The 71,939-nt window shown below is 47.1% G+C and overlaps 2 long non-coding RNA genes across 2 annotated transcripts; both read left to right on the top strand.

Annotated features, from left to right (window-relative positions):
• The first annotated feature begins 45,765 nt into the window (after positions 1–45,765).
• Positions 45,766–47,147, top strand: LOC142872396 (uncharacterized). Its single transcript, XR_012920650.1, has 3 exons — positions 45,766–45,956; positions 46,113–46,316; positions 46,646–47,147. It is a non-coding gene; the product is annotated as an uncharacterized LOC142872396 (long non-coding RNA).
• A 3,623-nt stretch (positions 47,148–50,770) lies between these two features.
• Positions 50,771–51,866, top strand: LOC142872397 (uncharacterized). The gene is made up of 2 exons (XR_012920651.1): positions 50,771–50,986; positions 51,472–51,866. It is a non-coding gene; the product is annotated as an uncharacterized LOC142872397 (long non-coding RNA).
• Positions 51,867–71,939: the final 20,073 nt, after the last annotated feature.

Below are 71,939 nucleotides of genomic sequence, written 5' to 3'. Positions count from 1 at the left end.
GCAGCCCAAACTCTGACCCTCCTGCCACTGGCCGGCCAATGGGAGGCAGGGCTACCCGAAGCCCAGTGGTTGCTAGGAAATTCTGCTAGCTTCCTGCCTCTCACAGGTTAAGTTTGAGCATCTGATCAGTCTGGTTTTTTTTAAAAAAATTTTTATTAACAAGTAGGAAAGCCAGGGCTCAGGGACTCCTATCCAGTCAAGACCGTTAAGATGAGGCTTCCTTCTCTAAGTCTTTGCTGTTGTCGTCGTATTAATATATACGTTTTCTAATTGTAAAATAAAACATTTCTAATGTAGAACGTAGAGAAACTGGAGAGAAGTAAGACAGTAAAGATCACACATAATCACATCGGAGATAACTACTGTTAACATTTTTTTGTGTGTGCCCACCTCTCAATTTTCACAAGATTATCACGTTTTCTAGAATAAATTGATGAAGAAAATGACATCTTTAAAAATATACAGTGACTAATTTTAAAATAAAGTGGCCCACACTACGCCCTGGGCAACTTACACCTGCAGTGCGGTTAGGGGTCTGGCCAGGAAACAGGGGCCTCCTCCCCAACATGGGAGGAGACGTTCTAAGTGTTCCGAGAATTTGTTCAGAGCAATTTGTGTAAAGTCTGTTTTTGTTGTTGTTGTTTGTTTGTTTTTTTAAGGAAAGCCATGACATAAAAATAATCATTAACTCTTAGATGATACTTCCTGGGTGCCAAGTACTGTTCTAAGCCTCTCACAGAGATTAGTCTTTTAGTGATCATACAATCCGTGAGTTCAGACCTAGTAACACGAGCTAAGACTGCTCCTATGCCATGTGATGAATAAGAAAGCAGCAGACCTCAATAACTCGTCCCAAGTCACCTAGTTTGTAAGTAGAGATTTGAACCTGAGCAGTGCAGGCTTCCAAGCCCAAGTTCGGAGTCACTATGCTAAACTGAAAACATTGAGCGAGTACCACCAGGAGAAGAACCCCGATGAAAATGCCATGGAAAATCTCCCTGGAGAAATCGAAACGAAGGCTGGCCTAATTGGGCATGTGCCTGAGTTACTAATGCTTACTTCCAGGATTACCTTAGTTCCTGAGCTGGTCTTCATCAAATACTAAATTCTCCCACACACTTGGGTCTGTCTGGGGACTTTCTGTCCTGTTTCCTTTGCAGGCGGCTGAGCTATCATAGTGCTATTCTAGAACACTACATCCCCACAGTGCACCACAGCACTGGTGGGTGGCGGGGGGTGGGTGGGGGCTGGTGGACTGGGGGGGGGGTTTACGGGAGGGTGGGGTGGGACCTGGGCTGCAGAGTCTGCCCAGCCTTTCCCATTGACTTTTCCAGATGAATTTTAAAATTATGTCCAAAGTTCCAAAACAGAGAATCCCAGGGAGAGTCTGAATGGAGTCATATTAAAATTATAACATTCATTTTGACAATAACCAAATCTATGTCTCCCAGCAAAGTCTTATGATCTTCTTGTATGACCTAACAGTTTTTGGTTTCAGTTATATCATAGTTAGTTATAATTTTACAGCTCTTTATGTTATATTTTAGGTGGTCATTTTTGTCACGTAGGAAAACTATATATGTGTGCATGACTGTGTGTTTGTATATATATGAATGTACACAAATATACACATATATACACGTATTTTTAATTTTTTTTTACCACAATCCTGCTGCTCTTAGTGTTTTTTTCAGTTGTATCACAACTGTGACTAATGATAATCTCAGTTTTTCTCCAGTAATTATATGTTACTGAATTGGCTAGAACTTTCAGGATAGTGTTGAATAATAGCTGGGCTATTATTGTGGCATAAAAAAAGAAAGTAAAAGAATAAAAGAGAAAATGATTAATTTGTCTCTGTATTTCCATGCATTAGGATTCTAAGCAATCATTTAAAATGATGATAAAAAATAATATTTAATGCAATGGTAATTTAGATATCACATACTTTTCTTTTCTTTTTTTTTTTTTTTTTTGAGGAAGAGTCTCACTTTGTTGCCCAGGCTAGAGCGAGTGCCGTGGCATCAGCCTAGCTCACAGCAACCTCAAACTCCTGGGCTCAAGCAATCCTCCTGCCTCAGCTTCCCAAGTAGCTGGGACTATAGGCATGCACCACCATGCCCGGCTAATTTTTTCTATACATTTTTTAGTTGTCCAATTAATTTCTTTCTATTTATAGTAGAGACAGGGTCTCGCTCTTGCTCAGGCTGGTTTCGAACTCCTGACCTTGGGCAATCCGCCCGCCTCGGCCTCCCAGACTGCTAGGATTACAGGCGTGAGCCACCGTGCCCGGCCTATCACATACTTTTCAATGAGAAAAAATCTGGTACCCAAATTTCATAAGATGTTTTCACTATTTTTTTTAAGGGAGAAAAATACAGACATATCGGGATTCTAGGTGAACCTTCAGCATGGATTTATTCAGAAGCAGGTGCTGTTCTGACGTCTGAAACGTTGGAACATTTTGGTTGCTACAGGAGAGAACAAGGAAAAAGGGAAGTGGGAATAGTCCCAGGATGTTCTAAGACATTCCATGGGGCCATCCCAGCCACAGCCCATGACCAGAGGAGACTCGGCTGAGGGAGGTCAAGGGCCTGGCTCTGCCGGCAAAGCTGGGGCCACTGCCTTGGAGTGTTGAAATTATCGCACCCACTTGTGACTCGCACGGGAAGGTTACATATCCAACCAGTTTACGTAGTGAGGAGAGAGGGGAGTCTTGTTTGACTGTATCTGCTTTGGCGAAACCACTCTGGACCAAACTTCCCTTAACCACCTCTGCTAGATCAACCAACGCTCTGCATGACTTCTGCAAAACAGGCTGAACGTGCCCACAGCTGGAGGCTAGTGGGTTGCTCTCTAATAAACCCTCTTAAGACTGAGTTAGGTCAGCTCTCAAGCCTGCTTATGTTACTTGTATTGGTCGTCCTAAGCATGTCATTTCAGTAAATACCACATGGGCCTATGAAATACCAGTGCAAAGGGAAAGAGAGCTAAAGATGAATGCTCCGGAAAGAATAAAAATGAATCTCTTAAAAATAGTTTTTTTTTTAAAGACGTGACCATGACCCCAGTAAAAAGTTGGGGGGTGGGGTGGAGATTGAAAAATACCTAGAAACATTTTACCCACATATAGTTTTTTTAAGTATTCTTAAGACCTTGCTCCACATTAAAGAAATCATATCTGAAAATTTGAGATGGTGCAATAAAGGGATGGTTTTGTAAGAAAGATCGTTCTGAATTCCAGTGAGGAGACCTCACTCAAAGACAGAACCTGGTTCTCACGTCAAAAGAGGGCTTCCATTTCCAACGAACTCTATTTGTATCTTTTAAGTTAAAGTAAAAGGTTTTACATATTTTGTGATTTCTTAACAAACTTTTTGTTTTATCATAGATAGCCCCCTGAGTGCCTCAGACAGGAGGACTTCTCCTTATCACTTTTTTTTTTTTTTGAGACAGAGTCTCACTCTGTTGCCCAGGCTAGAGTGAGTGCCGTGGCGTCAGCCTAGCTCACAGCAACCTCACACTCCTGGGCTCAAGCAATCCTTCTGCCTCAGCCTACCGAGTAGCTGGGACTACAGGCATGCGCCATCATTCCCGGCTAATTTTTTCTATACATTTTTAGTTGGTCAATTAATTTCTTTCTATTTTTAGTAGAGATAGGGTCTCGTTCTTGCTCAGGCTGGTTTCGAACTCCTGACCTTGAGCGATCCTCCTGCCTCGGCCTCCCAGAGTGTTAGGATTACAGGTGTGAGCCACTGCGCCGGGCCCATATTACTTTTAGAATAAGAAACTGGGCTGCTGTTGACGGCCCTTACGTACCCCTCCCCTGCCGAGACAGGCTCGTCCGAGCTGGGGGCGCGTCACGGCAGATGGCGTTCTGCCCCGTGAGATGAGCGGTGCCGTGCTCAGCAGAGAAGGGCGGAAGTCTCAGATGTGCCAGCACACAGCACTGGCTGGCAGCTGTGTGGCTTTTGGTCTTGGACGTTCCTCCCAAGAAAATAAGGGTGATTTCTGGCTTTCACATGTCCTGCAGAGCTGTTACTTAGGAATGCTGACCTCAGAAGGGAATATTGTGAAATTCTGTTGCAGGAGTGTGGGTGTGGGGGTGAGGGTGTGTGGGGGGCAGGGTGGGGGTAGGGGGCTGATGCACAGGCCTGGAAGAGATTCTCGGAAGGAGCTCGTCCTGCCCCGTCACAGCTTACCCTGGAAGTTCCCCTTCTGCCATCAGGGGAGAAGTTGAACAAACTGGTCACCGTTGTCACCCTCGCTGGTGGCCCTGGAGGGCTTCTTTTCCAGGCAGCATCCCACCCGGAGTCGCTCTGAAAGGGTCAGGCAGCCTGAGCTCCACAGTCATCCTTGGGTTGAAAGCCCAGCCTGGTTACAGTTTCTGCCCCTGTGGCGTTTACGGCGTCAGCGTCCGCAAAACGCACGGATTCAAAAACACTAACTCACCACCCTGAACACCCAGACGAACCCGCCAGGAGATGACACACCATTTTCTGACCCTTTTCCCACCCGCCAGCCTGTGCATCTGTTACTGCTTCCTTTTCAGGAGAGAAAGCCCAGCGGCCCAGTGCGAAGTCTGCCTGTCCTCCCCGGAGTTCAAGGGTGGTCCAAGCCGCCTCCGATAAAAGGGGAAAATGTCTCGACAATCCCGAGGGCTTTCCCGGTTGCCAATGGAAGCCTGAAAAATTTAAGCAATGACAGAGCAAGACGGATTCTTCAGAAAACTGTGAGTGGCAAAACTTTGCCCATGAAAAGTTTTACAAAGACCCAACGAATTAAATCGTTCGTCGATGCACTTTGCTGAATGCATTTTCTCCATATGAATGATGACATGAAATAGAAAACTCAGCACTAAGTCATAGGCACAAACTCAATGTTCACATTGTTAGTGTCTTCAATCACGGGCTGTTGAAGTTGAGACATAAGCCAGGACTGGGTTACCTGAATGCTCACTACTGTGGACCTCTTTTTGGGGGAGATAATCAGGACGTTTTTAATTATCCCTTTTTATAATATCAATATTTTAGGCTGATTGCTGTGTTAACCTTCCTTAATCATCACACATCAGAATAAACCGACCAATCTGACCTGCCGGCAGGTGACACCGTCTCCCTCCTCCCCTTTCTCTCTTTCTCCCTCTTTAAAGTTCTTGTTATTTCTTGCCTCATATTTATTTTTATTAGCATCCCTTTCCTTTTCCTTGTTTGCTCTCAAGGATGTCTCTTTATAAGAGCGCTGGAGTGTGCCTTCGCAGCGTTCTTTAGCAGAGAATACAGCCCGTCCTGACTGTGCAAAACCTGCAGGCTCTCGGTGCTTCACCACTGGAAATTCACTGACACAATGGGGCCCTCAGACGATCTGGGGGAATTAGAAGGTCAAACTAGATACAAACGCAGAAAGATAAAAGGAAGAAGGGAGGTGCTTAGGCAGAAGGCCAGAGTTTCATCGCATGCACGATTTCAGAAGGAATTGCTAAGGTCTGGGTATTCATGTCTCTCCAAAGTTCACGTTGAAACTTGGTCCCCAGTGCAATGGCATTAAGAGGTGGGCCTTTGGGATGCGGTTAGGCCTCGAGGGTTTTGCCCTCGGCATTGGGAATCCAGTGGGCTTGCCCGTGCTGGTTTGTCCCTCACCATGCGAGCACGCCTAGGAGGTGCCATCTATGAAGCAGAGATCTCTCACCAGACACCAGCTCTGCCGGCACGCTGATCTTAGACTTTCCAGCCCCCAGCACCGCAATAAACAAATTTCTGTTGTCCATAAGTTATTCGTTCTGCGGTGTTTTGTCACAGCAGCCCAAACGGACTAACACAGACGGCATGAACCCAAGTCCCCTCGCTGCCTGTGCCCAGCCGGAGTCTTGACCGCCAAGACTGGACTGCCCCCCCGGGTCCCATCCGCTCCTGAAGAGAAGCCAGGCGGGGCCTCAGGAAACTTCCAGAAGTGTGGGGAGGACATACCACCCCCATTTCTCTCCTCTGATAAAGTGGGTGCTATTGAAACAGAGCACGGATCCTGTGCGGGTCTTTGTGCTTTGTTTCGCCACGGATCACAGCACTGGAAAGACAGAAAACGGCACAGCCGGTCACCCCGCCCAGCCTCCCTCTTTTCATACCCCACGCCCCGTACTCCCCCTTGCAGAGAAAGGGAATTAAAAATAGAGTGGCAGACCCCCTATTTACGTCTGAATTTTAATTCCTCTTCTGTCCTGGCCAGCCCCTCTTCATGGTCCCGAGTTCACAGGCGCCAGGAGCTGAACTGCGCTTGGGTAATTGTGGAGACAATTAGCCACGTGTTACTCGTTCTAATGAGGCAAGTGGGTAATTGTTTCTGGCTAGTGCCACCGGGGGTACAACCAGCCGTCTGCATCCCTAATTTCTGGGTTCAGTCCATGCTAGTGCAGAGCTCCTATCTGAAAAAAGACTGGAACGTTGCTCTCGAAATCGATAAATGTCCTATCCTGCCGCAAACGTCATCTACTTACACCAGACCTGAGAGTGATAGCTCACCCCTCGCCTCCTTTAGGTGATGACAAAGGTGTTTCTTACGGGTTCCTGCAAGGTGGCTTAGGGGGTGCAGAGGACAAGGGACACATTGTCTTCCTGGTTCCCGGGGAGAGGACAAAGGCACAGCCATTTGGGTGCCTGTCTCTGCCCGTGGCCCGAGAGTGCGGTGTTGGCTGCGCTGGCGCTGAGCTCGCCTTCCCCGTCTCTCAGCGTCCGGACAGCAGGCGGCTCCCCTGGAGATGCCCACGAGCACCCAGAGGTGGGCAGCGCCACCCAGCACGCCGCTCAGGCCGGTTCTCACCAGGGCAAGAGCTCAGGTTCGCCCTGGCTGTGCTGCACTGGGTTAAGGCTGTCGTTGAATCCAACTTTCCCCAAACCTCGAGAGCAGCCCTGAGGCCCAAAGTGAGGACTGTATTTGTGTTCGTGGATGTCTCCGTGCAGACAGTCTGTAATTAAAACTCGGATTTGGACAAGGCAGCGAGCTCGAGTGGAAGAAAGCCCAGTTACTGCGAGCACATTGGTACTTCCAGATAGATTTTGGTGAACGGTATACATTTTGTATAGTTCTGTTTTGAAGTCCTTGAGGATGCAAAAAGACATCATGTTCTTTGTTAAGTAGGTGGATTATTCAATTATGCAGAAAAATAGAGAAAAAACTTGCTATGAGTAATTTCAGACAACTATAATAAAATTTGGTTTTGCGGATGATGACCCAGCAGGGTATGCGTGTGGTACGTGTGTGCACGCACACGCACACACATGTGTGGCAATGGGGGCCGCAGGTGCCCAGAACACTGCATCTGTCTGTGTGACGCTCTCGTGGCGTCAGCAGCTCTTTCTCCTCCTCTCCTCGGTAGCCAGCAAGTCATGGGGAGGCAGGAAAGAATTGCTCCCCACGTTATTTTGAGTGATTACTTGTTCAGCTCTACAGACTTTTCCTAGTGTTTTCATGCCCTAGAAATAGTGGATCTAAGACAAAAAGAGGACTGACTTTTTGGAGATGAATATTAGGCACTGGGTGCATCAACTCACGTCTCATGCAAGTCTCAAGGAGACTCTGCATGCAGGTGTTGACATTCTCTTTTTAAAGATGTGGGATCCAAGGGTCAGAGAGGTTAAGTTATTTGTCTGAGATCACACAGCTAGTATGTGGTAGCTTGGATGCAAGATTGGAGTTGAGGCAGTTGGTTACCAAACACAGAGCTCTGTCTATTCTAAAAGTGTGACTCAGATATCAGAGGGACTTTCTAGTCTCCCGCCACCCCTGCACATTCTCAGGGGGCTTCCTTCCTCGTGGTGCCTTCTGTCCCAAATGTCCCTGAGTTTGTGTGAGCTCTTCTGTTTCATCCTGAGGGACACAAGGCTGAAAAGTGCAGCCACTCCACCGGTCACATAAAGTGTCTGCTCAGACCACGTGGGTCACTTGGCTAGCAGAGGTTTAGAGGTGGGATCGCAAGCTACCCCTCTTTCCCCCTCTCTCTCCTGCCCCTCCCGTTCTCTCTGCTGCTCCAGGAACTTTGAGTCAGAGGTGAGGCCGCCACACTGCACGACCTCCCTCCACCCACGCCAAGGCGGGAGCACTGGGGTACGGGCGCAGGTCTGCCAGGCAGCCCCTCGAGAGCTGGTGAACCTCATGCACAGGAGCCCCTTGTTTCAGGCTGGGCTCCCGCAGGAAGCCCGGGCAGACCAAACCGAAACAGACACTCGTGCTGAAGTTCCACGTCTCTAAACTGAAACCAAGTTTTTTGAAACCAATTTTGTTTTGTGATATAGTGAAAATCACCCTGTCTTTAAAGAAAGGTATCAAGTGAGCTATTTTGTCCAAACTGCCAAAGCTGATCTCACCTACACCACCTGGGCCATCAGGCCCTAGCCAGACTTCCCTTTCTGGAGACCGGTAGTTCCACCTGGAGACCGGTAGTTCCACCTGGAGACGAAGGATTCTTCACTTGGGATAGAAAAGAGGATGCAACACTCGAGACATGATAAGGAAGATCCCCATCGACCTCATACGAACCTATCACCTGGCTTCTGCAATCATGCTTACGTCAGTCACCTGAGACCCCACCCCTTGGACCGCCCCAACCTAATAAAAGTAGAAAAAACCCCATAGATGGGGTCAGAATTTGGTGGCGAGACCCCAAGCCTGCCAGTGAATAAACCTTGATTCTCCGGGTCTCCATGTGCCGCTGTTTGGGAACCACCTGCTCTAACACTTGCTGTAACAGACATACGTATACTAAAAAATTGTTTGTTATCCACCTGAAATTCAAATTTAACTGGATGCCATGCATTTTATGTCATGCATTTAACTGGATGCCATGCACTTTTTTTCTGGCAACCCTAAAGAAGGAGGCATAAGAAAGGTAGTTTCATTTTATGGAGCTAATAATTTTCATGAAGGATGTATTTAGAAACTCAGAACTTTTATCAAGTTTCCAAGGCACAACTGTTTTAGGGAAAATGGTTTCTTAAAGCCTTTGACTTCATCTTCCAGGCATTAACCACTCTAAAAGTACTAAAAATATTGGGGGGAAAGTGTTGCACTATTTGGAAACATTGCTGCCACAATCTCCAAGTGTGGTTTTTAAGTAACCCTGGGGAAATTGCAGTTTGAAAATGCTATTAGCGTCAATCAAAATGAGAAAAGAGCGTGAAGCCCAGGAAATGCCCCACAATGGTGGAGGGGAGAAGAAAAGGGAAAAAACAAATATAGGGCAAAGCTTTGTGCCTGTGGCAGGCTACTACAGTTCTGGCGTTCCTACAAAGGAGGCTTTCATGCCTCCCAAGTGCAAGCACCTCTCCAGGGAAGTGCAGAGCGGCTGCAGCAGCCCATGATGTGAAAAAATGGAAACAAACCAGTCCTGGGAATATAGACGTCACATGGATGTTTAATGTGGCTGCATTGACTACGTAAAGGGTGCTCATGCTTTGTAGACAAAATAGCTAAAGTCTAATGCATGGCAGTAATCAGCAAATTATTAAATCGTACAAGTGCTTACGCTCCTGCTTCCAATTTCCTAACGCCGTTACAGGTAAATGGTGCCGCTGCCTGGGCACGGAGTGAGTGAGTTCACGCGCGTTTCCTTTTCGGTTCCCAAAGCTAATGGTTTTCTTAATAGCTTTATAAAGGTAATGCACGGTCATGTCAGAAAAAATTCACAAAAGCCAGCTTGGAAAATACTATCTATAATCCCCCCAACTCCAGCACTCACTCGTAACTTCACATACATTTCTATTCTTTTTTTTTTTTAATGCTATTTTTTGTAGTGTACATTATTGTGTTCTTTTTTTTTTCTTTTTGCACATTATCAAGAACTTCTTTCTAACATCATTTTCAATAGAAAGAGCATACTGGAAATAAAGTTAAAGGGGAGATTAGCAGAGAAATGTGTAAGGAAGGATCCTAAGTACTTGCTAGAAGAGTCCTACAAGTGCACCAGCTCCCTATGAGCTGAGACTACTTATTTTGCAGGATTCCCAATGTCCATACAATACAACCTAACGAGCTCTTCAGAGGAGGGCCATAGTTTTCAGATATTGACACCTGAGGGGAAATTTCCTCCATGGGTCCTTCTGGGGAAGATCTACTTATCCTGCAAATAGGCCTGGGTACGAGAGCTATGAAAGACACTGGTAAGGGTCAGGACATGGTACCCTAGAGTACGGCACGGCACGTGGGCATGCTGAATGTTTTAAGCCAAAGAAATCTGAGGAGCAGCAGGTGCCGGAGGGACTGTCTGACCTTCCCCTGAAGTAGGTCACGAGACCCCCACGTGAGAGGTGCCTTCCCTGTACCCAGACACAGGGAGCATCCTACCTCTGCACACACGGGGCACAGAGAGGAATCTGAGTGCACAGGCCTCCCTACAATGTCCCCAGGGTACTTACACCCTTTATCCTATCCCATGCTTCTGCGACTCTTCATCAAGCTAGCGTAGGAACACCCAGGCCTAACTGCTTCTTCAGGTCTTCATTTCCTTATGAAGGCTCCCTGTCACGTAACATTTAAATTGAATTAGTCTGTAGGGTTTGCTCTTGTCAATCTGTCTTCTGTTACAGGAATCCCAGCCAGTGAACCTCAGATAGTTAGCAGGAGATATTCTTCCTCCCCTATAACACTTTCATCCAAGTTTTATTCTCACAGCACACCCCCTTGTCAGCTGCATAAGCTCCTAAAGGGGTGGACCTTCCTACAGATTCCAAAACATAGAAGAAAATTGGCACCATTTTTCTTAGGTTTCTTGTAAATACGCAGTATCATTTTCTACCCCTACTGTTGTGACGCTAGCTTCATTGCTTAAACAAGTCAGATAGCCACAACCTCATATTTATGCACAAACCCGAATGCATAAATATTCATTATAGTATTCTTTCTCATTGCAAAAATACAAAATAAAAATCACCTAAGTGTTTGGCAGTAAGCGGATTGGCTAATTAAATGACCTAACACGCATCCAATCCTTTGAGTAAATGGAAAATTATTCAGCTCCCAAAAGCAACCATAATGAAGAACATCTATTGATATTAATTTAAAAGGAAAACTGGATCCCAATATTTAGGTAAAAACTATCATTTAGTTTTACAAGCTCATGGAAAGGAACTGGAGCAAACTTTTTAAATAATGACCGCCAAGATGGTGGGGCAGTGGGCACCTTGCCTCGCCTGTTTTCTTAGATTTGGGGTTGTCTATGTTGCCTTCCTTGTTGTAAGTAACCCTGTTTGTTTTTGTTGGTGTGTTGTTTTGTTTTCTCTCGTTGCCTGTTGGGTGTCAGGTCAAAGAGTGACATTTCCAGGTCCCCTGAGAGCCACCCAAGACTTCTCCTGCTCCCCAAGAGCAAGCGTGCTACAAACAGGACTCAGATGTGAGAAGCTGATTTTGCAGGTTGCAAATCTCCGTTTATTCTTGAGCACACCATTTAGGCTGGTTGTTATTACTTGGAGAATTTGTTTGCACAGACCTCACTGTTGCAGCTCATAAACACGGATTCTTGCTAATACTACATAGGCAAAGAACAAGCAGGAGCAGGGCAGAACTGGCACTGAGCTCCAGCAGGGCGGGTGGCACCTGCCGGCACACGCCCCTCCGCGGACTGACTGGAGGGGAGGCGCCTCTCGGGTAGAGATCTTCTTTCTTTCCTGCCTCTGCCCCTTGGCTGCAAAGTATCTGGCACCTCACAGTGGGGGGAGGGAGACTTGGAAGAAGCTGGGAAGGCAGAGGGTTATAGTGGGAGACACTGATCTGGCTGTAGATCCGGGAGGGTAAAAGCCAGCCATCCACAAAGGGTCCTGTTGAGCTTGACCTGGACTCGAGTCGGCATTTCCCAGCAAGTGCGTTACTCCGGGCTCAGCGGCACCGTGCACAGGTGGTGTTTCAGAGGCAGAAGCCTGATGGTCCTAGTGGTCCTCTGCAAGGTGGAACAGGAGGCCAGCCGGAGGTGAGAGGGGAGCACAGGGCACCGTTCTGGAATCAGAGCTCCACTCAGATGGGCCAGGGTCCGGGTGGGGTGTTGGCAGGAAGTGCCTGTAGCAGACAGCGCAGGCCTGGGGCTACAAGTTCCAGCCCCTCCACCCTGACCCAGGGCAGGCCTAGCAGTGGTTCCCAGCTGCGGGCTTCCCCTCCCCTACAAGAAGTCTACACAGCGCTCCACTAGCAGGGGGCAGAGAACCTCCCAGGTGGAGTCCCCCTCCCATCCCACTGACAGCGGCCTTGGGGAGTGACTTTCTCAGGCCAATGAAGCATGAGCAGAAGTCATACATACAGTGTGCCAGTTCCCCAGTTCCCTGCTGGCTGAACGGTTAAGGGCCATTGTCAGGTTTCTTTGTTTTTGTTTTGTTTTAGCTTTCTTATCTTTCCCCTCTGCCATGAGAACACCCCCGCCCCCACGTCAGCTGCCCCTGAATCTAGCCCTGGGACTGTGGGGGCCAGAGCCACAGCCAACCCGCTGCCAACCTGTAGCTTGGCCAGGAAATAAACCTCTGGGGTTAAAAGAGACTGATTTGGGAGGTTGTCCTGTTGCCACGGGCTCACCTTAAAAATGCGACCCCTGTGAGCCAGTTCCCTGATCTGCACTGAAGCATTTAATGGGGCCGTTTCATGTGGCTCTTTTGTAAGGAGCTGCAGAGCTGGGAACCCGCCTGGCCCTGCCCCCTGCCCCCGCATCCTGGTAATTGAACAGAGAGAGGGTCAGTGGGAGAGTTTCAACCCCTTCTCTTCTGTTTTCCCTAAATTGTAGTTTCTTTCCCTCCTTGAAAAAATATTGATCTAGAAATGCAATTGTTACAACACACACATTTTTTGTCGTTTTGGAGGAACCCAGCATTCCTGGGGGAAAAGGCGCCGGCTGCGGTGGAAATTACCCTCTCCTTGCTAGCCCGAGCACGACCTCTCTCCAGCGAGAGGTTGCGCAATGCTTCCAGCCTTCCAAGCTGAGATTTATTTTTCACAAACAGCTGAGCTAGAAAAACCTGCTCAGGTCCTGGAGAGCTGCTTCTGCAAAGGGCCACTGCAGCTCTGTTTGCTCACGCAGGGAAAGAGCTGCCCCACAGAACCTCACATTGCTGCTTCCGTGGTTTTGGGTTCAGTTGTCTACCCCGTCCAGCCCCTTCCTTATCTGATGCTGAGACTTCACCCCCTCTTGCCCGAGGCTGGACGTGCAATTGCTTCAGGGCTGTCTCTGCCCAGCCCGGGTTCTCCTACAGCTGCTGCAATGTTCTTCTTCCTACAGCCCAGCCCCGCCAGTCTCCCCTGGGCAGAAATCTCTGCTCATCGCTGTCTGTTGTCCACATCATCTTGTTTTTCTGGGTCTCAGCTTCAACTTTAACGCCTTCCTGCCCATGCAGGAATCCTGCCGCCTATTAGGAGCCAGGCATTTTCCTGCATTACAGTCTTTACTAAACCTTTTATTTATGTATTTATTTTTTGAGACAGAGTGTCACTCTGTTGCCCGGGCTAGAGTGCCGTGGCATCAGCCTAGTTCACAGCAACCTCAAACTCCTGGGTTTAGGCAATCCTCCTGCCTCAGTCTTCCAAGTAGCTGGGTCTACAGGCTTGTACCACCACATCCGGCTAATTTTTTCTATTTTTAGGAGAATTGGGCTCTCACTTTTGCTCAGGCTGGTCTCGAACTCCTGAGCTCAACCGATCCTCCTGACCCCGCCTCCCAAAGTGCTAAGATTACAGGCATGAACGAAACCTTTTAAAATTTCTAATTGGAAGTAATTTCTCTCACCTCTGAAAGCTAGTACTTAAACTTTATTTTGGTAAATTCTAAAATAATTTATAATTATAGTGGAAATATTGGAAATTAAAGAAAATTATGGAGGGAACAATGAGATAGACACATAACCACACCTCAGGAGATAATCAATGTCAGCATTTGGTGTATTTTCCCCCCTGATTGGGTTGGCACAAGAGTGAGAAGTAAGAGCTCAGGGAGTCGGTTGTGCATGTTGGGATAGTGGGAAATTGAACATTTACAGCTGTCAGAATCGAAAGATGCCCATATTCTCTGGTCTAGCAATTGTACTCCTCAGAGTTTATCCTATGGAATTAATAGCATAAATATGCAAAGATATTGGTTTTAGAAAGCTCACTGCATCATTGTTTTTAATAGCAAAACAACAACAAATTGGAAACAACCCAAAGGCCCATCAATTGGGAATTAGATAAAGCAATCCCGAAACGTCCCTTCAGCGAGATACTGTGACGCCATTCACAGGAAGGTGAATTGCAGATTGGCATATGCAGTGTGATCCAGTTTGTGGCACTGTTTTATTTTCAAATGTGTATATTATTTTTTATTTATCTAAAGCCAGTTCTAAAGTCCTTTGCCTAGATTATCTCCACACACAAAAAAAGATTTCGCATGCATGGAAAGTTTTCTGGCATGAGGTTCATGGTGGTTACCTCTGAGGAATAAAATTAGGAGACATTCTTTCTCTGATTTGTTCATTCCCATATGTTACAATAATAAAATACAGTCAGCCCTCTGTATCTGCAGGTTCCACTTCCGTGGAGTCCACCAACCATCGGCAGGTCAAAAATATTAAGAAAAGAAGTGATTGTGTCTACACTGAACATGGGCAGACTTTTTCTTGTCATTGTTCCCTAAACAATGCAGTGTAGCATGTGTCTGCGTTGCAGTAGGTGTTACAGGTAACCTAGAGATGGCTTAAAGCACACGGGAGACGTGCATAGGTTGTATGCAGACACTACGCCGTTTTATAGCAGGGATGACATGAGCATCCACAGATGCGGGTGTCCAGGGCAGTCCTAAAGCCAGTCCCTGGCGGATACAGGGACAACTGTACTATAGTCCCACGCTAGAACAACAATAGCAAAAACTCGTGACCAGAATTGTTTCAGTGGGATAATTTGTAGGTTCTCTAAAGGGCTTACTGAAAAACTAAAGGTCTCTTAGAAAAGAAACCATATATTTAAAACTGCACATAGAAATGGAGTCAATATGATAAAAATCAATGAGACCCAAAGTAATGTTATATGAACACTTGTTTGGTTCAGTTCTAGGAAAAAGCTGTGACTCTTAAGTTCTTGTTTGTCTTTGCAACGGGGGCCTTGCTCCCCCAAGTGCCAAGGAGGTGACCTCCAGTGTGCAAAGATCGGTGACGGTGGCATCCTCCCTTCCCAAAGCTGCGTGGCCTATTCTCTGAGTGCTGTGGGGGTGCCCTCCCTGCTCATCCTGTTACCCATCCCCACCCACCCCTGCCACACCTGGGCACCGTCTAACCCAGGCCGTCTTCACATACAGACAAGAGTTTGCATAAAGATGCCCCAAAGATAATAAACGCAGACAGTGCCCAGGTTCCTGGGGTCACCCACACCCCAGGTGGCCAGGGGACAGTGGTGTGTGCCTTCTCAAAAGCCTGGCCTAATCAGCCTAATCGCTGATGCCAGCACGTTCTTGCTGTGCCGGTGATCTGCATTTGCTCAAACGTCAGCTTTTCAGCAAAAGAGACTTCAAAGAGGAGGCCCGTCACCAGCTGTTAGGTCGGGGAGGCCAGTCCCTCCCTCCCCCACCAGGACCTTTAAGCACCTTTCTGCTTTGCCTCCTAGGATGGAGTTCTCGGCTCCACCCCTACGGCTGGCAGGGTGGGAGGTCGGAGGTTAGAAGTCACAGGGCGCTGTATCTTTCCCGTGAAAGGAAAAGCCGCTTTCAGGTCCAGACACAGTTTGCACATAGTTTTCCACCGTGCAGAAGTCCTGGACTCTGTGCGTTTGTCCGTGAAACGGGTTCTCACCCAGGACCTCGGAGTTTAAACCTGCTCACGTTTTCTGGCGTGCTTCCTGGTGAATAAATGTGACTCCCCAGGTGATCTGTGAGTGTTCGCACTCAGCCTTGCCTGTGGTCTGCTTTCCTGAGTTGCAGCCCGTCCTCCCGGGCCCGAGCATTCCCCGCAGAGACCTTTCCAGACACCGGGACTGCCGTGCCTGTTTGTGCAGTGTCTAACGCTCGCTAAAAGCCTAAGCAAAAGTGAAGATGAGCAGCAAACATTTCCTGAGTCTTTTCTACGGAATTAATGGCAGTTTCTCAAGGGAGCTGCTGAGATTCCCTTTCAAGTTTCTCAGTGGCTGGGCATTCGCAAATGCTGAGCAGGGCTCGGGCCCAGCCCTTTGAAGTTTCCCACCCCACAGGTTGGAAAGGCTGTGATTTAGGATGGTCAGCAGTGGGGGAGGCAGTAAACCGCCCTCCCATCAAACAAGCCAAGCCAGCTGGGCCAGACTGGCCGGCAGCGTGGTGGCTTTTGCACCTGGTCCCAGGGGGCAGGATGGAAGCGCTGCCGGGTGGCTATTGTGCCAGGATGAGAAGACAATTCTTTGCTGAAGGATCAAAGCAATCTTTTTTGTTTAGCGCTGCTCTGGAGGAAAATAGATTTTCTTTTTTTAGGGTTCTGGGAAGGGAGTGGAGGGAGAAATTGCATCCACATCAATATTCAGTTATTTCTGCTCGCAGTTCCCTGTGCAGGCCCGCACGGTCCTCACGCGGCGGCTCTCTGTGCCTGCCTCTGCTGCCCGCCGGGAGCAGGCCGCGCGCACTGGGTCGGAGGCTGGAGTGCGTTGTCACCCCTCTGGAGCAAGGACAAGATGCTCAAAGCTACCATCTTCCCACAGGCTTTCTAGAAGCTCAGTGAAAACTGACCTAAGATGTTGCTGATCCTGGAGTCCTTTCCTGGGTGTCAGCTGTGTGAATTGCGAGGGCAGCAGCCAATGGGGGGCTGAAATGTTGATCCAGAGAGAATAAGGCGGCGTTGGCCTCAGCACCTAGGATGAAGACCTCGACCGCAGCCTTTCCCAGCAGAGCTTCCGGGAGGTGCCACACGCACCCAGGTGGACATGCACACACACACACGTTACACACACACGTTACACACACAGACACCTGTGCACGCCCCACATCCCACCTACACATCCCACATCCCATCACACAAACACACACACACACACAGGCACCACACTCACACACAGCCCCCCATGTTATACACACAGACACCTGTGCATGCCCCATATCCCACACACTTATGCACACACACATGCACACACCCATGTTACATACATAAACACCTGTGCACATCCCACATACACATGCACAAACACACACATGCATCACACTCACACACATACCCCCATGTTATACACACAGACGCCCGTGCATGCCCCACATCCCACACACTTATGCACACACACATGTACACACCCATGTTACATACATAAACACCTGTGCACACCCCACATCCCACATACACATGCACAAATACACACATGCATCACACACACATACCCCCATGTTATACACACAGACGCCCGTGCACGCCCCACATCCCATATCCACATGCACAAACACACACATGCATCACACACACATACCCACATGTTATACACACAGACACCCGTGCATGCCCCACATCCCATATCCACATGCACAAACACACACATGCACCACACTCACACATACACACATGCACACAAGCGTGTTACACACACAGACACCCATGCACGACCCACATCCCACACACACATGCACACACACATGCACACACCCATGTTACACACACAGACACCTATGCATACCCCACATCCCACATACACATACACAAACACACACACACGCACCCACACTCTCCCACATGCGCCCCCCCCCCCCCCGAGGTTCCTCTGCTCAAGCAAGTTTGGAAAACCTGCAAACCAAATACAACTTCACTGTGCCATTGACAGTTCATGGTAAGACTCAGGAGTAGTCTTGCCGCAAAGAAACCTGCACACTTTGCTCCCCCAGTGTGGCCTGAGGCTGAAGGCCCTTCCCACGCAAGCCTCTGCGGCTCTGGGGAAATGCGTTTGGGGACTGGTGCGCTAGGCAGTGAAATACAGCTCCCTGCCCTCTCAGACTTGCCTTTTATCTCCCATTCTCTCCATGGTAAAGAATGGAACTTACACCATTCTTTGGCATCAAAGGGCTGTTGGCCCCTTCCCTTTCAATCTGGCCTGTGTTTAGACAAAGCCCCAGGAGTGTGGCCTCCTTGGGCCCCCTTGGCCAAGGGCTGATCCCAAGTCTGACTGGTTGTGCAGGGGTGTGCGTGCTGGGGCGGGGCAGCGTCCCTCTGTTATTGTGGGGGTGGGGGGTCTGCAACTTCCATAGAAAGAACCAACTTTTTGCTGCTCAGGCTGGAGGTAGCACAGACTGTCACCCCCATCCCCCCTCCCCGCTGGAGGGAGAGCTCCGGGAGAAATTCTACCTGCTGCTTCTTTCAACTCCCACTCCTGACCCAGTGGGCCTGATGCACGATGATCACGCCAGGATGGCCCGAAGTGTGGGACGGGGCCGCTGGCGTTGTGGGCAGCAATGGGAAGTGACGTCCTCTCTCTTTGGCCTGTTCCTGCAGTGGTAGAAAGAGGGGCTCACCTGTGCCACCTTCAGAGGTGGCGAGACCGGGATCTAGAGCACTGATTGTTTAGCAATCGACGGTGGACTTAAATTGGAAAGTGATTGTTATTGGGGATCCTCTTTGATATGAGAAGAAAAAGTCAAAATAGGGATGGAGTTTATAAAAAAGTCAGTCTGGGTGAGTGTGGTGGCTCACACCTGTAATTCCAGCACTCTGGGAGGCTGAGGGGAGAGGATCACTTGAGGTCAGGAGGTTGAGGCTGCAGTGAGCTATGATGATGCCACTGCACTCCAGGCCAGGGAAACAGAGCAAGACCATGTCTTAAAAAAAAAAAAAAGTCAATCTAACTTGGCTTTCAAAGACCTATATGCAGGAAGGCAGCCCTCTCCCAGGGCACCTGCCTTGTGCTCTAGACTCCAGTTACTGGGCTCCTTTCTTTTTTTTTGTTGTTGAGACAGAGTCTCACTCTGTTGCCCAGGCTAGAGTGACATGCCATCAGCCTAGCTCACAGCAACTTCAAACTCTTGGGCTCAAGCAATCCTCCTGCCTCAGCCTCCTGAGTAGCTGAGACTACAGGCATGCGCCACCATGCCCGGCTAATTTTTTCTATATACATATTTTAGTTGGCCAATTATTTTCAACTTTTAGTAGAGACGAGGTCTCGCTCTTGCTCAGGCTGGTTTCAAACTCCTGACCTCGAGCTATCTGCCTGCCTCGGCCTCCCAGAGTGCTAGGATTACAGGCGTGAGCCACCGCGCCCGGCCACTGGGCTCCTTTCTGAAGTCCTCGTCCTTGTTCTCGGGTGGGCGTCGCAGTTCACCCATAAGTAAAAAGGATGCTGTGTCTCAGCAGCCCTTCTAGAGACCAGAAGATCCAGCCTCGCTCAGCCCTGGGAACAGACTGCAGGGCGGGTTACCTGCCGTGGCAGCTCTGTAGGGATCCGCCAGTCCTGATTTGCTCCCACCCGGCCACGGAATATCTCAGCCACGAGAACAAGTGCCGGCCGGGTAAGTTACTGTACACGGTAGCGTGCGTGCATGGAGAGAACGAAACCTTCGCTTCAACAGGCTCGGCTTTTATTTCCAACTCAGAAGCTTATAAATCTGCAACCTCAAAATGCTGTAAGCCTCAATCTTCCCAGCTGTAAAACGAGCATTCTTTTATGTTAGAACCTTCTCTGCTTGTTGTAGGATTAAGTAGGGTAAGTCACGTAAACGGTTTAACACAGTGCCCGCCCCATAATCAGTGTATATATGGTGCACATATCTTAGACATGTGGTATACAGTCAGTGCTCAACAAATACTTCTTATTCCTATGGGTCTATAAAAAAGTTAACACTCACACTCTGTTAGAAAGATCCATGAGCCAAAGTCCTTAATAAATGTATACATAAAGGAGCTCCATTTGCTGGTTTTTCTGGAGATATTTGTATAATTTATGAACGAATGAAATGATTCTGTCTACATTTTCTCTAAGGAAGTTGGACTTTAAATTGATGGCCGTTCTATTAACTGCATTCTCCCCCAAATAGCTGGCGATTGCTTTGCACGGTAACAACGCGTGTCATAGTGCAGTAAAATATGGGGAACCCGCCCGCTCTGGGAGCCAGGGAGAGACAGGACTTGGTCCTCAGCCTTTCTCAGAGGCTGGGAGGGGAGCCTGCTGCTCCCTTTGTTTTGTGGGAAAAAGAAAAAAAAAACAAAAAAAACACTTGGTCTTATATTTACAGAAAGAGGTTTTATCTGATGTAAGTTTGGAGTTCAAAGACTTGGTAAAGAAAAAGATGATTTGTACCCCTGAGAAAAAAACATCTCACAGTCGCATGGGCATTTGTTTAAAAGGCCAATTCCCGGCACACACCCGAGAGCTGCTGATCCGGGAGGTCTGCAGGGATCTGCACTGAGCCCCAGCACACCAGGGAGCTGGTGCCTGAAGTTCCTGGGCCAGGGGCACCCGATACAACTAGAGGCATGCAGGGTCCCAGGGACCAAACCACGGTCACCTGGCCACAGGCAGCTGTTACCTTCCAATGCGGGCCGATGCTTACTCTGCTCCGGACTCGGAACTCCCAGTAGCTTTCTGGGAATGCTCCCAGTGGTGAAAAGGAGATGCGAGAAAGGAAGATAAAGGTCGCCACAGATCCGTTCCTCCTTACCGGAAAATATCTCCAAGCGCTTTGCGCCTGGCTAGCTGAGGTCAAGGTTCAGTGCTGGGCTTGGGAGAGGAGATGGAATTGGTCCACACAGGCAAATGACTCAGGCTTACTGTGCGCTAAGAACCCCATGGAGCTGTGGCGCACCTAGAGGGAAATCCACCTGGCCAGACAGCGGCCCCGCCGGCCCTGGCACGGCCCCGAGAGTCAGGAAGGAGCACACCGTGCAGGTGTCCACGAGCAACGAGGGTTCAAGCATTCAAGACTAACTGGAAGGATTCATGGTTTATGAAAAAACAAAAGCACAGATTGGCTGAACTCACACTAAGGAAAGAGGCATATCTATATAGACATGATGGGGTCATATTCACATATAGATTGCATCATAAACTTAGTCGAAATGTTAAATAACTTCAAGTGATCAACATGGTGCTATGATATCATTTTTAATGCATTGCTCATGAGGGAAATGGTGGGATTTTCTGTGAGACGTGGGTAAGGACAGTGTGTTTTTTAAAAGTGTTTTGTAGACCTGAGATTGTGGTTAGGCAAGGAAAGGGGTTATACGATAGAGTGTTTGGGAAACCCGGGGCTAAACTGAGTGGAATGCATTTCTTTATCGCAAGACTTCTCTTTGTTCCTTGCGAATCTGTGGACTTGTCTACTAGTCCCCTTTGTCAAAGGTCATCTTTAAAAATTAGCATCTCCTGGATAGATTCTAGGAAACACCGGGTTATCTGACTCTATAGTTCTTACAGCCTGTTGACAGGGAGACACAAATGCCACTCCGCGTTTGTGCAGCAGGATGACAGATGCTGTCCAAACCCTGCGAGCGGCTGGTACAAATAATAAAACACTAAAAGTTAAAAAAAAATTATACATACCACTCACAAAATACTCGCCTATTCAGAAAACACATAATGGAGAAAAGAAAGCTGCTATTGTGTGTCTTCAAGAACCAAAATAAAAACCAATCTGACTTGTGTTTGTGGTCTACAAATTACAGAAAGAAGTTGTATGACCACAGGGGGAAGAAAGCCTCCTTTTCAATAAATAGCAAATCTCATTAAAGGAGAAAATTCACACTGTGACCTTCCGAATTCTACTGTACTATACTGGAGAAATCAGAGCTGGTAACGCTGAGAGGGTCCCTCCTCAGAGCGGGGCAAACAGCACCACTTCACCCCAGAACAGGAGCTTTGGGGGAGTCCAGGGAGGCCAGAGGGGGGCTGGGAAGGAGGCCAAGATGGGAGTAAGCAGGAATATCTTATATTCTCCTTATTTCTTTCTTCCTTTACTATTTTTTCCCCTCTTTATAGGCAATGGTTTGGAAAACTCAGAATCCTGATCAATGAAAGTTCGAAAACAGGGATCATTACATGACAAATTTAGTAAATAAAATCAAGAGAAGACAGCTTTATTGAAGGCAGAATCACTGCAGGTTTAATTTACAGGAGAATTTAGGTTGAATTTTGAGATTAAAAAAAAAGTGCAGACCTCATTTTTCCAGGAAATGAAAGTATTAGTTCCAGCTTGAAATAGGCAGATAACTTCATTTTGCGGAGCCCCTATTCTCTTCTCTAATAGTATAACATTAACGCATAGCAGGAATTCAACAACTGGTATGCCTTAAATATGAAATATTTTACTGTATGCTAGAAAGGCTATTTCCTTTAAAGCATACTTAATATCAACCTCAAAGCAATGATTAGAGCCATACTCAAAGTTAAAATGCTCTAGAAAGATTCATTTAAGGTAAGGTCAGAAGAAAATGGCCTTTATCACCACTCCTTTTTAACATTCTTCTAGAAATTATAACCAATGCAATAAGACATGTAAGAAAAATAGCTTAAATAAAGGAGAAAATGCTTATTGTCAGGAGACTTCATAATTATCTACCTAGAAATCCCAAGATTACTAAAATTAGAATTATAACAGGAAAAAGAACTCAGTAATTTGTGAGATGTAACCAAATAAATGTGAACAAATATTTAACCTCCTTATTAATGCCAATAACTGACAAGGCAAAGATCCATTGTATGTATGTGTGTACATATGTGTGTGTGTATGCAATCATGTATATGTATATAGGTACACACACACATATATATATAATATATAGAGAGAAATAAACTTAGCAAAAAATCTAGGAACCCATTCAAGGAAAAAAAAGCAGACAAATAATAAAAGACACCTAAATATAAACAGCTGGAGAGGCTTGGAGAAACTTGTAATGTTTCTGGGTGCCAAAACTCATCAGGGTTGCAAATGCCAGTTTTATCCCCAATTAACTATAGATTCAATAAAAGTCCAATAACTTTGTATGAGATTTTTTTCTATAGTGATAAGGTGATTCTAAAGATAATCTGAAAAGTTAAATAGATGAAAGAGATAATAATTTATTTTAAAAATGAATAATGATGAAGCCCTTAAAACATATCATAAACTTAAAGTAATTAAAGTACAAAGTACCTAAATAAAGGTGACTGCTCACTCACAGGCCAAAAATATATGGGAACTTAAAATGAAATCAGTGACAACATAAAATAGTGAGAAAAGAATTATTTAATAAATAGCACTGAGAGCATGCTTAGCTACTTACCAAAGAAAAAAAAACTTATCGATATAGTCTAAAATAAACTTTAATTAGAGTAACAAGTTAAAGAGTTTACAGTATAAAAACTGTAATATTTTCTTATCTCCAGTTAGGAAAAACTTTCCAGATGTGAAAACAATGCAAAGATTTATAAATATAATAATCAATACTTTTAGAATCAGAAAAAGGTAAATGTATAACTTAAAAAAGTGAGAATGCTACAAATAAAAATTTGTATGTTGAAACTAATGTTACTTTCAGACTCAAATTCATAGCCTTAAATTCTTTTATTATTAATTAAGAAAAGAATTAAAGACACTAAGCACTCAGAAAAGGATGTTAGAGAAAAATTCAAGAAAACAAAGATGGGAAAATAGTAGAAAGGAAATAATGAAGGAAAATTCAAATATTAATAAATTTAGGAAAACTTTTGACAAATACATCTTTGAGAAGCAATGAACAAAACAGACACTAGACTGTACATGCATGATGAGGGCAGGAGTCTTGCTGTTTTATTCACTGGTGCACCCTCAACGCCAAAAACGCCGCCTAGAATTTAGTAGGTTGTCAGTAATTACTTTCTGAAGCAATTAAGATATTAATAGATGTATAATGTGAAAAAATAATGAAAAGATAAAATACTACAATTACCCAAATTCAACAAGGAAAAAAATGTAGAGATAACATGACAGGGAATTGAAAATTAAAATATTTCTTCAAATTTAAAAACCTTTATGGGGTAGAAAATAACATTTATCAAAATGAGGTTCACAAGAAAAAAAGTCCATAATCTTAACACCCATGGGAAACTCCGTAAGACCCTAAGACCAGGCAGTTCAACTTGTGACTATTACTTTAAAATGTAAAAAGCCTGCGACATGCATTCAACGGAAAGTGCTCTGAAGCACGGCTTTAAAACGCGTGTGGGCGGCCGGGGAAAGGGAGGAAAAGCCACGCTGTCCGTGTCCTGAGGAATGTGTTTGCGACACTATAAACGGGAGCTACCTCACGCCCACTGCCGAAAATGTTTTAACTACCACAAAATTAAAAGCTTTTTTTTTTTTTATGGTCAAGAAATGTCATAAAGAATTGCGAGTGAAATAACAAGCTCAGAAAAATACTGGCCATGCCGATAGAAAATTAGAGAAAAGGCGCAACCGTGTGGCAGCGGCTAACGTTCACCTTCCTGACCTGAGCTGAGTGCCTTCTGCAGTCATCTCGCTCAGAGGATACGCGTGACAAAGGAGGAGATGCCAATGCATTATAAACGTGTGACGCTTGATGTCAGCATCACTAGAGATTTAAGGAATATTAACTTAAATAACAAGACCAAATTTACAAACATGCAAACAAAAGGTAATACTCATTGGTGACCAGAATGGTGGGGAACACTAGTCACATCTGATGCTGGTTATTTATTTATTTATTTATTTTTTGAGTGAGAGTCTCACTCTGTTGCCCAGGGTACAGTGCTGTGGCGTCAGCCTAGCTCACAGCAACCTCAAACTCCTGGGCTCAAGCTGTCTTCCTGCCTCAGGCTCCCCAGTAGCTGGGACTACAGGCATGCGCCACCATGGCCAGCTAATTTTTTTCTATATATTTTTGGTTGGCCAATTAATTTCTTTCTATTTTTATAGTAGAGACAGTGTCTCGCTCTTGCTCAGGCTGGTTTTGAACTCCTGACTTTGAGCGATCCTTCCCGCCTCGGCTTCCCAGAGTGCTGGGATTATAGGCGTGAGCCACCACGCTGGGCCTAATGCTGGTTTGAGTTCAATTTGAGCAACTTTTGTGGGGGTAATTTGGCAATATGCATCGTGGGCCTTAAAATGTTTGCATCTTTTGACCCCAAAATTCCACTTTGGGGAATAATGCTTTTTACCCAGGAACACTCCTACCTCTTGGAGCGATGAGAGATGCACCCAAAAATGTTCATCGTAGCCCCGGTTACACTCACAAACATGTGACCACGACTCACGCTGTGTTGATATAAACATTTCAAAGTATTTTCACTGGCACTTTCTCATTTAATTCTCACAAAATCTCTTGGTGATAACGTTGTTATCCCACTTCGAAGCTTCACAAGGAATAAATAAGAAGCTCGGGAAAGCGAAGGGACTTCCTGGAACTCCAAGGGAAGGGGCGCTGGAGCTCAGACCCAGCCTGGGTCTCCCGACGTCTGGCCAGTGTCCTTTGCACTAAGCCGCGCGGCTCCTCCCACGTGCTCGTGGTGGAGGCAGCCTTGGGAATTCTCTGGTTCCGGATGAGTAACTTAGCTCGGAGGAAGAAAGGGAGCATGCTTCGCAGACGACTGAACGTGGCTGCGCTTCTGGAACAACATTCTTGCGACTGTGCCTAGTGTTTCTCTAACTCTCAGAGCAAAGCGCAGAATTATTCCACATGGTGCCTGGGACGTCAGGAAAGGATTTTTGAGAAGCCAAGAGGCAGCTGAGCCACTCCAGAGGATGGTTTCTGCCTGTGCTCCCCTTCCCCCCCACTCCTCTCCCCACGCACAGCCCCATGTTCTTCTTCTTTGCACCCATGGGGGCAGGTGCCGCCTCATCTTTGCAGCAGTGAATGATATTTGGAACAGACTGGGAAGGAATGGTCTTCAGGAAATTTGAGGTCAGGATTTACAGTTTTCTTACACCAGTGGGTCTTAAACTGTATGGTGAGCAAGAATCATCTGGAAGGGTTGTTACCAATGCAGATTCCAGGGCTCCGCCAGTAAGGGCTCTGCCACAGTGGCTTTGGAGTGAGCCCAGAGACACCTTAAACAGTTGGGCCAGATCAATCGGGGGCCAAAAGTTTAAGGAGCACTATTATTATTTCTTGACTTGTAATCACCTCTCCGCACCTGATGGGAATTCCAGTCCAACCAAGGGGACCATCCTTCCTTCTGTCGCTGATACATTTTAAAGCATTGTTCATGCTTGTCTTTCTCCAAGGCCAGGTAGCAGCCAATTCCAGCCTCGGCCTATTTATTGAGGCTGCCTCGAGTCCCCGTAACAGCTGACTTCTTCACCATTCCTTTCCTCCTGTTGGTGTTTGGAGACGCAATTAATTATTTTACATTCCCACGTCAGCCATTAGCTCATGCCACAGGCAATTCATTTATTCAACACATGTTGAATGGCAGCTCCCAGGTGGTGCAGAAACTATATTACAAGGCTCAAAAAAGTCTTTCTTTGCAGGAGACTAAAATGGATGTGTCTCCTGGCCAGCGGCGCACCGTGCACCTGTCCTCTGGTTGCCGTGGCCAGCTTCACGGGTAGGTGTGATCAGTGTAGCCCCCCGGGGCCCTGAGGAGGGAAGAGCCTTGCGTGTGGTTTAATGTCATCTTCCTGAAATTCTTAATACTTTTTGAACAAGGAACGCTGCATTTTCGCTTTCCACTGGCTCCTGCAAATTATGTAGCCTGTCCTGCTGGTTGTGGTCAGAAGGTCTCGTGTTGGACACACAAGAGGAGAAATTGGCATCTGGGGCTCCTGATGTGGCTCTGGTGGCTGGTGGTGTGGCCCTGGGACTGTGTAGCCTGGAGTTCCAGGTGTGGCCCTGGGATTGCGTAGCCCGGAGTTGACATGCATGTATTTTATCTTCTCTGCGCAGTACAATTCTGGTGGATTGTAAATATTCTCCTCTTATTTTAGTAATAAAGAGTCCAAAATCACTACTTCTATTTTAGGCAATCATAATTGAAGAAAGACTAGGTAAATTCTTAGAACAGAAAGAGCTCACAAGTGGCTGGGGCCAGGTCAAATGGCTGGCTCTTCCACTCCACACTGCCTCTGTCTCTGTCAGGTTAGCCTGGAGACAGAAGATTCAGAAAGTCCTGGATTAATCAGCAAATCAATGCTTGCATATGAGATACAGGTGTGGCTTCGTCACATACAAGGGTGGTTGTGTTCTCTGATCACTCGGTTGGCAGGTGGGGCAACCCACTCAGGGCAGCTTCAGCAAACTGCAGGAGCTCCTCCAAAATTCAATGGCAGGACAGACAGCCCAGCCCTGGGAGGTGGCAGAATCTCGATTTAGGAAGCAATCAGGGACAAGATTTAGGAAGCAATCAGGGACAAGAGGCTGTTCTCTCCAGCTCTGTTTGGGGAGCCACCAACTCCCTCTAACCCATTTTGCTGTGTGCCTATCTTTCTCCATGAGGAACAGATCTTTCTGTCCCTCTTGTACACAGCATAAATGTGACCACCCAGGCACAACTTTTCATGACTCGGTGGTTCAAATGCCCTGCAGCCATTACTCAGAACTTCAAGGGACAAATTCTAAATTCCCAGGAGAGGAAATCAGACTGGGGCTTTGACCAGGAGTTGCTGTCCGCTCCTAGCAGTGGTGCTGGTGGGTGGGTCACAAGGTTGGCGACTCACTCTGGAGAGCCCCCTGGAGCAGGCTGTGAGAGGGAGGTGAGTCAGAAGCCCATCAATGGGGTCACTTGCTTGCTATCTAGGGTCTCAGAGGAAAGGTGTGGTCATTATGAAGCTCTAGAAGGAACTTGGGAGGGAGGGCTGTGAGTGGAACCTGCTGCCAGATGAAGCGTATAACTGATGGTCTAATTCATACGTGTTCGTTTAGAGCGTGCATGTAAAGAAACTAAGTAACTAAAAGATAACATGGACAAATCGTACTGTACTGTGAGCCAAGGATTATGATTAACCTGAAGTAACTCACTGCAGAGACATCAAAATAGAAACAAACCAAACAATAAAATTTTGAGTTCATGGAGAAAGAAGGGAAGAAGTCAAGTTTAGGAATCCCCATGTCCCAGATTTCCTACTTGTAGGTACTGCTTACTGAGTACCACGTGGCACACGCTAGCTCACGTAGAACTCAAAACAATCTTAGAATTTAGTACTGCATGTTTTTTTTTTTTTTTTTTTTTTTTTTGAGATAGAGTCTTGCTTTGTTGCCCAGGCTAGAGTGAGTGCCGTGGCATCAGCCTAGCTCACAGCAACCTCAAACTCCTGGGCTCAAGCGATCCTCCTGCCTCAGCCTCCCGAGTAGCTGGGACTACAGGCATGCGCCACCACGCCTGGCTAATTTTTTATTTATATATGTAAAGACCACGCGGCCACCGGGCCTGACAAGACGATGGCAGTCGGGAAGGCATCCAAAGCTCACCCCCTCCACACACACTTGAATCGTGGGGAGGGCTGGGATGGGACTCAGGCTCCAACATAGCAGCAGGCGGGCCCGAGTCTGACTGCTGGGCTGCTCAGCCCGGCCTGACCACACGCCCGCCTCGGGGCGCCCCGAGCAGCGGCTGCAGCAACACAAGAATCTGTAAGCCTCGCACGTTTTTAAGTTTAGCGGTTTTGTTGTTACACATTTAAATAGCTACAAAGGATGAAATTTCTAGTGGATCACAACTAGCTGACCCTCGAACAACACAAGTTTGAACTGCACGAATCTACTTATACACAGACTTTTTTCAGTCAATATATTGGAAATTTTTTTTGGCAATTTGTGACAATCTGAAAAACCTACAGATGAATCACATAGCCTAGAAACACTGAAAAAGTTAACAAGAAATTAGGCAAAATTTCATTAGTCATGAATGCATAAAATACATATAGATACTATTTTATTTACGTGTTAATTGTTTATGTTATCGGTAAGGCTGTTGGTCAACAACAGGCTCTTATCGGTTAACTTTGGGGAGAGTTTAAAGTTACACATAGATTTTTAACTACGTAGGGTCAGCGCCCCAACCCCCTGAGTTTTTCAGGGGTCAACTGTACCGACATTCAGAAACAAGATGGTTGTATCACTCTTTTAAATTATCCAGTGGACTATAAATATCATAGCAATTTGCTACACACTTTTTCAAACATTAAAACAAAACCACTATTGACACGCTCTTCCTGAGCGGTTGAAAATTTTACATCCTTTCTTTTCTCTTTGAACTCACATTTCCATTCCCACATAATCTCATCTGATGTAAAGTATTTTATGCTTGAAAGTATTTTACTGATCCCATATCTCCGGAGCAGAAGCAAGTGTGCTCGGGAACAGGAGCTGGGATGCCTCAGTGCCCTGTGCCCTCGATAAGAATCTAGCTGCTAAGAATTCCCTCCGGGTCACGTTATTATTACAACTACCCAACAATATGAATGGAGAGCTCCCCCAAACTTCAATCCTCCCCACAAATGATGGCTGTTACCGTGGGTGGCAAGTGAGCCCACAGCGAGGGGGCAGGAGGGAGGGAGGGACCAGGGACAGCAAAGACAGATGTCAGGTCCCCGGCCTCTTCCCTTGCTGTCCCCCACTCTCCCGAACCATGCAGAAGGAGCTGCTCCTTCTAGGCACTGAACGAGGTTGGCGAGAGAAGGCACGGGAGAGGGGGACAGGGGATAGGGACACAAGAGACAGAGGCCGAGAAGGCCAGAAGCCGCACGCAGCCCGTGGACGGGTCCCAAGTCTGGAGAGGCGCGTGGGTGCTCCTCCCTCCTCCCCTCGCCAGGCTGAGGCATAGGTGCTCCTCCCTCCTCCCCGCTGGCTCCTCACAGAGGAAAGCAGCTGGGGATTACAGTCACGCAGGGTGACAGGGCAGAGCGCTGATGGCCGTCCCGTGCAACTCGCCCAGCTTGCTTTTCTTCTCTGAGCCTGTGTCCTGGTCTTTAAGCAAAGACGGTGAATAGCGAGATAGTGTGTGGCACGGCGCCCACCCCCGGCCTTAGCTCTTCCTGCTGCGTGCCCCCTCCCCAGATGCCTCTTCCGTCTTGGGTTTCCAAGCAGCTGTTTTTGCTGCGCACAGCCAGAGTGAGCGCCCCGGGCCCCGCCCACCACCCAGAGGCTCTGCAGAAAGGTCCCCCACGATGGTGTCTCGCAAGACACGGCGCTTTGCTTCTGCCCAAGGACAGGCAGCGCCCTGCACGCACACCCCAGAACAGGCAGGCAGGGAGGGGCATCGCTGCGCCTTCCTGTCCCCTCCTTATCCAGTGCCGTCTAGTCAGCAGACTGGCCACCGGTCTAGCGCGTGACGGTCTAAGAGGTCGTGCTGCCAGCATGCCCAGGCAGGCCCTGAGATACGGGACGACTTGCAGGCCGTTAGTGGATCACTGTGGGGCAGGAGGGACTGATTTCTCGAGAAAGGACACGGGAAGAGATGGGCGTGGAGAGGGCCAGTTGTCACCTCTGACACCCACACACAAGTGCCCCGGCTTCCTGGGAGTTTGGGGGCGAGGCCTGCAGAATCCCACGTCAGCGAGCTGCTTCGGAAGCGCCCGTGTCTTCAGAGAACAGAACGCTGCCGTGGGCTTGAGACCTTGTTGCTGCGTTAAGTAAGCTGGCCCACTATAGAGATTTAATGCTAATCAAATATAATTGCAAAATAAAATTCTAATATTGAAACAGAATTGGAAAGGAATAGGTAGACATCAGGCATCATTGTTTATTTTCCTCTGAGTCTTAACAAGGGATCTAGCAAGGGATCTCTTTAAGGGGAAATAGCCTTCACCCACCAAGCAATCGAGTCACTGACTTTCTTCTTTTTTCAGTTTTTGTAGGGAGAGGGTGTTGCTATGTTACCCAGGCTGGTCTTGAACTCCTGGCCTCAAGTGATCCTCCCACCTTGGCTTCCCTCCCAAAGTGATGGGATTACAGGCATGAGCCTCCACGTCCAGCCAAATCATTGCTTTTCTACTTGATCTCTCTGAGGCCCACGTGAACAGGACGTGGACTGTATTCCCACTCCTTGTGCCTATACAACTCTGTGTTTCCCTGTTCAGAATGCCGCTCTTCCAACATATAAAATTTAGCAAGACTCGAATTTTCTAAAGCGTGACACAGAACATGAACTATTAAAAACTTTAACATTTTTTCTGGTGTGTTTTATTTGGGAAGCTAGAGGTTGTATGTTTTTTAACTGTTGAAATTTTCCATTGATTTGTTCCTTAACTGGTTAAGCTAATTGAGTATCAATTGAGAAGCAGGTAGTATAAAATGTGGTTTCTAAAATGTGAATGATAATCTTGCTTCTTGGGCCAGAATCCCACACCTGGTCCCCAGGGGGTGAACACAAGGTCACACCAAGCCACCACACTCCCCTGGGCCTCTGTGAACCTGCTTGCCTTTTCTGCCTCTGAGTTACTCTGGGCACCGAGGGGGTCTTGGCTGATGAGGAGGGAGTCCCATCGTGGTGAGAAACATGATTCACTCTCAATCTAATAATGCAACAAGAATAAGCCTGCAGTCCAAGGTATTACAGAAAATGGGCATCTATATATAGGATCTCTCTATATATGTATGTATCGAAATATAGAACATTTGTACAGATAAGCTTGTTAAGAAAAACCTTCCTTTGTGGCAAATTCTACCCAAAACACCCTTTTTCTTATGCTTTGCTGCAGATTAACTATTGCAGCTAAGAAGTGCTGTCATTGGGGTGGAAAGAAACATGCTTCTCTTCATCAGCATGTCCTTAATAAGAGACAGGTGCCATAGTTTTCTTGAGAAAGATGTGGATTGAAGCTGGTGCAGAGGGTTTTTTTTCTCTCTCTCATTTTTTAGGCTTGTAAACATCTCCCAATTCCCGAAGCTCTGTCTGTGAGTATACAGGTTCTCTGTGCCTGGTGCATTTTTCCTAAACCTTTCTGAGCTCTCCTGACCTTTTTCCTCTCCAGGCCCTGGTGCTGATTTGACCTTTGGCTGACTCTGAGACTCGCTGTCTGTAGCCCCAGGTAGGACAGCAATCAATTGCCCCAGGAGGTGACTTTTATTAGAAGAAAAAGCAGCAGCTCTCAGCTTGGGGCCGGAATGAGATAGCAGCCAGGAAATCTGGGGATGTCATTCAACAGGGGCTCTTGGGCCTCCTGCCAGCACTCAGTCATCAGAGCCGGGTGGCGGGAAATGCACCCGGCCTTGCTCGGGGCCTGAGTTCTAAGCCTGGTTCCTCCTCCAGGATCAACTACGTAATTTGCAGGGCCAAGCGCAGAAAATAAAATGTGGGAGCTCATGTCCAAATGTTACTAAGAATTTAAAGATGGTGCCAGCAGATCACCAAGGAGGTGTCCCTGTGTGACCTCACCGGCTGCACACACAGGTGCAGGTCCCGACATGGGACTTTGATCGCCGTGGGCTGTGTGACCTTGAGCACACCATCACGTTGCCTCGTTGCCTTCACCTGGGCACCCGGCAACTCGCGCTTCCTCTCTCAGGTCTGCAGCAGGTGCTCCGCTCACGTGCCAGGAGGGGCAGGGGACTGGCCACCTGAGCAGCCGCAGCAAGGGAGCTGTCCAGCGGGATTGGGCGGGGGGAGCCAGGAAATCACACCCCGAGTTTGGAACAACTAAGAGACAGGAAAGAGGCGTAGAGAGAGCTCTGAGGCGAACCCTAGTACTGATGGAGCTGACTGCAGAGAGTGGGGTTTGGGCGTGCGGCCCAAGGGGCTTCCTGATCCTGGACCCCAGCAGAGCAGACGGGCACGCAGCCCCGGCAGTCGGGCAGCCCGTGCCTCTGCAGGGGGGAGTTCGGGGAGACCTGAGCTCTGTCCTCCATGGAGGGGCAGGCAGCTGTCCTACCTGTTCCTCTCCTGACTCACCAATCAGATGCATGCCTTGACCTCCACCAGAGGCCTACAGAGGCCAGGAGTGCTATGTCATGGAGCCACCTTCGTCTAGAAGGAAATCTCCAAAGCAGGCGGTGCACCCCCAACGGGCGGCGAACAGGTGGTGCCCGTGGTCTCCCCAGGGGCGTCTGTCTTCACAGCGAGTGGCTGCTTTGTCTAGAGCGTCCTGCTCTGCCTCTGCCTCCCGGCGTCACTCCCAGGTCTCCTGCAAGACGCGGTTTGGGTCCTTCCCTCGGCCGGAGCTCTGGGGACGCCACAGGGTTTACCGCAGGCAGCCCCGCGGGACGCTGCACCCCCATCCCGAGTTGTCCCTCCTCTCACGCCCATCCAGCTGAAGTTCCTTGAGGACATCATTGCATCTGGCACACAGTAGGCGCTTCCTCCTGTTTTGTTAAATTGAGAAATGAATGAACGAGCGAGGAAGCCATCGGGGAGGGCGCTTTCCCAGCTAAAGCGACAGGGCGAATTCCTGCCTCGGGCCCGTGTTGGTAGAGCACGGGCAGGGCGTGAGCGAGCACAAGGCAGAGGCCATCGGGCCAGAGAGACACGGGACAGAGGCCATCGAGCCAGACCGAGAGACACGAGGCCAGAAACCTCACCCACTGCTGGCACGGGACGCCTCACTCCACACAACGGCGGGGTGTCACGGACACCCGAGTCTGTCTTCTGCGCCTGGTGAAGACGGTGTCTTGATACCATGGTGACGAGAGAAGGAAACAGGAGTCACAGGGTCCCGTCTGTGCGGGTGACTGTCACACGGGGAGGGGCACTCTTTAAAACCCAGAACAACATGAGTCCCGCTGTACAGAGGTGCCACTCAGGTGAGCGTCATCGGCTGAAACAGTTGTAGCATTCCATTGTCACGTCCTGACTGTGTGGCGGTGGAGCTGCAGGCAACAGGCAGGTAACAGGCAGGTCAGGGCGGCAGCAAAGGCCCCAGGCTACACCTGGCTCGGCTGGGGCCTCTCCTGAGAGCTTGGGACAGTCCCCGAACCCACCAGAGCCCTAGAAACTGCATCGTGGAAACCGGAAACACTGACGCCTGTTTCACCGGGTGACTGCAGGTGACGTGAGGGTAGCTGGCACTCAGCCTGTTTACAATTAAAGGTTACTTTGGAATTCGAGCCAGAAAGGCTTGCTGATGCGCTGGATGTGGGGAGAGCGGGAAAGAGGCAAAGACCCCGGAATGTCCCTAGCTTGAGTGAGGGGCCAAGAGGCGTTGGGGTCATGGAATGAACTGGGGACCGCCGGAGGACAGACTTGGGTGTTCTGTGCTTGCCTAGGCACAAAAGGAGGATGCTTCCCCCAAACTTCACTGCCCAAAGCCAAGGTGAGTTTATTTCCCTTGAGTAACTCCTATTTGTTTTTTCAGCATTTTTTTCTGTCTCTGAGATTTTTCTCTCCCTCTATTCTGTGCCCTCGAGGTGGAAGTTCTGGGATCATCTGATCTTTAGAATGCCCCAGGGGGTCGGCTGGGCCTGCCCTGTCCCGGCTTCCCCTTCTGCCCCTCCCGCAGCCTTCCTGCCCAGCCGACCCAGGAGGCGCCCTGGTACCCCTGCCTGAGACTCTCCAGGTCAGGGCTGGCTCCCCAGGGGGGCTGATGGGTGGGTCTTGATAGCAGACACACAGGCCCGAGTTCCAGGAAGAGGCTGCAGCGCCATTAAAGGCACGGCGCTGGGAGAGTACGACAAAGTTTCAGAGGCTGGTGGATTAAGTCCAGGGCTAATCTGTCTACGCTAAGCAGAAAGCCCACCAAGGGGTCTGGAATGTTAAGCTTGCTGGTCAACATGCTCTCTCTCCCATCCTCCAAAATAGGGGTGTTTTCTTATTCCCTGGGGAGGCCGGATGGCCTGGTCTGGCGCAGCGAGTGATTCCGGTGAGTGATTCCAGCCTTCCCCAGCCCTGACTTCTGGGCGGATTCTGCCACAAACCCGCAGTGTAAGACAAAGTAACAAAACAACAACAACAACAACAAAATGCAAAACAGAAACTTATCCAAGATTTAAAATTGACAAATTATTATTGGCCATCAGCTAATGAATAAATGTCTTTTATTTTTTTATTCATTTACATTTAATTTCTTGTCGCAGCCTAGGCAAGATCTCATCTCAGTCTTATCAATGGGCTGCAATTTGTCTGATGGAGAGACTATGTCCTGGCACTATGACTAACAGGTGATTTTGGTACAATCAGGTCAAGATAATGGTCACGCCCTGTGTGTCTGGGGCTCCCCCTGCACCTGCTGTTCTGGGAGCCCCATTTTCGTGTTCTAGAAGTCTCCTTTCCCAACTATTTCAAGGGGGCGCAGGGCTGTCTCAGCAGTGGGGGAGAACAGCATGGGCTTGGCTACCACACGGCGCCCGCCGGCTGTCTCCCTCCCTCCCTCCCTCCCTCTCGGCTGTCACTGGGCAGAGCCTGGAAGCTGCTGTTGCTGGGGATGGGGTGGGGGCGGGGGCTCCGAGGGGGCCGTCTTCGCCAGCGCCCGCCACGCCCAGGTTGGGGCTGCCACTGCCTGTGCCCCCATCTCTGCAGACTTTCCAGGCAGGGCTCGGAGCCTCCGGGCCATGGGGCCACCCCTGATAGGGCAGTGCCCTCGGGAGCTCCGGGGATGTGGTGACCCATAAACTCGGCCCCTGCCCTCAAGGGCCCAGCAGGATGGATGACACAATGGGTGTTTTGACAGGGACAAGCAGAGGGAACATCCCCCTTGTCTTTGGGGGTTCCAGACTCCCCAGGGGAGAGCTGGGAAGAGAGCACTGGGCTTGAGTTATCGGGGCGAAAGTAGGAAGCGGGTGCCCCAGACAGGGCGCCCACCTACAGGCACTCGGGCAACAGCTGCGCTGCGCTCCCCTCTCCTTGGGCGGCAGGGACAAGTCCCAGGGACTCGGGCTCTGGGGGCCTGCAGGGCGGACTGTGCTCACAATGGCACTTCCCCTCTGGGCCCAGGACCAAGCAGGTGTCCCCCGATTCCTCAGTCTTTCCTGAGGACCCTCACCCCTCTGGAAAGACTGAACATAAAATAAAGGTCTGTCATCTGATGGGCACCTCACTCTTCTGAGCCTCGTGTGGCCCCACACATGAACACAGTCAGTGGTTGCTGGTGCCACCCCGCGGCCACATGCACAGGACCACACACGCCGTGGAGCTGTGCGGGACACTCCCGGTGCTGGGCTGGGCCGGACGAGCCAGAGAACTGCTTTCTTGTACTGGACACAGAAGGATGATAGAGACGTTGACACACTGCGTCAGTGATGATTACGGCAGTGGCGAGGCCACCAGGGACAGACACCCTCACCCCTGTTGTCTTCCTGGCACACCCGGTCTTCTCCCTCTGTGATGGCATCATCACCGATCCTGTACACCACCAGGAAACGGGACTGTCCCGGGGTCCTGTCCCTCCTCAGTCCTGCTGACCTAGGGTTTCTCACTGGCAACACCAGTGACGTTCTCAGTGGTGGGGCCATCCTGCCAACATCCCTGACAACATCCCTGACCTCTACCTGGTAGACGTCAATGGTACCTCCCTCTGGTTGTAACAACCAAAAAGGTATCCTGAATTTGGAGTGTTAAATCACCCCAGTTAAAAAGTCCTGTGTGATTTTTTTTGTCTTCTAAACCCGTCCACTTTTCTCTAATGCCACCTTCACAATTCCACTGGGTACTCTCGCTGGTGACTCCACGTCCATTCTTGCCCCTACATCTCACTTACTATTCCTACTATAGCCGTGTTATTTTCTAAAACTGTCTGATCATGTCACCCTTTGCTTAAAATGTTTCAGTAGGTTGTTTGAATCCTTTCTCTTCTATTCCTGCTTAATCTAATTAGAGGTCTACCGATTTTGTTTATTTTTCAAAGAACCAACTTTTTGTTTCATTGATCCTTTGTAGTATATTTTGTTTTCAATTTCATTTAGTTCTGTTACTGTTTGCTATTTCTTCTGCTAGTTTGATTTGGTTTGTTCTTCTTTTTCTGCTTCCTTGAGGTGTGAGGTTAGGTTGTTAATTTGTGATCTTTCTGGGGTTTTTTTGATGTAGGCATTTAATACTGTGAAATTCCCTCTTTGCACTGCTTTTACTGTATCCCAGAGATTCTTGGTAGCATGTATCACTTTTGTTGTTCAATTAAAAAATTTTTGGATTTCCATCTTGATTTTTGTCATTGACCCACAGATCACTCAGCAGCAGGTTGTTTAATTTCCACGCATTTGTGTGGTTTTGAGAGTTCCTCTTAGAATTGATTTCCAGTTTTATCCAACTGTGGTCTGGGAAGGTTCATGATATAATTTTGATTTTCTTTCAATTTGCTGAGACTTGTTTTGTGGCCTAAGGTATGATCTATCTGAGAAAATGTCCAATGTGCTGATGAGAAGTTTATATATTCTGCAGTTTTGGGGTAGAATGTTTTGTAAAAGTCTGTTAGGTTTATTTGCTCTAGAGTCACATTGTAGTGTTTCTTTGCTGATTTTCTGCCTTGATAATCTGTCTAGTTCTGTCAGTGGAGTGTCGAAGTCTCCAGTTATTATGATGTTGCTATTTATTTCTTTCCTTAAGTCTAACAGTATATCTGTTTTATGAATCTGGGAGCTTGTGTTAGATGCATATATAATTAGGATTGTTATATCTTCTTGTTGACTTGATCCTTCTACCATTGTATAATGACCATCTTTGTCATTTTTTACTGTTGAATCTTTTCAACTTAAATTGGTTTCTTGGAGACAGCATATATTTGAGTTGTGCTTTTTTACACCACTTTATGACCATGCATATCCATGGTTTAGCTTCCACTTATATATGAGAACCTGTGGTATTTGTTTTTCTATTCTGGACTGAAACCAAATTAATCAGTGAAGATTCACAAACAAAGGCCCTTTCTTTGGGAATTACCCTGGCTGATCTTTTCATAGCTTTCAAGGCTGTTTCTTTGGAGAATCCTGCCTTCTTTCTCTGCCTCTCCTTCCACCCTCAGTAATACAAATTATGTGGGGCTTCTCTAAAAGAAGCACACTGGGTGCAGGGGTGCAGGAATAGGGATGATGTTAGGGAAATGGAAGCATATTTTGGAAGAAGAGAAATGTTAATTTTGTCTGACTTGCTAAGAAGGAAAAAGTCTTCAAAATCACAGACTGATGAAGTCACCAGTGACCAATGACCAGAAGGTGAACACTTGAGGGGCAAGCAAGGATGTACCTGAGCAGAAGACATCTGAGCAGGACACACCTGAGTAGGGTCTGGGGTAGATGGCTGGAATGATGGGGCAGCTGTTTTCCTGCCCAAGCCATGGCACATGGCAACTAAGTCAGAGTCAGCACATCCTGGACTTAATTGTAATGTTAAATATTTTTCTTAAAAAAATAGTTATTATTTGTTTACTGTATAACTACATATTTATTACCCAAAATTTGAGCATCACATAAAATAAAGAGAAGCAAATTTAAATTGTCTGTAATTTCCCTTCACAGAGTGATTCTTGACAATTTGGTTCATTTCCTTTAAAAAAAATTAGAAGCATATGCTTCACATTGTTCCATAGTCTGTTTTTATACGTAAGCTATCATTTCAGCATTTCCAATTGCCATTCTGAGTTTCTGAAAACATGATTTTCACATACACAATGTCCTACCTTGTCTATGACAATTAATGGTCTTGGTGCATCAAAATTGCTGACAGAAATCTAGAGTGCTCAGCATTTATAAGGAATTAAACTCTTCTTCCTAACTGAAGTTTTTAAAGGAGTGTGTTTAAAGTTTTACAAGTTATTTTTGCTTTGTTTTGCTTAAATTTTAGTTACTAATTTCTAGCTTAATTGCAAAGTTCATAACACATCCTATGCAATACAGCTGTTTTTGTAATTCAAGGTGTTTGTATGTGCTATGTAATAGACATTCTTGTAAATATTCCATAGTTGCTTGAAAAGAAAGTACATGTCTTGTTTGAGGATTAAGTTTGCTTTCAGGCTGTCCCCTAATTGACCACATTATTTTATTATCCAAATATTCTATGATTCTTAAAATTTTCTATCCATTCCTTGACTTGTGAAGGACCTTCTCTTGGTCTCTTAAAATCTCCAACTACATTTTTTTCTGGTGAATTTCTTCTTAGATTTTTAACAGTATTTGCTCTAAATACATCAATGACATTTTGTTTGGTACTTAAAGATCATGATTTTTCTAGTTTCATCATGATTTTATCTTTACCAACATGAAATAATCTTTTCTGTTTATTTTCCCTTGCATATTATCTTGACTGATAATCATTTTTTAAAATCCTGCTTTATTTTATTCGTGTTTGCCTAATATATCTTCGTGTACCTTTTAAAATAATCTATTTTGTCCTTTGGGCTTAGTCGTGAGTCTCATATCAACAACACCCACTTAGATTTTCTTTTTGAGCCAGTCTTAGAGTCTCTGAAAAGGAGACTGTAACTATTTTGTTTATTGTCTCAAAAATATATTTGCTCTTATTTTTACCATCTTATTTTTATGCTTGTGTATTTTTTATGCATGCTTGATTTTCCTTTGTTTTCTGTCTTTTGCTATATAGACTATATTTTCTTCTCTTTTTATAACTTGGAATACATGTGTTCTATTTTCAAATGTACGAATGTTTTCTCTAACTTATAAGGTAATTCACCATCTGTCCAATGCTTGACATCTCTTTATTGGCTAAATATCTACTGAAATGATATCCTTAGACTACATTGAGAACCACACTGTGGTCACTTAACACATTCGAGCTGTGCTATAGAAAGGTCCAGCATCAGCCCCATGCATGAACCCCTCACTGACCACTCTGTTGCTCACAGAATTCCCTTCTCAGATCTTGATCGGGAGGGAGGGCTGCCATTAGCCACATTTCTGGTGTAATTAGTGTTCAACTAGTGTGAGGTTTCCTCTTGCCTTTTCTGCTCGGAAGAGAAGAAGAGTATTTTTGGATGACCAAGGGTCTCAGGTTGCATCCCTCGTGGGTGTGCTCATTAAGAAATAGAGATTAGCAGAACTGTCAGTGGTTTGGGGATAAGGAAGTGGCCCTTTTTACCTCGGGGTAGGATTCTCACCTTGCTTGGCATTCGGTGCCCAGCTTCTCCTTGGCATTTGCTGGGCACCTTGACCTTCAGATGAGAGGGAGCCAGCCTGTGTTTCAGAAGCCTCATTGTGCATCAGCTAATGAGAGTTTCTCAGTCTGTCCTCATCTGCACCACCATTGGCAGAAATCCTGCCTAGGCTGTGGCCAAGCATTAATTGATGTTCTCAGCTTCTGGTGCAGTTGCAATTTTGCAATTTTGCATGTGCCTTCAATGGTATTTTAATGGGAGGGTGGGAGAGGATGAATCAGGCAATCAGGCACCTGCTATGAGCCATCGTACTAATCTAGGAGTCTGCAAGTTTGGCTCTGAAAGACAGAACGAGAACCATGGTGCTATCAACGTTATATAAAGCTCATGGCTCTCATTTCAGCTGATGCCATAATCCAATATTTCCCAAACAACATGTTGAGGAGAAAGAGATCATAAAGTACACCACATAATTGAAAAAAAAAAAAAAGAAGAAGAAGAAGAAGGGAGAAAGAGGTTAACCAAATTGGGGAAATGGTACACTCTACACCTCTTGCACATTCACAATGGACCCCAGTGTATTAAAAATGAGGGGGTCTTGCAGCAGAAAAACCACTTTGACTTTGTTTTGGACCAGCACATCTCAGCACTTGTCTTTGAACCCTTTTTGGTAGGGCACCTGGGAATGTCTAATGGAACTGGTGTGTTCCCTGAATTCAGTACAAGAATTGATGGAGTATGGGCATGAGAGAACCTGGGGGAGAGAAGGCTGCCCCCCCAGCCCGCGCCCAAGGTCTGCCAAATCCCTCAGGCCACCGGTGTGATAGACTAGCTCAGGGTGCTCATTCTTTGATATTATTCACATTAATTAGATCTTTGGAAAACAAAATGCCTGGAGCGTATTTTCTTAATCTTCCACAAAACCAGTGCTACTGATTTATAATTAATCATGTATTTTCCAACTTCGTAGACAATGAATTCAGGAAGCTTTCATTTCAATTGTAGCTCTGTGTCTTATATAAGACAGCAACTGAAGGTGCTATTAATGTTACTCAATATCCAAGAATAATCCTTAGGATAGATTTCCTCATAAGTATAGTTTCACTTGGAACACAGATGAATGTGTCTGATTTTACTTTTCAGGCATTCAGTATAATCTGTATTTTGCTGTTAGCCTCGGTTACTGGGAAACTCAGAAACAAATATGGCATCCTGCTCCAAGACACTTTCTCAAAGTTATCCGGAAACATGAGCTTTCTCTATTCATTTTGTAGGATCTTTGAATTTTTAAATCTTTAAGTCTTTTATTTTTCTTTATTTCTTACATGTCTGAGAATCCCCTTAACACTAATTCTAACCCTTCTTAGGGAGAGGCAAAGATATACAATGTAACCAAAATGTCAATCAAAACAAAACTTTTTATAGAGTGGTGGGCAGGCGGGAGGGGGGAGGAGGAAAGGTTTGCATGATTCCATAACGTGTGTGGTGCACACCACAGGGGGATTGGACAAATCAGGGGGAGGGGAGGCAGGGGCAATATTTGTAACCCTAATAATATTTGTACCTCCATAATATGATGAAATAAAAATTTAAAAAAAGGAAAATACTTTTATATCCTTACACACCTCGGCCTCCCGGAGTACTAGAATTACAGGTGTGAGCCACTGCACCTGGCCTGTACCAATAATATTTAGATAATATTATTTTGTATTTTTATTAAACAAGAATGTTCCAGGACCATTTCTTGTGCATGTAATGTTTTGGGTCAAAAAATTTTTTTGAGGATTAGTTTGTAGAAATGGGATTATTGGATCTCAACTTGAACATTTTTTAGAAAGAGAAAAAGAGATGGAGAGAGAGAGTGTTGTATTGTTTTTTAAACGAATGATACTAATCATCAAGGCCACAAACATAAACACAAGTCTGAAGATACAGTAGCCATTGAAGTTTTAAACAGAATACAGAAATTTAGAAAGAGAAACACTGAAAATGATTATGTCACACCGAGGGCTTGAAATGACACCTCTCAAATACATCTCCACAATCCTATTTCAACAATGAGAACCTGACAATAGAATTAATTAAGCCAAGGAATCAATTGGGAGGGACCTATGCAGTTGAAGCCCCCAAAGATGGGTCCAGATGTAGGGAGACGAAAAGCAACCGCATTGTGTGAAGAGTGGTTCAGAATTCGTGGGTCTTCATGTTTTCAATCTGCAAAAGCTAGCCCAACCGGAAAAGCCTTAGAAGTCACTTAGTGATATTATCTTTATTTCTAAAGCAACAATATTAACAGTATTACTTGCAGCATCAGCATAATTAGGCCAGAGTAATTAAGACGTCTGTTAGCAGGGAAGACAGCTGGCACGCTCTGCATTCAGACTGACACGATTCCAGCCATAAGCATAATTGATGTGTGTTCAGTAATATGGAACTATGTCACAGAATCTGTGCAACGACGCGTATCTGACAGCTATAGGAAGTGCAAAGTCAAGTAGTAGGGAAAAAAAAATATGTTCCAGACGGTAGCAGATGTTCTTAGATCAAATATTTCTGTGAAAACCTGTGGTAGAAGAATCAACTGATAAAACAGCACAGGCGATTTCAGTAGCTCATGTCGTGATGAAGGAGGAAAGGGAGAGGAGGAAGAGGAAGCGGAGGAGGAGGAAGAGGAGGATAACAGCAAGGGAGATGTAGTCTGAGCCCCGGCTTCTCATGTCCGCCAGGAGGGCTGAGGGTGCTTCATGTCTAGAATCGTGGCTCTAGCCGCAGGTCCGGGCCGTGAGGTGCACGTTGGCTGAGGCAGGTACATTGTTCCAGGAGGCAATTTTAGTACTGGGCAGATTTGAAGTATTACTAGCAAAGAAATGAGCCAGAAGAAGGAAATAACAAGACAAAAAAAAAAAAAATGAAAAAGCAAGCAGGAGTGAGGGACGTCACTGGGGGTGGGAAGGGACTCTGTGATAATTATTTCACCCAGCTGGCCCCTCAGCGCCCATGTGCTCCTTGGAGAGGTGAACATATTGTCTCACCCTAACCCTCTCCCCCACCACTAAAATTTCACAGCATGCGGCATTTTCGCAGAATTTTAGGTGAACCATCAGGAATCACATGGAACTTGCATTCAAACTCAGGCATTTTTTGAGTTTTGTGATCCTTCCCTTTTCTGGGCCTCCTCTGCCTTCTAGATGTCAGCTGGTCTTGAAACTCGGCCCCTTTGTTCAAGAACTGACCCACTCTCACGCGTGCCAGTGCGAGGTGTTCCTGAGGACCTGGGGTGGGGTCATGGGGAGGCGCCGTTCTACGCCGTGCTCAAGGCTTTGCCGTCTTTCTGGCCCATGTACCTGTTCTTTTTCACTCCCTGCTCACCCCCTCTCCTCTCCCTCCGTCGTAGAGCGGAAGCTCCAACCTCTTCTCCCGCATTTTTGCTGCGCAGATGCCTCCGCCCCCTCCACCTCCCAATCTGCACATCTGAACCTGGCAAGGTCTCTGCTCAGCTGGGGCGTGCTGTTTGTCACCTCCTGAGAGTGGTCTTAGTCCACTCTTACTGCTACCACACACGTTCCTAGATACACACCAGAAATTCATTTCTCCCAGTTGAGGGGGCTGGGAGCCTGAGGTCAGGGTGCCCGCATGGGCGTTGCTGGTGAGGGCCTCTGCTGGTTGCGGACGGCTCACTTCTTGCACTTTCACAGGGTGAAAGGGGCCCTGAGAGCTTTCTGGGGTTCCTTTTATAGGGACACTAATTCCATCATGAGAGCTCCACCCTTGTAACCTAATCACCTCCTAACACCATCACATTGGGGTTTAGGATTTCAACAATATGAGCTTTGGGAGACTCAAAGATTCAGTTCATTGCAGAGGTCTAAAGGTTCCATATAACGAAAACTTTTTTGTTTTTATTTTACAGTTTTTATTTTTTACCACCTGCCTTTCAATTAAGTCTTGAATCTACTCATAAAAAGACAGGATGAGTAAATTTGGCAACTACTTATAGATAACTGGGCTGAGAAACTCACCCATCATGCCCTGCCTTGCTTTGATTTTACCTCTTATTATCCCCGACTCTGCATAACTGGGACTGCTAATATCTCGAACCAATAGAATTTGTCCTGTCCCAGTGCTAAGTTTTGTGGGAGGCAGGGAACATGTCAAAATGCATGATTGAATGTCCCTTGTCATACTAAGATGAGGTTAGACAGAAGTCACCTACCCAGGCCTGGGACTCAGATGTCCACTGGCAACCACTTGGGCTATGGACTGTTCTCCAAGTGTCCTTTTGTAATGGCACCTCCATCTACCCCATTGCTCAGGCCAGAAACTGGGGGCTGGGGGTTAGGCAACCTTTCAAGCTCCCTTTTCTTCAGGATCTATCCTCCCTAGAAGCGAACACCTGGTCACCTCTTCCTTTGGGACACATTTCTCCACCCCTAGTCACTGCCCTGGTTCATCCCTCACCAAGATCACCATGATTGGCTCCCAGCTGCTTTGACAGATCTTCTCATTTATCTCAACATAATAAATACTTTGATTAAATAAATAAATGCCAATATGATCATGTTAATCTTCTGATTTTCCCTTCCATGTTTTCCTGTTGAGTTTAGGGTAGAGGTGACTTTGCTTCTGGTGCCCTCTTTGCCAGGAGTGCCCTTCCTGAGCTGTGCGTGAGACAACCTTGCTTCTTTCAGATCTTTGCTCAGATTGCCCTGATCACGCCTTATAAAATTGCAGCCCCCGGACCCCTTCTCCCCTTGCTCTCTGTTTCTCTATAACCTTCATCACTACCTGCCTCATGCCCACACCCAAGAAGTAGGGACCTTCTTTCTATGTTCCACTATTTCTCTTTGGCAGAGATAGTATGTTATTAATAAAATTGCAAACATCCTAAATAAAATACTTACAAGTTAATTCATAGATACGCTACAAGATTTAATGTCATTGAAGGCTTATTCCAATAGTAGAAAATCTATTGATGCATATTTTAAATTAAAATATAAAAGTAGAAAAAATCTGCATATTTTCAGAAAAAGATGCTGGAGTGGTATTTAGTAAAGTTTAACTCTCATTCTCACTGACAAAGGAAAAACCTCTTAACTAGATATTACCGCCTTCCTAATGGCCATGCTCCTTCAGCCTCGAGGCTCTCCTGCTCAAACGTGGGGTTTTCACGTTGTGCATTTGATTTCTGCAGCACAGAGATTTTCACTTCTCCCTCGTGAGCCCAAGCAGGCATGAGCTGTCTCAGCTACTCAGATGGTGACACAGATCTTTCCGCATGAGCCAGGGAGAGCTACCTCATCTGTCTGGCCTTGTGGTTTCTCCATTTTTAAAAAGGGGAAATCAGTTGTTCTCTGAGTCACGTAATGTGTTTGTGACCGATAGTAACCCTCTAAGAACTATCTCGAGAAGTTACAGAGTTCAAACAATGACTTATATTAACACAATTAAGCATTGTATTAATGCTTAATACAGGGACTGCTCGCTCTCCCTCCAAAAAGTCAAGAAAAACGGCATCAGCTTTTGGGGGAGGGCGTGTCAAAGTGCTTGCTCTCCAGATCGAGAGCTAGCCTCGGTCAGCACGTGCAGCTGGGAGGCAGAGACGGATCAGCTCTACCCACAGTTCTGGTTTGGCTGCCCAAGTCCTCCGGGTGAAGAAGCCTTGGCTGCCCCGGAAGATGCTGGGCAGAGGGCACAGGTGTAGCCCCAGGTGTTGGGCTGAGCACAGAAGTGGCTTGACTTTGCTGTCCGTCATTGGCTGCTTCCAGCAATTCTCTGTTCTATAAACTCAAATAAAATTATGAAAGGAAAGATATCAATTACTTAGAAACTGCAGCCCTTCTCCTTTTCTTTGCTTTACACATTGGAATGTCCCTCCCCTCCTCCCAGGTCCTGTATTGAATATTGCAGGCAAACAAGAATCTTCCAGATGATGCACAATCAAGAGGTACAGAGGACTTTTTACAAAGGACTTCTGGAAGAGTCGGTCACATGTTCAGCATTTTCTCTGCGGGATATTGATTTTGCTGTTGCAGCGGCCTGCAGGGTATCAGTCCGTGGTGTGTGGGCAAGAAGACACCTGCTCAGCGACTACGTTTGGGTTCTCTGCATCGGCAATGTCCCCACTCAGGAGTGGCAATGGACAGGGACTGACCCAACTGCACCATTCGAGGTATCACGGGTTTCGTTTGCAAGATCACTGACTGGAGTGGCATTCTGTAGCCCTGGAGCTGGGAAGTTAGTTGTTTCCTATGTGAGTCAAACCCTGGGTTTGGTCTCAGTTGTTTTCTATTCTACCTGGAAGCAACCTGCCTTGTGTTCAACGCAGGGCAGGCTCGGAGCTGTGTGGTTATCAGTCCTCACGCTGCCTGGCTCGAGGGCTGTCTCTGAGAAAACTTCCTCTCTGCCTGGGAAGCAGGCAGTCAGGGCGGCTTTGGCCGGTAGACAAGATCCTCGCTCAGACTTTGCCGACCTCTGACCTCCACGGCATGTTTTGGTCCTCGTCTCTCTGAACTGTTATAGCACCTATTGAGTAAGTTCCTCTCGTGTTACTTAGCACATCCTGTTGTAACTGTTGCTTCTTCCATGACATTGCAAATTCCTCCTCTTTGGGGGAGGGAGTACTGCATGGTCACATGGCAGAAGGCGAGACCGTTAGTCTAACCGGCCACACTCCTGAACTCACACCTTTGGCAAGTTAGGCTCATCCAGGCCCCAGTTCTTTCCTCAGTCAGAAGGGATCCAAGGCTTCCTGCTTGGGTGCAAACTCAGTGCTGGTCTCCAGGCTTGCTTCCTGGTGCCTGTCTGATTAATGTCTGACATCCAAACCAGCAGGTGCACCTGCTTTATGTTTTGTTTTAGGTCTCGCTGTGTGGCACGGGCTGGCCTCTCACCTCGGCCTCCCAGAACACTGGGATTACAGACGTAAGCCACCGGGCCAGGTCCAAGGTGGACCTGGCTTCAAAACGGGTCGGAGGGGCTTGCAACGTCCAGCGGTGAGACTCCTGGAACCAGTGCCGGCAGGGCTGGACCATCCGAGTCCCGAGACACAGCACTGCCTGCTTGAGCCTTGCTTCTGCCCTGCTCCGAGATTCCTGCTTGCTACGCACCCCCCACCCGTGTCACCCACAGCTCCTTATGGAGGCCGGCATGCTTGTCACCAAAGGCCAACGTCGAGGGTCTTGTCCACCAGGCGAAGCCCCTTTCACTGCCTGCTGCTGCGTCTTTTGCCCACTGTTGTGGGAGTGTCAAGTGTGAGGTCTTGAAACTCGGGTTTTGAGTGTCATGTTTCCAGTGCTCTGTCCTGTTGTGTGATACAGCAGCCACGCAGAAAGAAAACAATTAATTATAATTTTAAAAATGGCTTTCATATATTTTATTTCACTTTATCCTATGAGGCCTGGTGTGACAGAGGGGATTTTAAGGGGAGAAAACCACAGAGTAATGGAGAGTGTGTGTCATTTTCCTGAAATCAACCGGGAAGCAAGTGGCAGCGTCTAGACTAAAGGCGGGGCAGTGGGGTCACCAGACTTCTAGCTCGGAATGCTTATCCCTGTCCCCTGACTCCCCAGAGACGTTGGTTGTGGCAGGGGCATTCTAGCAAGTAGTGAGGCGTGCGCCAGTGAGTCCATTTAAGGATTCGCTGGCCCCTATCCCTTTTGCAGCCATACGCCTGTCCTGGCTACAGGAGGCCTCAGGGAGGCTGTAAAAGGGGGAGACCTGCACCCCTAGAAGGTGCCTACAGCAGCAGTTCTCCAAGTGTGGCCCCCGGAGCGTCCATGCCAGCATCGCCTGGTCACCCGGCCCCCACCCCACACCTGCTGAAGCAGCGACTCTGGGCATGGGGGCCCGGCAGCCTGTGTTTTCACGAGCCCTCCAGGGGATTCTGAGGACCACTTTTCTGGAACTTTCTAAGCCACCACAAGCCCACTGGAGATTCCTCTGGTGGTGCAGGGGCCACTGGAATAAAGTTGTCCTTAAATACAACGAGATGTCCTTCCCATCTGCAGTGAGAGGCAGGAGGGGAGAAAGTGGAGAGTAAATTTAAGAAATTTAGGGGTTTTTATTGTTTTCTTTTTTTAATTTGGTGGACACAGGTTGGAAACTCTGTAGGGGCTGCAGAAAGACTGGGTGAATTGTCCCTCTGAGCGGCGGGCCGAGATGATCGAGATCCAGCCCACTTATGTTTTGCAGCACGCCGGACATTGCTCAGTTCTCCTAGTTCTCTCCTCCACCTGCCTTCTCACCTTGGTCCCTCTCATGAGTATTCTCAGTTGTATTATTTCAGCACTGAATGGGTCTAACCCCCAAACAAAGCGTGTGAGGTCATGTGATGGGTAATGCCAGGTGACGCTGGTTGATCTACACGTGTGAACCGGGGACCGGGTGCCCCCACTGTGCTGAAGATGCCGGGGAACAGGAGGGTAAAGGTGACCCAGCAGAGGCAAGGCAGGTGTCATTTCCTCTCACCTTAAAGAACCAGCCTAGGCCACCTCTTCCAGGCAGGCCACCAGCACAGGCTGGGCAGGAGCTCCATCCCCGTGCTGGTGACAGTGGTCAGAGTGTTACAACCTGCCGACTGCCCGTGTACCTTCCCTTCCCTCTGCTCTGGGTTGTTCTGGCAGAGGGTCTGTGATCGTGCCTTTGTATTCCAGCCGGAAACTTCAGGACCACGAGTGACCACACGCCGGTGCCCAGCTGATGTCTGCAGAAGGGGAAAGTGACTCCAGGAAAACCTTTCAGACTCTACCCCTGGGGCGGGGGGATACTTTCAGCAGGAAACCAGACAGGCACCCCTTACCTGTGTTTGCCGCAGGTACGACCACGGGCTATTACTATTAATAGAATCAGCCTCCTCCAGGGAAACTGTACAAGACGCGATCACTCATCTAAAGGGACAAGATAAAGAAAACCCAAAGGAGAAAGATAAAGATAAAAGGGGCCCAAGAGAAGGCAGGCTTACCAGAATACCCTCAGCAACCTGGTGTGTCTCTGGCTGCTTTTTCATTTCATTTAGCTTTGTCTTTTTTTGAGATCATTGTATTAATAGATTCACATACAGTTGTGAAAAACAATATGTGAGATCCCGGGTACTCTTTACTCAGTTTCCCCCCATTGTGGCACCTGCAGCACTGTAGTACTGTCTCACAATTAGGGTGTTGACATTGACACACTCTTCTTAAATCCTGTGTCCTGGGCACCCCATCTCGCCCCTGCCCCCCCCCCCCAGATCACTCTTAAAATAGGGTATCTGGGCCAGGTTGAGAAATTGAGGAGCCATGAGTTCCGTGCTGTGGGGTTTTAGGGTTCTAAGGAGACGTTTAGGTGGTTTGTTTCCAGGCTACAAGCAGCTGTGCCTGTGTGCAGGTGAGGACAGAGCGGATGGCACCTGTGATGGAATCTGCGGGAAGAGCTGGGGACTCTCTGGGGACCGGTCACCGCCGCCAGCCAGCCTGGGTGCCTGGTGCCTGCGTGAAGGAGCTGGGAGGAGGGGCCCAGATCCCGGGGCACACCGGCCCTGCCCGGCCTGGGGGTACCTGGGCGGAGGGAGGGAAACGCAGGCACTAAAGTCGCCCGCCGTCTCCCTGAGCTGGGATTCGGGGCTGTGAACTGGCAGGAACGGGGACCCCGGAGGCGGGGGCGTCCACAAGTGGCTTTGCGGCAAAGCTGCGTGGCGGTGGGGGCGGGTCAGTCGCGCATGGCCTTTATGAGTCCCTGGAAGGAAAGGGAGGGTCCCGGTGTGCGCTTCTTGTCACGTGACAGCTGCCTCTACAAACTCGGAGATAATGCACCAGTCCCTGAAAATCACAGTCGTCAGAGAAGCCATCCTCTGGGGGCTTTGTCCCTGCAAAGGTGGCTTTCGCAGGGACATCCAAGTTCCTACTCTTGACGCAGACTGGGCTGGGGCCCACCCAACGACACAGGTGCTTCACCAACTTCACTATAAAGGAACGTCTCATAGAAAGCCGCCCAGAATTGTTTAAATCTCCCTTCCCAAGTGAAGCGGAAGCCAGCCTAAGCACCGAGGATGGCTCCGTCCTCCGCCGACACCTTCCAGCAGTCGGGAAGTTCAAAGCTGGGACCCGGCTGGCTCTGCGAGGCTGGCAGCTGCAGGAGGTGTGGACAGGAGCCAGCCGCGCACCGTGGGGACAGCCAGCATGCAGGAGAGGCCGCCCTGGACGGGCAGACGGCAGCGGGAGCGAGGCTTGCTGGGCGTGTGTCTGGAAGGGCGCCTGGCTCGCGGCCCGCGGGCATCTGACGCCGGGGTGGGGCGTGCTCAGCTTCCGGCAGCACAAAGACAATCAGAGGACTTGGCGGGAAGAGAAGAGGCGATTTTGAGGGGAAATGAGCCACAGAAAGGAAGATGAAGGCCCGAGAGGGGTTTATGATCTAGATCCGAGCCGTGTCAGCAGAGAGGGCGGGCGCGGGCCCCGGCGAGCTGGCGTCTGGCGCCCTGGCCCCGGGTCTGCTCCCGGCTCTGCGTCTCCACGCTGCGAGACCGGCTGCAGGGGCGGCACTGAGGGCCGCCGCACGGTCAGGGAGGAAGATCCACACGCGTGCCTGAGCGGGCGTCGTTGTGTGTGTGCGTGTGCGTTGTAGCACACGTGTACCTGCGTGAGCACATGTCTGTGTGTTTGAGAGTGTGTTTCTGTTCATGTGTGTATATGTGTGTGAGTGTGTATCTGAAGGTGTGCCTGTGTGTATGTGCATGTCTGTGCGTTTCTGTGTGTGTATGTATATGTGTAGGTGTGCGCATGCGTGTGTATGTCCCGGGGGTGGGAGCACGGTGTGTAGCGGGCAGAAGCAAACAGAGGACTGCAAGCAGGATCGCTGAGCAGAGGGCTGAAGGCAGAGCTGGACGTGAGAGCAGGGGCCCTGGGGGCAGAGTGCCAAATCCCGAAATAAAAATGCCGCAGCTTCTCGCTGTGACGTCCGCTGGACACCAGAGCCCGACACCAGCGTCACGCGGCCAGCGCGGTCCTCTCCTCTTGCGGAAGAGAGAGGGAAGCGCAGGCCTCTAGCCTGACCGCTCCTGGCTGGGCCCCACCGTCTGCCAGCGAAGACTTCCCCTTCCCCACAGCCCTCACCACTTTGTGGACTTTGTGGACTTGGTGGCGTCAGAGTTTAACGTCTCCGGCCAAAGCACGCTAAAATACGCCGCGCCCTGGTGTGGTCCACAGGGCTTTTGAGATTTAAAAGCAGGTGCTGGAAACTTCTCGAAGTCTGCCAGCCAAGCCGCCCGTCCTTGCTCTTCTCTGTCAGGGCAGGGTCATGTGTGGGGTGTGTGTGTGTGTGTTGTGTGTGTGTTGTGTGGTGTGTGGGTGTGTGTGTTGTGTGTGTGTTGTGTGTGTGTGCGTGTTGTGTGTGCGTGTTGTGTGTGTGTGTTGTGTGTGTGTGCGTGTGTGTGCACGTGCAGAAGGGGTGAAATTGAGAGACACAAGTAGAATTAACCTTCACGAGACAGACAAGACAAAGGGACAAAGAAACAACCAACCAGCACCCCTCGTCTTCGTCTACCAAACACTCTCCTGCGGCTTTCGGGGCTGGCTCCTCGTCTGGGTCAAGGGACCTGGGACCAGGCCACCCTGTTTCAGCCGCAAAAATACTGTGCAAATGCCATGCCAAAACTCTGTGATTTGTTTTGTTTACTGTTTTGTTTATTAAATTATTCTATTTATTTTCAACAGTTGTGTGAACCAACCAGTCCAGTTCTTACAAGCGTTGGGGGTCATGTTGGAGACAGGAATCCAGAGCATGCGAGGGACGCTACGCGAGGGTGACCAAACGCTGGCCTTGGAGGCTGAGGGAGGCTGCATGACAAGGGATGTGGGCGGCTTCCAGGAACGGAGAGCAGCTCCTGCGTGGCAAGGACCCCGGTCCTCCAGCAGCAAGGAGTGGGACTCTGCTAAGAACCTGCACAGGCTTGGAAGTAGATTGTCCCCCCTGGGCCACCAAAATGAATGGCAGGTGGCAGACACCCTGATCTGTCTCGTAAGACCCTGAGAACCCAGCTGAGCCCTGCCTGGGCTTCCCACCTACCGAGTCCTGAGCTAATAAACTCGGTTTATCTCAAGCGGCCAAATTGGTGGTGATTTGTTACAGAGCAATAGGAATTGAATACAGTCTTCCACCTTCCTTGAAGGAAGAAAAATTTAGAGGGAATGGAGCACCGATGAGTAGCTCACTAAATTACCTTGCCACACCTGTATTGATACCTGGTCTCCCACAATGGATAGAAATTGCCTATTATCACATACCTTGACCAATACTGAGTTTTCTAATTTTATTTTAATCCCGGACAAGTGAAGATGTCAATTTGCTGGTCACTTCAGTTTGCATTTCTTTGCTCTCTCGTGAGAAGTGACTCCTTTTCACATGATGCTTAGCTCAGCAACTGTCAGAGCCTGTTTTCTGAATTTCTAGCTGAGAGGATTTTCCACTTACCTTGTATAGCTAGTTTCTCTGTTTCTACAGAACCCCCTACACATTCGGTTCTATGTAAACATGTGCTGAATAAATGTCCGAGTCGACAGGTAATGAATGAATCGATGAGTCGTCAAGAACAGGGGCTTTTGCTGCTGAGAAATGCAGTGTCTTGGTGACAGAACAGGGCTGCCCAGTGGCCCGACAGAACCCCAGCTCAGCTGCACAGAGGCCCACCTGACATTCGGATGTCCTTGGCCACGTTGGTCTGCAAGGCAGGTGGCCCAGCAGTGGCCGAGAAAGAAGCACTTACAGAGCAGATGACGGGCAGGGCGTGGAGGGAGGGAGGATGGAAGTGACCAGGGACACGGACGTCTGGCAGCCGGTCGAGTTGCTCAGGGCTGAGTGACTAAGACTCTGGGACTTCGTGACTGCTTCAGCCCACTGCTTCAAGCCACCCAAGATGTAAGATTAGATCAGAGTTTGGGTTTGTGGGAAACACATCTAATTTCTTTTAAAACTTTTCATGTTTAGATACATTCAAAAAGTAATGTATTTGCTATTTAAGATACTTCAGAAAGTTTAGAAATATAGTGTATTTTTAAAAAGACAAAAGAAATCTTTTAACCTTCTAATATTACTCCCTTCAGAGGATGAATTTTGACTGACATATGATACTGGAAGGAAAAGTGGATGTGTACTGTGTGCAGTGCATTTTGTTTTCAGGTAACAAAATATCTTGGATATATTTTCATAGAGACAAATTTCAGATTAAGAAATTGGGATCCATAGATCCCAGGAGTCCCAGTGGATAAACCTCAGGATGCTTAGAGACCCTGACATTTCATGTGCATTTTCGAGGGCTTGGAGGCATTCTGTAATGTCTGAGCTTTTTATCACCCCAAAGATATGAAAACAAAACAACCCCAACCATTTTCAAGTCTTTTTTTTTTTTGACATTGTGATCATTTTATAAGATTGTGAAGCCTTTTATGAAACTGCCTTTAAATGCTGAGTACCCCCACGCCCGGGATCCCAGCAACTGACACGGCTTGCAGTTCTCACCGGGGAGGAGGGCTCTTACCAAGTCACAGCGAGGATGAAAATCCCACCCTGGTCTGTCCCTCTCTTCTCTCCTGCATATCTGACCAGGACACGTCAGGGGGCTCTTGGGGATTCCTTTTGGCTTTGTCTCCCTGCCCTGGCCTCGTTGCTGTCTCTCTACACGTGTGGTTGTTTCTGTCTTGGTGTCGGCACCGTTGCTCGGGTAGTGGGCTAACCATCAAAGCTCCGGTCCTCATTTACCAGCCCCTCGAGGACCCGCTCCATCTGAGATCTGCACGCCAGCCCCTCCCAGGGCAGTGCCCCAGTGTCCGAGGGGCACTCGGGGCTGCCACTATGTGAGCGGCAGGCGCGGCGTGGACCATCTGCAGACCCTTCCCGGCACGTGGGTGTGCAGGGCAGCGTGGGGCAAGAGGAGATGGAGACGGAGCATCTCCTTAGGGAACAGTAGTTTAAATAAGTTGTTAATTAAACTTATGAAGTTTGGGTTTTGTTGAACTATTCTTTAGGGCATCAGAGTGGGGCAGGGTGTGAGTCGAGGAATAAGGGCCGCTAACTCAAGCTGCCCTCAAGAGGGTTAGAGGAGACTGGAGGAGACAGTGCTGAGGGAGAAGGGTGAGGGTGAAGAGTATGAACCTGTCTTCTATTAATGCAATTTTACACTCTGTTGTCTCTGGACTGTCTTATCTCTGTTCTGTGAAACTGTCCATTGTGGCCCTAAACTGTCAATAAAAGTGATGTGTCCATTTAAAAAAAAAGACATACAAATAGAAAAATCCATAGATCATAAATGCACAGCTCAATGAACTTGTAGACACTGAGTGCACCTGTGTAGCCCTGCAGCCACAGCAAGAACAGCACCAGAGTGGCGGGGCCCAGGGAGGCCTCCCCGCTCCCCAACCTCCCTTCCTCCCGGCGGTCAGCCTCCTCCTGACCTCTGTCGTGATCCATTAACTTTGCTGCGTTGGAACTGCACATATATGGACTTCTGTGAGCCTGGTATGTGGAGTAACAGGCACCCCATCCTCGGTTCGTTCCACGAGTATACACAGAAATTCAAGAGATCTACCTAATAGTTGAAAAATTTATAAGAGAAGTTAGGAAAGTCACCAAACTCACTACAAATACACCAGAATAAGTAAAAATTGTGTTTAGGAGCGTTTAGCCAGTTAAAACATATAATGAGCCGGACGCGGTGGCGCGCGCCTGTAGTCCCAGCTACTCGGGAGGCTGAGATGGGAGGATCGCTTGAGCCCAGGAGTTCTGGGCTGTAGTGCGCTATGCCGATCGGGTGTCCGCACTAAGTTCGGCATCAATATGGTGACCTCCCGGGAGCGGGGGACCACCAGGTTGCCTAAGGAGGGGTGAACCGGCCCAGGTCGGAAACGGAGCAGGTCAAAACTCCCGTGCTGATCAGTAGTGGGATCGCACCTGTGAATAGCCACTGCACTCCAGCCTGGGCAACATAGCGAGACCCCGTCTCTAAAAAAAAAAAAAAAAAAATATAATGAAAAGATATCCCTTTTATAAGAGCACCCACAAAATAAAATAGCTAAGAATATCCTTAATGATAAATATAAAATAGCCAAATAAATAAAACTAAAATTGAAGCTAATTTTTTTTCTTTTTTCCCAGAAGGAGCAGCCATGTGTTAGAATGGAAAAGTCTATGTTTTAAATTGAATAAATTTCCCAAATAAATCTGAAAGAACACATAAGTGGAAATACCTAAGAAAACTTTCTACACAAAGAGAAATGCACGAGAACCACACAGTGAAAGCAAAGCAGGTGACTCTGAATGTCACTGGTGCAAGAAGTAGGAGACCAGTGAACACTGCCATGTTCAGTAAAAACTGATCAGTCTTTAACATACATTAAATGAGGTGTCACTAATTCATGGAGAAATGAAAGATTTCTCAATCAGGGATGGTGCAATAATTAGCCAGATTTTGGGAGAAAATATCCACTTCTAACTTTACAAAATAAACTGCAGATTGATTAGAACTCAGTTATTTTAAAATGTAGAGTAAAGAAGACAGACTAACTCCTTGGTTTCTGGATGAAGTAAGGACTTTCTAAGCTTAAATCTGGTAGAAGGCATTAAAAAGGATAGCTTTGAGTACACACAAAAACTTTATGTCAGACATCACAAAATAAGTGAAAGGCAAATTACAGGCTAAGATCCCTCCCAGTTTTCCCCCAATAAATAATATTGAGAAAGGATTTAAAATGTTGATAAATAAATGGTTCATATGAATCAATGAGAAAAGCTAGAATATTCCATTAATAGACAGGCAAAGGAAAAGTTTAGAAAACTCAGAAAGATGAAATGCAAGTATCTTATAAAGAAATGGCAATGTAGTCAATGCCACTAAAATAAAAAAAAAACCCAAAGTTGAAGAAAAAAGACCAAATTTTGTCTCTTCAACTAGTAATTAATACTAGCGTTCAAGGGCATGAAGATACAAACAACGCTGAAACACACAAAGATATCTCTTTGCTCATAAGAGTGACAGCGTATTAAACCATCGAACAGGTAGTTATTGGGTGATGTCCAAGTAAATGAAATCTCCCACGACATGGAGTTTTCTGTTTCATGCAGCAGTGGAGGTCATGTTTAGACAAGAAGGTTAATGAGTAGGACTTTGGGGGGCAGAAAAGCAAGAGGGATCCAGTCTCAGGAGGAGCAGGTGCTGAGACGGGAAGCCGAGGCAGAAGAAGGCGGAGAATGCTGAGATGCTCAGGAGGTAGGGGCTGGACCACCACGGGCTACAGAGGAGCTTGGGACTGCTCTTGTGTGGAAGTGGGGGCGTAAGAGACAGAAACATGGGATGAATTTTGACCACGAGCACGACATGATCATCTGTGTCTGTTGGGAGGATCAGCAGTACAGAGAGTAAACTAAGGGACAGGGGAGAGCCTGCACAGAGGGTGCTTCCTCTGGAAGCTTGAGCAATGATCCTTCTGCAATATGATGAAATCCTAAGCAAGGGCAATTATAGTTAGGACAAAATAGGGGGATGGATTAGAATGTCAACTCCCTGAAGGACTCTTTTTGGGATCACTCCTGTTTTCCTAACGTCTAGAAAAATAATTGACCAATAGCTGGCTGTAAATAAATATTGGTTGAATGAATTAGTGGGTAAAAAGAGACAAGATATTTACAATGTAACACTGGTGAGTTGCTAAACACAAGAGATTGTGGTGGAAAACTCTAGGAAGGGCAGATCAAACAGTAATTCCTCAAAACAACCTTACCTCGATTAGTGAATTCATCCAACGTTGCCTCATAACATTTCTTTAGATATTACTCTTAGTTATAATTCTATAGGCCATCAAAATATTTCAAGGGCCACTCAATGTTTTTCTTAAAAATGTGTGAACATGCTCATTATACAGACATAAACGCCTTGCTAGGGTTAATACAAAAGCATTTTCTCCCTGTTTGGTTTTCTTGTAATTTCATTTTAGTCTTTTTTTCTTTTTACTTTTAAATAAGAAGTGTTACTTTTTATATTTTCAAACATGACAGTGTATCTCTTTGAGAGTCCTTCAAAACTGAAGCATTGTGTCAATGTCAATTTCCTTATGGAAACTGTTACTATTGGGAGAAACTGGGTACATGGAATCTATTATTTCTTAACACCACAGGTGAATCCACAATTATCTCAGAACAAAAAGCTTTATTAAAAGAAAAGCCTGAATGATGCACCTCCTCTATGAGGATTTTTCATACTGTTATGTCAAAAGGAAATCTTGAATTTACATATAGCCCCTGGGAAATAGTTTATTATCTGTATTTTCCTTATAGATGAGCCCAGAAGAGAAGATTGTTGCTAGGCTGTTGCCATTGCAGCTTTTGTTTTTTCAGTTGCATTTCCAAGGTAAACATATCTCTTATTTACAGCCCCCAAATTGCAAGATTGTCACCATGGTTATTCTTGCTGAAGTTTTATCACTTCCTCTCCGGATGTGGTTTGTTCTGCCTGCAGGTTTGCCATCGTTTCAGAGCAGTGAAAAATGAATCATGTCACTGTGCACCCGCATAGAGCGATGTTGTCTCCCGCTATATGATTCAGCCCAAACCGTGTAGAAAAGTCCCTGGTTTAATTGGTCTGGTCCCTTGCTGGTGGTCGACAGGTGTCCACACAGCCCTGGCTGGGCGGGTGGTGAAAACAGCTGCGTGTATGAGTGTTGTCTGGGGCGGGTGGGGTGGGGCAGGCAGGTGGATTGGCCGGGCAGGCGGAAGTTTCCTGAGTCTCTTCCTCTCCCTCGCTCTCCTCTTGCTGATTCTGCCAGGACGTGTCTGGTCTCGGGCATCCTGCAGTGCCCATGCTCATCCCTGGCCCCAGGTTTCTATCCTCCCGGGCTCTATCCCCAGCACCTGTTGTTCCAGAGGCCAAGCTGCCCGTGGTTAGAGACTCAGCTTCCAACACACGAAAGCATCTGACGCACGTCGGCTGTGTCCCTCTGGTTTCCGTGGCCCTGTCCATGTGCTTTCTGTCTCTGTTGCAGCCACGCCCTTCTTGGGAACTACTGCGCAGCAGCTGGTCTCCCTGAGTCCCCTTGGCCCGTCTCCAGCTTAGTCTCCGCAGGCAGCCAGAGCGATCTCTTTAAAACACACAGCGCATTGCATCACTCCCTTGCTTAATGCCTTTAGTGACTGCCAAGTACCTCCGGATAAATGGAACCATGGCTCCTGTGCTCCCCTGCCCAGCTGACCCTGTGTTCCTGCCAGCTAACGGCCCTGCCTCTGCAGGCCACCCTCCAGCTGTGCACACATGCAGGCCAGGTCCCCTTAAAAGGCCACCACCGTGGAGTAGCCACAGGCATCTTGGACCCAGCGATTCGGTTAGCTTGCTGTCCATGCCAGTGTCCTGTGAGTCTGGGAGATTGTTCTCACTTTTGGCTCCACTTCCTCCTAAGGTCCCTGGGGGACGATGTGTGCTAGATGGTAGTACACCTGGCTTCAGTATTGACTTTCCACAGCCACCACTGGGGAGAGGAGGGGAGGCAGACTCACGTGTGTCATTGCAGGGCACCAAGAGACCCCCTGCCCGACAGACCTACAGCTACTGGCCTCCCTGCTCCTCTCTGCCTGTGTCCACCTCCAGCGGGCCCGGCACGAAGGCATGAGCCCAGTAGGATGGAAATGCCTGTCGTTAGGGCCTCTAGGAAGGGCTCCCTGTGAGGTTGGAAGGGGGATGCTAGAATGGGGTCCAAGAACCACAGTGGGCTTAAGGTATGCCAGAGAAGGGAGGAGCTGGGATCCTGAATCCCTAGGATGAGCCCAGACATGAATCCGGTGACATCAGGATACTTCCCGGAGCCCCCTGGTACAGGTGGATCAGGGCAGGTCTGAAAGATTCCAGAATCAAGTAGATAGTACAGTTTAGAATGTCTAGATGAGCAATAAAGGCATATCACCCCTCACTTTATAGTTGAGCAAACTAAGGTCCAGAGAGATTCTGAGATCTTCCCTGTCTTACAAGCGACAGAGGACAGGCCAGGGCTCATGTCCAGGGCCTTTCGTGAAGAAGCCAGGGTCACCTGCCTGTTTCATAGCTGGGTAGCTATGCCCTTAGCAGGGCTGCTGTTTGCAGCTGTTCAGGCCTTTCTTCACTCCTTATAGACTAAAATATGAACAGCACCCCCTGGGTGTGCAGTGCACAATCTACACAACTGTACAGAAAGGCTCTGAGCCAGAGTCACGGCAAAGGCCTGGGTGTTTCGTGCTGGGGAGGCCCTTGTTACTGCACCCAGGATTCAAGATGCTGATGGTGGGGGCCATGTGTGCCTGGCCCAGGACTGCTAGGCCCTACCTCCTGGGCTGTGGGCCACTCCGAGGCCCAGCCAGCTGGTCAAACTGAGTCAGGAGCTGAGCCCAGCAACGCTTTGCAACAACAAGGCCCTGGAGCCCTAAGTGCAGGAGGAGGACATGGACAGGGCCACAGTCCATGCAAGCAGGCAGAGGCCAAGACACCACTGGGAGAAGAAGGCTCGGGTAAAAGCAAGTAGTGCAGCAACTGGGAGTTTAACAATGAGTAAAGTGTTGATGGACGTTAATAATCTCACGTAGTCACAGATCTCCTTTCAGCTTGTAAACCGTTTGCATATCATTGTTGTATAATATTTGGTCTTTGCAGGAACCCTATGATGAGATGTTATTCTGCCCACGTCACCCACGTAGACTTGGAAAAGGACAAAATGGGAATCCGAACCTAAGTCTTGGCAGTTTTGGGGCACCCATCCTGCACCACAGCGCCCTCTTCTGGTCATAGAGGAAACTTCCGATTTCAGTCTTCACCTGAGTCCTCTCCACGTGGGTGAATGACGTGGGCGAGTGGACCCGGGTGGAGGGAGCGGACAGGTGTGGACACTTGACCCAGGTGATGAAGAGAGCGCGGCAAGTGGTCAGAGGTGAAATGGAAGCCTCTGGCGGGACCACAGAGACAGAGCATTGCGCGTCTGAATCGCTAAAGCAACGTTCTGCCACAAAAGCAGCAAAAGATTCTCCCAGGCCACTGCCCTTGGTGAGATCTCTGTGTGCTCTCCACAGGCCCACCCTGCTGGAAGACTGTCTCTCCTTCCCTCTTGCCCAGGAGTGAACCTTTCAGTGTTCAAACGCCTTTCCTCCTGGCGCGCCCAAGCAGCCGGGCCAGGCCCGCAGCTCCTTCTGTGTTTCTAGGGGCCTCATTTCATATTCCAGTAATTTTGCATTGTTCTGTGATTTTTCTTTTTATCAAAGCAGCTTCTTCAGCTTGCAGGTAATGTGTAGAAAAATACAGAAGCAAAATGAAAATCACTCTCAATCCAACCCTGAAGATACAAATCCCTTTAGAGTCTGCATGCACCTCCTTCCAACTCTTAGGTATAGCCCTGGGTTTACACTTTGCTACTAATATTATATTCTATTTTGTTTCTTAACACATCACATTGTGGGTGTGTTGTGGAATGTTTTATAGACACTGTTTTTAATAACCTATCACATTCTATCCTGTGGCTGGCCCACGATTTTTTGCAGCCATTCCCCCCCTTTTTGGACATTTCAATTGTTTTTAAGCTTACTATTTTGAAAAATGTATGCGAATCTTGGTTGTTGGAGTTGAGTCCTGGAAGTGAAATCACAAGATCAAAGGATTTCTAGTTTTAAAACTCATGATCCTCACAGCCCCAGAGCCTCGAGGTGGGCAGTGACAGTTCCCCACAGCAGGTGTGGATGTGCCCATTTCTCCCGCCCCAGCCTGAGCAGCAGGGCAGGCACATGTGTGCCTTTCTCTTTTGTTTTGATGTGTGTTCACTTGATTCTCAGTCCAGCAAGCGTCTTCTCATGTAGAGGAAGTCTCTAAAGAAGCACGATGAAGAACAGTTATTTTCTCTGCCCATAGAACCAACAATTTCAGAAATAAGACCAAAGAAGAAGGACAGGCGGGGCAAAAATATCAGAAATCATGTTGTTGTTGATTCTCGATGACGACGAAGGTGGAGGATGAAGCTTCATGTGAGAGCCGGATGGGCCTGCTGGCTGAAGTGCAAATTCAGCAACACCCTTCTCCCAGCCAGGGCAGGGCAGGCTGGAAAGACAGCTGGACTGACAGCTGGACAGGCCTTCCCAGGTGTGGGCACCGCCTGGCAGTCAGCAGATGAGGGTCACCCCCTGCAGGCACCTGGCTCCCACAAGGAAAAAGGGGGCAGGTGAGCTGAGCACCTGGAATTTAGTTTTCTGAAATGAACCAGTCAGAATGGTCTGCTTCCCTTGGGGGAAGGTTAAGGAGAGGTCAGTACGCTGGGGGAAGGTTTCCCACTAAGGATGTGTGGAGAGTGGGGACGGGTGCTTCTCTGTAGCTTTAATCATCCAACTCTATTTTTTTTCTATTACTGCTAAGCTATTTTGCATACTTCCTACTGTGGTTGACATACAAAAGTGTTTTGTTAAAAAGTCTATTTAAATTTTGATTTGCCTTTCCTTCCTATTTAAGATTTTTTGAATTATGAAAGTTTTAAATTATTACTTAGTCAGATCCACCATTTTTTGGATGGCGTTTCTATCCTGGAAATCAGCCACCGTCATCTTCTTCATCGTGTTTGAGTGAGTTCTCTGTGCCAAGCAATCCTCTGAGACCTGCAGCGTGTCTCATCATGACACCCTCACAGCGGCCCCCGTGGGGAAGGAGCCATTGTGGAAACTGAGGCATTGTTAGGGGCAGTGAGCCGCCAGTAGCAACTGAGGTCGTGTCGGGTGGTCTGGCTCTGACTGCAGCCCTGCTCGGCGCTCACATTCCAGGCTCGAGTGTTTGGGAAATAAAAACACTCAGTTATTTGGGCTTCTGATTACTATGCCAGGAAGCGAGCCTGTTATTGCTGATAATTTTTTTGTAGAGACGATGCGGATTCCAATTTAGGAATGATAAAAAGCTACCGGACAGGCTGTGACTCACTTTAATGCTCTGTTCTGAGAAACATCAAAAGCGACCACAGATTTATCTGCTGCCTGGAGACTCAGCTGTTCCCAGAAAGTATTCGCATACTCGGTACGGCCGGTGGTGTGTTTCCTTCACCATGTTAGTATTATTTCAGTTGCAAAAGTCAATGGCGTTCGTTGAAATAGTTCAAAAACTACAGGAATATATATTAAAAGTAGTTCATAGCCCTTTAAAATAATACTTAAATAATAGTAAGTCCCGAAACAATAAATAATAAACAGCTTAAATAATATTACCTAAATAATTAATACTTAAACGAGTGCCACCATTCACGAGTGCTCACTGTGTGCCAGGAATGTAGTTCGTTTAATCCTCAAAACAGCACTTTGCTTCCAGCACTATTCCTGTTCCTGTCTCACAAGTGAGGAAACTGAGGCACAGAGAAGTCCAAGGTCCACAGTTAGTAGGTGCCAGAGCCGGAATTCCAACATTAATGTCCGGCGCCAGAGCCCATGGCCTTACCTACGTCACTCTGACAATCCTTGCAGGCAAAAATGATTTCTGTATTAATGCTCTTCCCTTAAATGAGCACATGCAGACATGGATGAATGTATGTAGGTCAGACTACCGCCTTTTCTTTTTTTCTTCTTGCTTTCTTTTTTTATTTTTTGTGTTAAAATTACTTGTTTACTTCACAATCTATTTGGACATCTTTCCAGATATAAACATGAAGAATCAAGTACATCTTTTACGATAGTTGCCTTATAATCCCTGGTTGAATATATGATATTTAACCATTTCACTACTCACAGACATTCAGCTTGTTTCCCTTTGTTTTCTCTTGAAATCAATGCTGGAATGAACATCTATATGCACAAAACTTTATATAGTGTGCTATATAGACCAATAGAATAGATTGCTAGTACTGAAATTGCTATGTCAAAAGACTTGCATGTTTAAAATTTTAATAGGTCAGTGTCCATGTGGTCATAAACTAACTCTATAAACTTTTAAGGAACAAATCATTTTAATTTATATAAAGTTTTTCAGACAATAGGAAAAGAAAGATTACTTCTAAACGTTCTATGAAATCATCATAATCTTAATACTAGTACTACTGAAAGGCAAGAAGGAACATTTAGACCTCTTTGATTCATGCATGTAGATACAAAATATTGAAAAAATGGAATCTGACAATATGTGTAAAGGATGATGCAACATAATTAATTTGCATTTATAGCAGTTTGCAAGGATGGTTTGATATTATAAAGGTCATAAGTATAATTTACTATGTTAATCAGTCAAAAGAGGAAAAACAAGATGATAATTTTAATATATTCAGAAAAACATTTGATGAAAGAAAACATTCAATCATAAGTTTTTTAAAAGTCATTCTAATTAGGAACAGAGAGGATTTCCTTAACCTGCTAAAGCATATCTGTAAAACTATATTAAACAAATGTCTTTCTAAATGGAGAAATGGTAGAAGGATTCCTTTTAAATTGAAAAAATGAGTCAAGGATTCCCCATCATCATTTCTATTTAACATTGTGCTAGAATTCTTGCAGAAAGACAATCAATCAATGAAAGAAAGGAAGAAAGGAAGAAAGGAAGAAAGGAAGAAAGAAAGAAAGAAAGAAAGAAAGAAAGAAAGAAAGAAAGAAAGAAAAGCAGATGTTAAAATAACTATCTAATTCATTAATTACAAGTAACCCATGGACGAAGCAATGATAAAAAAAATCTCATGAACCAAAGACTACAATTAATCCAAATCTGTGCACCTGAGATCCAAATAAAAACATAAAAAATTAAATAAACCATCCTTTACTTTACAAAATATCACACGATCCCACCAGTAGTGTTTAAAATAGCTTTTTCACCCTCACAGCCTCATCATTATTGCTTGTTATCAATATTTTTTATTTTTGCAAATCTAATTGCTTAAAACTGAGATTCCATTACTCTGTTTTTATTGTATTTTCCTCACTAAGCCTGAGGCTGAGCGTTCTGCACGGTCACGCTCAGGGTCATGGTCATCGGTGCCTCCTCTTCTTTGTGGCCTTTGCCTTCATCTCTCGGCCTGACCTTCGCCCTTTCACTCTGCTCTGTGTTGCTGGGGCTGGGACTTGGTTAGCTCTGTGTCTCGGCGCCCTGCCGGTGGTGGCTTTCCCTTGGGTTTAGCCACCAGGAGGCTCTGAGCAGCAGGTCAGCAGGAGCAGGGGAAGTGGGAAGCTCCCTGCACTGGCTGAGCAGAGGACCCATGGCAGGTGCTGGGGCTGCCAAGATGGCAGCAAAGGTGGGGGGACTCCAGATTCCCGGCAGGGGCGGTATTTTTTAGGCATTGCCATCTTCGGTCCAGGCAGCACCCCTGGTGGATCCAGAACCCACAGGGTCAGAGCTTCACACAGCACTGGAGCAGGTGCAGGCTGTGTCCTCTGGGCATCACTCCAGCTCCTTTTGTTTCTGCACCTTTCCCCTCCCCCCCCACCAGTCCTCCTTGCTCTCCAAGCCCTTCTAGTACCTTGTAACCCTGTGTTAAATCCTCTCTGTTTGAAATACCTGGGGGTGTTTTCTGATTTCCTGACTGTGCCTGCCTGATACACCGTCTATACACTTTGCCCACTTTTGAGGGTTGTTCTTCTGTCTTTATTTCTATTCATTAAAAATGCATCTCACTCTGTATGGGTTATTAACTCTTCATCTGCCATATGTCTTGCAAACATTTTCTTCTAGTCCACTTCTGTATTTTAACACTGTTTATGATGTCTTTTTCCAACGAGAGTTGTTCAGTATCTCCTTTATCATATAATATCAAGATCTGGAGGTGTGACTCTCTGTTACCTGGCTGACGCTGATGGATGTGGCACTAAGCACGATTTCTTGGGGTTATCACGTGTCCTTATGATACCCACAAAGAAGCTCTGTTTTTGACTTCTCTGAGTTCTGAAGGCCAAATGGTTGTTTTTCATGCCTAAGTAGTCTGATGTGCTGCCTTCCTTATTCCTAAGCCAATAGCTCTTTGTAAAAATAACGCAAAATACAAAACGAACACAAGTGAAAGGGCGTGAACACTGAAACTATGACCGAGGCACCAAGATATATAGTATGTGCTGAATCACAAAGTTCAGTGCTTGCTATGGACTGAATGTTTGTGTCCCCCCAATTCATACATTGAAACAGTAATTCTCTTTGTGATGGTGTTTGGAGGCGGGGCTTTGGGCAGGTGATTGGGTTTGGATGAGGTCATGGAGGTAAAGCCTCGTGATGAAACTGGTGCCTCATGAGGGGATGAAGAGACCATAGTTCTCTCCCCACGTGTGGAGACAGAGCAGGCGCTGGCTGGCTGTGGGCTGTGAGGAGGCCCTGGCCAGAGCCTGGCCCCGCAGGCACCCTGATTTCAGACTTTCAGCCTCCAGATGTTTAACTTGCCCAGTCCATGGTATTCTGCTATAGCAGCCTGGACTAACACAGTATTAGACCAAGACACAGAATAATCCAGCACGTGCGAGATGTGGGAAATAGCTGCGTAACTTCTAGGACCCACACTGAAATCAAGGATCTGGGAAGGGTTGGAGAGTGGAGAGGGGGAGGCTGTGTGTGAAGCAGGTTTTTGGAGAAAGCCCCGCTGTGGTTCCCTGCCCTGGCCTGCCCGCAAGGGAGTGGGGAGGTGGAGGGAGCCCGAGACCTCCCCTCAGGCATGGTAAGCAGGGGCATCAACTGGAGTAGCCACAGACCCTAGTATGCAACCACTCCTGCTGGGGACTCAGGGGACATCTATGTGGCAAGAGACGGGCTGACTTGCTGCTCTGGCTGAGAGTCTAAGAGTTGCTGCTAGAGTGGGCTCCACCTTCATTCTTCGATTTCGTAGAAACCAAGAATGCGTAGGTGTTTTTGTGGACCGGCCATGGCCTCACCTGACGGTGAGTGAAAGCCAGCACAAGTCCTGTCTAACAGGGTTACCTAGAGGGGAAAAGGGGAAAAGGAAACTGCTGAAGAGGGACTTCTGCGTCTCAGGTATGAGTGGCCACCCATAGAGACAGCACATGCCTGGGTCGGGGGGAACTTGGAGGAGACATTCAGGGAAAAGCCAGCCTTAAACACCGTCCAGTCACAGAGAGGACCAAGCCAGCCCACAGCTGTGTGAGGTCATGCTCAGGTTTTCTTATATCACTTTCCCTTTCCTCAGCACACGCCACCCCCAGCAGCCTGAAGCCACAAGCTGGACGAGGAGTTGGCAGCAGAACAGGGAGAAGCCTCAGCCCCTCCCAGGCCGCAGAAGACTTGCCCCGGCTGGGCGAGGGGAGATCAGCTCTAAGTCAGGTCAGTGATTTGGCTATTACAGGTGACTGGTTATTCTAAATTCTGAATTAAGACAATGCTTTCTGACTGTCTTAGTCCTTTTGTGCTGCTGTAACAGAATACAGCAGACCGGGTAATTTACAAAACATAGACATTTATTAAGCTCATGGTTCTGGAGGCTGGGACGTCCAAGATTGAGGGGCCATGTCTGGTGTGGGTCTTCCTGCAGCATCATAACATGGCAGGGGGCCAACGAGAGCCCAGGCGAAGGGAAGACAACCACCCAGGCTCCTCTCCTCTGGGCAAAGTGCCCTCGGCGGAGCTCCAACCTTGTTCCTCTTCTGTTTGCATGTTTGGCCGAAGATTAGAGAGCAATGAGACTTTTAACAAACGTGCACTCTGCAGCAACCTGGCCTTGGCATCCCAGGCCTTAGGATCTGAGGGTCCCCAGGGGCCAAGGAGATGCCCGCCTGGGACCTCAGCCCCAGCCCTCAGGCTGAGACTCAGGATTCAGGAACACGGGGACACGGTGCGTCCTCTGCTCTCCCCCAGCTGCAGGACAGTCTCCCTCACTCCTTCCAGCCTCAAACACATGCCCAGTCCTTTCCTCCTAGAAAAATCCAACGCCTCAATCTTCACTTCCTTTGCTTCCTCTTTCCTTTCATGAAAAGAACTTCCGCAAAGAAAATGTAGTCTCCTCTTCTTTGTTTCCTATTCTTAACTCCTCACAATCTTGCTCTGGTTTTCACCCCTATAGAAACACTCTCTCTCTCTCTCTCTCTCTCTCTCTCTCTCTGATCCTAAGCCCCAGTAACCGCTGTTATGTTTTCTGCTGCTACAATTTTGTCATTTTAAGAATGCTATTTAAGTGGAATCACGTAGTACATAGCTTTTTGAGGTTGGCTCTGTCCACTCTGTGTAATAATCTGGAGATTCACCCAGGTTGTTGCACGGATCTCCAGGTAATCCCTCTTCATAGCTGCGTAGTATTCCACAGCACGGGTGCCCTAGAGTGTGTTCAGCCATGAACTCACTGAAAGCCATCTGGTCAGAGCCAGTTTTTCCCTGTTATGAATAAGGCTGCCGTGACATGAAAGTACAGGCTTTTGTGTGAACACGGTCTTCACGCTGCTGAGTTGAGGGCAAAGGGCCCTTACTCTCGGGGCGGCAGCTGGGGAGAGAGGGGTTTCGCAGTGCCCGAAAACCAGGAAAGTGACTTCTGAGAAAAAAAGAAGAAAGAGCAGGGGAAACCAAACAATGTGCCACCCTCCTCATGTTGTAGTGGTGAAAAAATAAAAAAACCCAAAAGCCATATTGCCGAATTCATTTGTATTTCACAGTCTACATCTCAGTATTCTCTCCATCCATGTAGACACAAATAGGAATAAAAACAGCTAAAGAAGCAGAAATACAATGTGTGAAACCTCTACTTCAAAAATTAGTTTTAAGACACACAACTGAGAACTCTGCAGCTACTATACCCTTTGTGATAATGACAATGGCTGTCGGGTGGGAATGTCTGGTCTCTTCGTTGCAAAGAGCTCCTTCAGGCATTAATAAGGGCAGTGACTGAAATCAGGGACCCGCCATAAAAGCTGAGTCACAGTGATTATGCAGCACATAGAAGGCTGTCAAAAAAAAAAGGTGCCCCCTGGATACAAATTTATTTTGTTTATTAAAAAACAAAGAAATTTTAAGGAAATTTCACTTTCCTATTAATTATGCAGGATAATGACTATAAAAAGATAAGCGGAGAGCCTGCATATGAATGAAGAGCACTGTAGCTAAATGAAAACTTGCAGTGAAGGCAGCGAGCAGAGATTCGTTCCCTGCAGAAAACTCAATCCGTTCTTTGGAGGAAAACCTTGAAAAACAGCCTGAGAACACAGAATAAAGGGTAAAGAAGTGAAAAGATCATAGATAAGATTCCATGTGGAGGAATTTTAACAGAAACCCAGACTAACAATGTCCCCAAAGGGGAAAGAAGATGAATGAAGTGGAAACAGTAATTGAAAATAGAAAAAAAAAATTTTTTTTTAAAAAAAGCTTTTCAGATCTAGTCAGATTCAAATGTGGAGAGCAATACTGCCAATCTAACTCCTAACAAATTTAGCAGAAAGCCGGCAATATCTACACTTGTCTGACTACATTTTCAAAAAGTAAATACTACAAAATAAGTTTATAGATATCCAGGGAAGAAAAGAATAAAACCTCAAATGTGTAATGCGTTAATAAAAAATATAAATCATATTAACTATAGCCTCCTTTGTAATTTCAACCTGAAAAACAATTAATTTTCTTTGAAAAACAAAAGTTATAAGATATGACCCTTAATAATTTTTTATCCAAAGAATTTGTAAGCTTTGGATATGGGCAAACAGAAAGTTGAAAAACATTCTTAATGTACAAACTCTCTGGTCATATAACTTCATACTGGTATCTTTAAAATAATAACCTATATATGTTCTTAAGATTCCAGACACAGAGTCATAATTTAAGAAAGAGGAAGATTTGTTGAAAGACATGGAATGGGTGATAAGGATTAATATCAGTTAAATATATAGATAAATCACAACAATTCTTTTAAATTTTGAACTTTTAAATCATACTTAAATAATAGCGATTATGATGTGGCTTATGATCTCAGATGAAATTGCAGCAGACTGGGTGATGTTGGAATAGCAAGACAAAGCTCTATCATTCTCATCTCCCATAAAAAAAAAGTAAAACATACTGGTTATTCTTTCACCATCAAAATATGTAAATATAAGGATGTCCACCAAAGGATGTCATCCACCAAAGGATGGATAACAAGACTTCAAAAAAAACCAAAAAACTAAAAAGTAAATACTGGTAAAACTAAAGTCACATTTTTAATTCCAAATATCTAAAGCAATAAAAACAAATAAAATGCAGTGTTTATAACAAAAGGCAGAGACAAAGTGGGGGGAATGAAAAGATATATACAAGATTAGAAAAAAAACTAGCAAAATATTATGGCACTAAAAATGTTTTAATTTTCTGAACAGCATAATTTGTGCTCTATTAAAATATCATTAACTAGTTTTCTATAGAAACCCATTTAAAGAGAAATAGAAGGTTAAACTTAAAAAAAAAACCTCTGGACCAAAACCAGTAATAACAATAAAAATAAAAAGACAAGCATTGCAAAATTAATATCAGATAAAGAGTTTTAGGCAGAAAATGTGAAACAAGATCCAGAGTCACTTTATATCTAGATATAAAAAAATATATATAGATATAGATACAAAAAAGGACTGATTCATGGCTAAGCTACATCACAACATAAATCTATGCACTGAATAACACGGTGTGTTGTGAACCAGAATAAAATCCTAAGCCCCTAGCTGATTGGACAGACCCCCTCTTGGGCAAGGGGACCCCGGTTCCCAGCCACGACAAGATGGGGGTCAGACACGCCTCACTGTGCCCCCTCCCTTGCTAACAGCCATTAGGCTTTTTTCTTTGAGGGCTACACAGAAATCCATCTCATGATCTACTCCTCCGTTTTGTGATTTTTGGCACCACGACTAACCAGCATTCCTTTTTGACAAGAGGCCACAACCGTGGAGAGGTTTTAACCACCCTGCAGAGCATGTGCCGAGAGGGCATTGTGTCCCTGCGTCACCTTTTGACATGAGAGGGCCGCCATCTTTTGAACACGGACCCCAAAAAAGGGGCATGACGCTTGATCACGCATGCGAATGTTTCTTCTTTCGTAAATGTCGGTGGCTCTTCCTATGGCGTGTCAAACACGTGTATTTGGCCACCCTGCTCAGGAGAAGTTCCTGTTCCCGTTGTCTGTGCCCCAAAGCACGTGTTCCCGGCTTCCGGCTTCCGGCTGGGGCTGCGCTTCCCGGCCTGTCGGAGTGGCCACCTGCAGGCTGCGGCCCTCCGTGAGAAACACGGCTCTCCTCTCCAAATTCGTGAACTGTCATTTTCTTCAGTGAACAGTGGAAGTTCAGAAAAATAAAACTGGTTATTTAAAAAAAAAAATGAGTCATAACTGAGTGGAAGATGTTAGCAGTGCTCTAAAGAGCTGTCGTCCTTTGGTGGAAAATAAAGACCCTTTTGAACCACAAAAGGAGCGAGGTAAAATAACAGGCATGTACGCCACTACACGTGGTGCTCTATACGGCTTCAGAAAAGTGAATGCTAGTTTTGTGAGCACCAGACTTCCGCACAGGAGGTTTGGGTGAGGGGCTCTGGCAAAACAAGCTCTGCTTGCACCTGGACTAACTAACTCGCACGGTTTCTTTGACAGTCGCTGTCCTCTGGGCTCGCACACCATGCTTTGGGGCCTGAGGCACGTGGGCCACTTAGATCAGGAGCAGGATGGTGCCGTAATTTGAAAGCCCTCCAGCGTTAGATTCCAGCGGCTGTTTTTGTCACATGTCTAGAGCTTGCTAAGGCTTCTCTGCTGGTGTAATTATCACCTCCCTAACTACTGTACGTGATCAGTCAGTGCCCCTCAGGCTCCCGCATGTTTGACACTGGGTTGAGAATGTGCTTTATCGACGCATGTCTGAACAGTCCAGGTGGTCCGGGAGAGTTGGAAATTGACATTTTGCGGGAGGGGGGCGCGTTATCAAAGCAAACTGGGCCCACTCACCTGGCGCAGCAAAGCCAGACGCTGGGGCCGAGAGTTGCGGTGGGAGAACGGCATCGGAATCGCATGGCGCCCTGCAAGGAGTGCAGGCGGCTGGCGCTCGCAACCCGGCTCCCCGACGGCTTGCGAGCCAGGGTTTCTAGTGGCAGGGGTCCGTTTCAAGTAGGCAAAACTGTAGATCCGTACATGGAGGTTATACGTTGGCCTGGCCCAGAAAGGCAGGGTATCCTGAAGTGTGAGGGCCTGCAGGTGATAGGTGGATTCAGAGATTCTCGGATCAGCAGAAAGGAAAGTTAAGATGAGTGTGACTCTCTCAAGAGCTCTCAGAGGGAAATTTAGAGCAAAGAAGGACAGAGTCCAATTCTGCAGTTTCCCCTTATCTGCATTTTCCATCCAGTGGGGAGTTTCTGAAACTCAACTCAAGAACGTATGTTAAGATACCGTCTTTTAGTTTCCATAGGGAATGAAAACACCTTGCGGGCCCAGCTTGCTGGGAGGCCACTGTTACTCCCATTCACCTTTCAAGTCTAGCAGGTGCCTGGAACTTCCCCTGAAGGGACTCGAGATTTTTCCCTATTTCCATGTTTGGGGGCCAGAGGCCCGTAAGAAGGGTCCCTGCCCCATCTGGGGGGAAGAGTGGAGAAATTATCTTTTTGTAAAGTACACAAATGCATGAATACATTCTTACTGGAAAAGATTCAAGGATACACAAATAGATTCAGCAACAGGGTCGAGTCCTTCTCGTGCCTCTGCCCAACCTGATTCACTGTCCTAGACTTGCCCACTGCCAACACCACGATTCGCAACTTCTCGAGGCCATTCATCTCTAGGCACATACACACAGTTAAAAAAAACTTTTTATTTTGAGATAATTGCAGGTTCACGTGCGGTTGTAAGAAACAAAACAGAGACCCCAGACTGCTCCCTGCCGTAACGTCCTGCGTAACCATGGCACAGTGTCACGGCCAGGAAACTGACAACCACGATGGGGCTCAGGACACATCACCCCAAAGTGTACCCCTTCCACGTAAGGGTGATTTTGAGCTGATTGTTTTGGAAGACAGTCCCTTTTGTAAGAGAAATTGACATCCACAAAGGAAATCTACGTGTGCAAAGGTGTCTCGGTCTGCACCAGCAAGAGGAGGATGAGGAGTCACTAGGGACTCGAAGGAGCGGAGAAGACTGAAATCTGCTAACGAAGCTTCCCTTTGCTCCGTGGCGCCTTCCCAGCCAGGCCCTTCCCACGGCCTCGCTTCTTGGCCTCAGTGCATGAAGGTATTCAAGCCTGAAGACACCTCTTCAGTGAGTGAAGGTTCACT

The sequence above is a fragment of the Microcebus murinus genome, chromosome 8 (genome assembly GCF_040939455.1).
Source record: "Microcebus murinus isolate Inina chromosome 8, M.murinus_Inina_mat1.0, whole genome shotgun sequence".
Taxonomy (NCBI): Eukaryota; Metazoa; Chordata; class Mammalia; order Primates; family Cheirogaleidae; genus Microcebus; species Microcebus murinus.
The sequence above is the reverse complement of the archived record's forward strand: the minus strand, read 5'-3'. Positions and strand labels throughout refer to the sequence as shown.